The 68,818-nt window shown below is 42.8% G+C and overlaps 2 protein-coding genes across 6 annotated transcripts in view; both read left to right on the top strand.

The window, feature by feature from the left end:
* Window positions 1-3,496: 3,496 nt before the first annotated feature.
* On the top strand, window positions 3,497-10,746 carry rnaseh2a (ribonuclease H2, subunit A). 5 transcript variants are annotated; one of them, XM_064962074.1, is made up of 9 exons: window positions 3,497-3,580; window positions 7,627-7,793; window positions 8,010-8,081; window positions 8,301-8,427; window positions 8,526-8,613; window positions 9,045-9,182; window positions 9,476-9,563; window positions 9,933-10,056; window positions 10,315-10,746. In XM_064962074.1, the coding sequence occupies exons 2-9, from the start codon at window positions 7,667-7,669 to the stop codon at window positions 10,472-10,474; spliced, it is 924 nt and encodes a 307-aa protein (XP_064818146.1). In that variant the 5' UTR covers window positions 3,497-3,580; window positions 7,627-7,666; the 3' UTR covers window positions 10,475-10,746. The 5 variants fall into 5 exon arrangements, with proteins under 5 accessions (XP_064818146.1, XP_064818154.1, XP_064818153.1 ...); XM_064962082.1 differs by lacking the exon at window positions 3,497-3,580 and adding an exon at window positions 3,635-3,653; XM_064962081.1 differs by lacking the exon at window positions 3,497-3,580 and adding an exon at window positions 3,713-3,778.
* Window positions 10,747-54,028: 43,282 nt separating this feature from the next.
* LOC135535446 (microtubule-associated serine/threonine-protein kinase 1-like) overlaps window positions 54,029-68,818 on the top strand; it is a 74,106-nt gene continuing 59,316 nt past the window's right edge. The window contains 1 exon segment of the mRNA XM_064962084.1: window positions 54,029-54,284. Within this exon segment, the coding sequence (XP_064818156.1) occupies window positions 54,265-54,284 (20 nt within the window). The 5' untranslated portion in view covers window positions 54,029-54,264.

The raw sequence follows: 68,818 nt of genomic DNA on the forward strand, positions 1-68,818 counted from the left end.
TGGTAAGGTGGAAGAGAGGAGAAAGACATGTCTGCCCTTGGTAAGGTGGAAGAGAGGAGAAAGAGATGTCTGAACTTGGTAAGGTGGAAGAGAGGAGAAAGAGATGTCTGCCCTTGGTAAGGTGGAAGAGAGGAGAAAGACATGTCTGCCCTTGGTAAGGTGGAAGAGAGGAGAAAGAGATGTCTGCCCTTGGTAAGGTGGAAGAGAGGAGAAAGACATGTCTGCCCTTGGTAAGGTGGAAGAGAGGAGAAAGACATGTCTGCCCTTGGTAAGGTGGAAGAGAGGAGAAAGAGATGTCTGCCCTTGGTAAGGTGGAAAGAGATGTCTGAACTTGGTAAGGTGGAAGAGAGGTGAAAGAGATGTCTGAACTTGGTAAGGTGGAAGAGAGGAGAAAGAGATATCTGCCCTTGGTAAGGTGGAAGAGAGGAGAAAGAGATGTCTGAACTTGGTAAGATGGAAGAGAGGTGAAAGAGATGTCTGCCCTTGGTAAGGTGGAAGAGAGGAGAAAGAGATGTCTGAACTTGGTAAGGTGGAAGAGAGGAGAAAGAGATGTCTGCCCTTGGTAAGGTGGAAGAGAGGAGAAAGAGATGTCTGAACTTGGTAAGGTGGAAGAGAGGAGAAAGAGATGTCTGCCCTTGGTAAGGTGGAAGAGAGGAGAAAGAGATGTCTGCCCTTGGTAAGGTGGAAGAGAGGAGAAAGAGATGTCTGCCCTTGGTAAGGTGGAAGAGAGGAGAAAGAGATGTCTGCCCTTGGTAAGGTGGAAGAGAGGAGAAAGAGATGTCTGCCCTTGGTAAGGTGGAAGAGAAGAGAAAGAGATGTCTGCCCTTGGTAAGGTGGAAGAGAGGAGAAAGAGATGTCTGCCCTTGGTAAGGTGGAAGAGAGGAGAAAGAGATGTCTGCCCTTGGTAAGGTGGAAGAGAGGAGAAAGAGATGTCTGCCCTTGGTAAGGTGGAAGAGAGGAGAAAGACATGTCTGCCCTTGGTAAGGTGGAAGAGAGGAGAAAGACATGTCTGCCCTTGGTAAGGTGGAAGAGAGGAGAAAGAGATGTCTGCCCTTGGTAAGGTGGAAGAGAGGAGAAAGAGATGTCTGAACTTGGTAAGGTGGAAGAGAGGTGAAAGAGATGTCTGAACTTGGTAAGGTGGAAGAGAGGAGAAAGAGATATCTGCCCTTGGTAAGGTGGAAGAGAGGAGAAAGAGATGTCTGCCCTTGGTAAGGTGGAAGAGAGGAGAAAGAGATGTCTGCCCTTGGTAAGGTGGAAGAGAGGAGAAAGAGATGTCTGAACTTGGTAAGGTGGAAGAGAGGAGAAAGAGATGTCTGCCCTTGGTAAGGTGGAAGAGAGGAGAAAGAGATGTCTGCCCTTGGTAAGGTGGAAGAGAGGAGAAAGAGATGTCTGCCCTTGGTAAGGTGGAAGAGAGGAGAAAGAGATGTCTGCCCTTGGTAAGGTGGAAGAGAGGAGAAAGAGATGTCTGCCCTTGGTAAGGTGGAAGAGAGGAGAAAGAGATGTCTGCCCTTGGTAAGGTGGAAGAGAGGAGAAAGAGATGTCTGAACTTGGTAAGGTGGAAGAGAGGAGAAAGAGATGTCTGCCCTTGGTAAGGTGGAAGAGAGGAGAAAGAGATGTCTGAACTTGGTAAGGTGGAAGAGAGGTGAAAGAGATGTCCTTGGTATGTAAATAAAATGATGACCGTGCACTATTTACACACTGACGAAGATGTAGTGTGTGTATGTGAGCATGAGGGTATACGTTTGAGCGTGTGTCTCCACGTGCGTACGTCTGTGTCACATAGACTGAGACACTCAGCGACCTGATGAGGTGTGCTACTGCCCATTAGCTTGTTTTTTACCTCCCTAGCTGAGTAGCGAAGTTATTTCCCCCCCGCACGTCGCCTGGGATTACGACATCTCCTCAGCAGGTGCTCATCTACATTACAGGAACCCGACAGCGAGGCCATCAAAAAGAGCAGCATCGCATTAGTGGAAACCAAGACTGTTCTCAGGGCAGGCCTGGTTGTAGCTTGATATGTTCAATTTTAGCATTTAAGCTAACCCTTTCCCTAACCTTAACCTAATTATCTTAACCGTCCACGTTAATTGTCCTAACCTGCCACCTTAATTATCCTAACCTGCTATGAAAAGTCACTTCTGCTAATCAAAACCGGCAGACCTGCCCTGAGAACAGTCTTGGTTCTCACTAATGTGATACAGCTCAAAAAGGGAGGGGGGAGAGGGTCCACTAGAGAGTGAGTGCACCTGACCCTCGAGAGGGGGAGAGGAGGTTGGGGGGAGGGAAGGCAGTCCACTTAGTAGCAGTGTCACCCCCTCCAGCCCTCCTTCTTAGTTCCATACACACAGTGGTCAATTACAAAGGGATGGAGGGGGGGGGGGTGGAACTAGAGATATAACAGGGGGAAGAGAAGAGTGGGGAGCGAGGTAGAGGTAGAGGCAGAGAGAGAGAAGGAGAGGTGAATGAGAGAGACAGCACAAAAAAAAGAGAGACACAGAAGAAAAACAACCCCTCTGGTTTGTCTAAGAGGGTGATTGGTCTACAAACCATTATCAGAGAGGACCATAAAGACCACACACACACACAATCTAGGAGGATCAGAGAGGTCAACATGACTAATGACGCTAATGCTCCATGAGTACGTCCTCATGGTCACCACCGGTCTCTCACACACACACACACACACACACACTAGGCTGCTAGCCGTGTGCTAACCACTGCTAACTAATTAGCACCCATTGAGGGGGACTTGTCGTTCCGTTGGATGAAATTGGAACGTTCAAGTGGGAACAACAAATTAATGTAGGTTAATAAATGATATCACTCATCGTGGTGGTTGGTGTAATTAGGAAAGGGTTAATAGTTTGACATGTTGTACTATCAGAGTGAGAAGAGAGAAAACATGAAAAGAGACTTGAGGAGAAGTGTGTTCTTTCAGAGATGACATCCTGTGACATGGTTATAACCACTAACATACCTGGACTGCAGGTAAATTAGGCTACATTATATCTAGATGCAGGTAAATTAGGCTACATTATATCTAGATGTCACCACGTCATCCCAACAGCGAGGCCATCAAGAGGGAGGGGGAGGCGGGGGAGGAGGAGGGAAAGGGACCACTTAGGAAAGGCCGTGTTTTTTGTTGTTGTACCATGTTAACATTCGCTTGAATACCAACCTAAGTGATTCGGTCATGTGTACGTACCTACAATGGGATTTTTTTTGTGTGTGAAATATTTGTTGTTCACAGGGGCCGACGTGTGCGAACACACACTAAACATCTCGTTCAACAGTGACATTGTTGTTGTCACTCATGTTCAAGTTTCAGGTTTTATTTGTCACATGCACAAATAGGGAAATGCTTAATTGACATGCAGGCCCTTGAGTTAGACCAGTAAAGATGGAAGACTGTTGCTGCCATCCTCCGAGTGTAGAGGTACTGCACTAAAAGAATAGGCATACAACCCAGGGATACAGTGGATGGGACTACAAATCCCACGAAGCCCCGCATGAGGGTCACGTCAGCGATTCCGCGCCAAAATTGACTGACCACCAGACAAGAATATCAACAACACACGGGGTGAGTGGGGATTGTATGTGCTTATCTTTCCTTTTCACTTGCTAAACGGCGTAAATTATTCAACTAAACGCAAGTAAGAAACTAAAATGTTTCTAACATGCATTAAACAAACTGCTTAGCTAGACAGTTAGCCCTAGATCACGACTCAGTTCCATTACTAGTACACAAGTCATTTGACGAAGGCGTCTTCTGTATTGGGTGAAGTATATATTTAATAAACAAAAATATTGTTTTTTCCAGGTGTTTGAAGCTGGTGCACAAAACCGAAAGTTTAAAAAAACGAAACTCAAGCACGGGAAGCATAGAACTCGAGCACATAACACAGGTCTTCCGTGACACGCAAGCAAGTATAGTGTAGAGAATCAATGTACCTTCTAAACTGCTGTAAAATATATTTTCCATAACCAAAAATAATGTATTTTCAACTGTTTGAAGCAGGTGTACAAAACTAAAAGTAAGATGCATAAAGGAAACTTAAGAACGGGAAGCATAGAAATAGCGCACATAGTCTAGTAAGCGACAGATCTGTTCTAATTTTCAATGAGTGACATCTCTAACTCACATTTCTGTGAGTTTGGTCTGGTCGCCTAAAAAGTTACATATTGTAGTTTTAAGAGCCACGATGCTTGGTCTGAACATTAACATGCATCGCTTGAGGTATGGTTTTGGAATCATAAGGACTTACCAGCGATAAATACTTTTCAAAAACGAAAGGTTGAATTAATAATATTTTTTTTTATAGGGTTAATGTTCCCACAATGCCACATCTCCATGTTACAGCGCTTGTGTATGGGACATGTATGGAAGAGAGGCGACCACCTGTACTAATTCGCTATCTAGCATGCTCCGAACCCCTGTGTGTAACCGTAACTCGGGGAGTGTAGTTTCTTTGGATGGAGGCACCCATAGTCGTATGGATCTGTGCAAAACTGCTCCAGTAAGTGTATATTTTTTTATTTGACAGATTCTTTATTGTTGATGAAAAATAAGGGTAGGATGTCTGTCCACCCACGAGGTTTGGTGATGAAATGTCACTTATTTATGGTATAAAATATATTTTACCAAGACATATGATTAGTCGTGTTCTGAATCGCCCAGTGGGGTCTTTCTTCACCATTAATATTATATCCACCAAGTCCGATGTCGTAACCTAATAGATCCGATAAGCACCGAGCTTTGTTCGAGCGTGCAGCTTTCTCGCAGCGGTTTTAGAGGATTTACATGTTGTGGAATTCTGCAAAGTTGTTTCCACTGGTCACAAAGCTAAATGAACATGACACGAGCGGAATTAAATGTCAAAGGCTTTGAAAATAGAAAGCTTACCGTGTTCCGTTGACATTTCAGAGATACGCTTGTTTTTGTGAAAAATCTTAGAAACATTGAATTTCGCATTAATATGAAAAGCGTTTACTAAAATATAAAAAATAATGCATATTGTCTTAAAAACGATATCTTACCTCTGTATTGTTTTATGCCCCCGGATTTGAGAAGGATGACTAGTTTAACGGCGAGCCTGTCAGTTAGCCTTAATTCTCGCACAGCATCCAGCCTAGTTGACGCAGTGCGATTTCCAGATTCTTTGACACTTTATCTCATGCCTCCATTGAATTATTCACCCTAATTTTGGCCCTCCTAAAGGATAAAAACTCCAATAACTTTTGAATGAATTATGATAGAGACATGAGGTTTGGACCATTGGTTTTCTTAGAGGTGAAATGATGCGTTTTTGATTGGACACCCTAATAAGGGCCATATATTTCGAAAGCTGTATGCAAGCGCTGATTGACGTTTCTAAACGTTAAAACACAGCGTGGGGATTGTATACTGAACAAAAAAATATAAACGCAACATGCAAGAATTTCAAAGATTTGACTTAAGTACAGTTCATATTAGGAAATCAGCCAATTGAAATAAATGTATTAGGCTCTAATCTATTGATTTCACATGACTGGGAATACAGATATACATCTGTACAGATACCTTAACAAAAGAGGTAGGGGTGTGGACCAGAAAACCAGTCAGTATATGGTGTGACCATTTACCTCATGCATGACACATCTCCTTTGCATAGAGTTGAACCAGCTGTTGGTTGTGGCCTGTGGAATGTTGTGCCAGGAAGTTGCTGGATTTTGGCGGGAACTGGAACACACTGTCATACATCATCCAGGTCATCCCAAACGGGCTCAATGGGTGACATGTCTGGTGACTATACAGGCCACGGAAGAACTGGTACAATTTCAGCTTCTACTAATTGTGTACAGGTCCTTGTGACATGGGGCTGTGCATTATCATGCTGAAACATGTGGTGATGGTGGCTGATGAATGACACGACAATGGGCCTCAGGACCTCGTCACGGTATCTGTGTGCATTCAAATTGCCATCAATAAAATGCAATTGTGTTTGTTGGCCATATCTTATGTCTGTCCGTACCATAACCCCATCATGGGGAACTCTTCACAACGTTGACATCAGAAAATCCCTCGCCCACACAACGCCATACACGTGGTCTGCGGTAGTGAGGCGGTTGGATGTACTGCCAAATTCTCTGAAATGAGGATGGTAGAGAAATGAACATTAAAGTGTCTGGCAACAGCTCTGGTGGACATTCCTGCAGTCAGCATGCCCATTGCTCCCTCAACTTGAGACATCTGTGGCATTGTGTTGTGTGACAAAACTGCACATTTTAGAGTGGTCTTTTATTGTCCCCAGGACAAGGTGCACCTGTGCAATGATCATGCTGTTTAATCAGCTTCTTAGTATTGCACACCTGTCAGCTGGATGGATTATCTTGGCAAAGGAGAAATGCTCACGAACAGGGATGTAAACAGAGAAATAAGCTTTTTGTGCGTATGGAACATTACTGGGATCTTTCATTTCAGCTCATGAAACATGGGACCAACACTTGAAATGTTGCGTTTTATGTTTTTGTTGAGTATAGTTGACATGGGCCAGTCGTGGGCGAAGCTAACTGCTGAAGACTGAAAGGCAGAATGCCGCCTAGAGTTTGAGAGCTAGCTCTGGCCCAGGCTGTCGTTCGGCTGCACTCTCACTATCAGCCTGACTTCTTTTACTGACTAGCTTAAATATACTTCCGTAACTCACCAAAGTAAAGATGTTAGAGTGCTGGGCCACGGTTGTCATTCCTCCTAAATGCTTTGCATACTGCCACAGACTAGCTTAAGTGCATGGATGGGATTTGCACTACTACTGACACATGCACGTGTTAGTTCTACTGTGATTGGTTCACAGGTCAGCTGTTTGTTCACCCACACCCGCCCGGAATTACTAATAAGCCATCCACAACCGCTTGACTATATGTGATAAAGTGGAAATCTGAGGCCCGCATCCGACCCTAACTCGCTAAATAGAAAATGTGGTCTAGGCTACAGGCAGAGTCAGCAGAATTATTTGTTGTTGTCGGGGTGCAAGATATTTGTCTATAATTAGATACATGCAGCTTCTCTTCTGTCATTATGTTTCCCTAGAAGTAAACCTTTGCTCACCAGTGTCATCAGAATCATATATCGATGAATGCTTCAATCTAGTTGACATCAGTAAAGTTTTCTTTTGTCATTTTTGCTTCCTTCACAGAGGAAAGATGTTTAGGGACCAGTGAGAGAATTTTATAACAAACAACAAAAACAGGAACTATTTTCTATGCAACATTTCCAAATGATAGCAGTTTTACCAGTTGTAAGGAAATAGACAGCTGTGTCCACCCATGCTCCCTTTATCCACACCATATTTAATGACCCTAAACCTGCCCCTCCCTGCGGATGTAACCGTGGGGACGGCGGATTATGAGTCAACCCACCCATCACCATTCTACTGTTATTTCTAGCTGGCTATATCTTGTCATTGCTTGCTTTCAAAATGTCAACATAGCTACTCACCAAGACCCTTGAAATGTTAGTTACAGTTGTTTAGGCTACTTATCCTTTACAGTTGTTTACAGATCACTTGTTGTTTACAGTGTACTTTCTCTGTACAGTTGTTTACAGTGTACTTTCTCTGTACAGTTGTTTACAGCTCTTGTTGTTTACAGGTGATTCCAGACTTACAGAAACAGACTGTGGAAGGTCACCATGGATCTCGGTGAGTTTGAAGCAGACAACTCGGTGAGCTGTCGCCTGGCTTCAGCAATACCCGACGTCTGCAAGACAGAAGACTGCTGTTTGGGTATCGATGAAGCCGGCAGGGGGCCTGTACTGGGTGAGTGGGCCTCCTTTTCAAATGTCATGGATCACTAGTCCATGTTAACTCATCTATTTTTACGTTTACATTTTGGTCATTTAGCAGATGCTATTAAAACAATGGATTGGCTCCTATTCAAACGTCATGGATCACTTAGTAGGTCACTGAATGTCTGTTATCTAGTTGCTTGGTCATTTGATGTTGCTTGCTAATATCGTGCATTCGCTCTACCAGGACCCATGGTCTACGGAATATGTTTCTGTCCCGTCGACAAAAAGGAAGCTCTGAAGGACTTAAAAGTGGCAGGTCAGTTCATGAATTATTATTATTATTATTTTGTAAAGATATGCAATAACTTTCAAGAGGAATCTGTTAAATAATTAATTCATATATGTGTCGTGAAGGATGCCTGTGTGACTCTATTGTACATATCTATGTCTAGTGACAAACCTTTTGAGGATCAACAAAGTTGATTCATGCATCTGTTTGTTGTACAATGATGAATTACTGTGTCTCCTTTTCTAGACTCGAAGACATTGACTGAGGCCCAGAGAGAGGATCTATTCCGCAAGCTGGACGAGGCCAAGAGCTTTGTAGGCTGGGCTCTTCAGATTCTCTCACCCAACACTATCTCTACCAGCATGCTGCAGAGGTATTTACACACATACTGTACTAAACACACAGAGAAAGAGACACAGCGAACAACCGAACACACACACAGATTATTCTAACCGTTCTGCTCTTCCACAGGTCAAAATACAACCTGAATGCTCTCTCTCATGACGCAGCCATTGGCCTGGTACAGTTCGCCCTGGACAGTGGGGTACAGCTCAAAGAGGTACGGTACAAAGCATCTTGGTTATATCAAACCATACATACAAATACACCGATATCCTTCATACAACATAACAAACCCTCTAGATGTTCTTTCTTCCCTTTTATTTTCTCTGGCTTTGTGTCTCTATATTCCTTTATGTCTCCCTCCCTCGCGTTCTCCCTTTCTCTCTACCGTAGTCACTACCCTTCCAGCTATATAGACATGTTCCTTTACTCGTTATTTCCTGGATATTTATTCCTTCTGTCACTATTTATTTCTGTTTTTGTTATTTTATTTTGTATCTTTAACGGCATGGTTGGAAAAGGACCCGTAACTAAGCGTTTCACTGTTGTTTACGAAGCACGTGACAAATGAAATGTCATTTGATTAATTTGACCAACCTTTTATTACTACCCTGTCCCTTGTCCTCCCCCTCTCCCTGTGTGTGACAGGTGTTTGTGGACACGGTGGGTCCTGCAGAGAAGTACCAGGAGAAGCTGTCCCAGCGGTTCCCCGGGGTGGAAGTGACCGTACGACCCAAAGCTGACTCCCTCTTCCCCATAGTCAGTGCTGCCAGTATCTGTGCCAAGGTTAGATGTCACGCTAAAGCCAAACTCTTCCTTTGTTTTTAATAGTTTCCTCTCTTTGGCTCCTGTACCTCGAGACCAGGGATCTGAAAGTTCCTGGAGTGAAGGGTTTTGTACAGATTAGCAGTCCTCTTCAGGGGCAGGATTGAGGTAGCCTGAGTGCCAGTTTGTTTGTGCTATCATGCCAACTTCTTGTCAAACCTTGACAGCGATTAAGTTGACAGGCGCACAAACAGACCTGGGACCAGGCTAAGAAGGAGGATCACTGCCCTAAATGATCTCTGCTGCTCCCTCAGGTGGCCAGGGACCATTCAGTAAAAGACTGGAACTTTCCAGAAGACCTAGGAGAGGTGGATGCAGACTACGGCTCTGGCTACCCCAACGGTCAGTAGGGAAACGCTTTAGGGAAAATCTTCACCCATCACACACACTTTTTAATGGCTTGGCAACACTGGAACAATATATGAAGTTCAGCATCTTGTATTGAATCCCAATTTAGTCAAATTTGATGCATTTTTTTGTCCTTTAATGGTAGAATGTGTTTTAACACATTCTGCAGAGACCATCGAGACCATCGTTTAAATGTTGTATTATTCTGCAATTTTAAAAGTCATGGCTGGTAAAGGATGGAGGCCCATCTTTTGTGTTAAATAGAAGTTTGTAGAAATACAGTAGTGTTTTAGTGCTGTAATGGTATAATTAGTTTAAAATAAAGTAGAATTGACCTTTTTCTTGTTGTTGTGTGTCCTCCAGACCCGAAGACGAAGGCGTGGCTGTTGAAGGAGCTTGACCCGGTGTTTGGCTACCCTCAGTTTGTCAGGTTCAGCTGGAGCACCACACAGACCCTGCTGGACAGCAAGGCTGTCACCGTACACTGGTGAGGAGAGATGGGCTAGGGGGACTGGGGTGGGATGAGGGTCTGCGTTGAGAGAGGGGGTACAGGTGAAGAAGGGCTTGGAGAGGGGCCAGGGAAGGGAGTGGTAGACTGTGAAAAGTGTTTACCCTATATTCTACTAATGTATTTTAGTACTATACAAGTGTTTCAGCTTTGTGAAAAGGAAAGAGGCGTGATGTGAAAGCTGTGTTTGTCTACATTCAGTAGAACAAGTTCACATCAGTATTTGTGTGTAATCAGGGATGATGATGAGGAGGATGGTGAGAAGGCCGCAGCCCGTCAGAACAACACCTCCATGCTCTCCTACTTCAAGACAGGCTCCTCCGCCCAGCAGGGCAACACACACCAGACACACCGCTTCTTCACAGAGAGGAGACTGCAGAGCCTGGCCACACTCTGAGACAAGGAGAGGAATACAAAACACACACCCACTGAGACAAGGAGAGTAATATACACACACCCACTGAGACAAGGAGAGGAATACACACACACACACTGAGACAAGGAGAGGAATACACACACACACACTGAGACAAGGAGAGGAATACACACACACACACTGAGACAAGGAGAGGAATACACACACACACACACTGAGACAAGGAGAGGAATACACACACACACACACACACACCCACTGAGACAAGGAGAGGAATACACACACACCCACTGAGACACACACACCCACTGAGACAAGGAGAGGAATACACACACACACACACACCCACTGAGACAAGGAGAGGAATACACACACACACACTGAGACAAGGAGAGGAATACACACACACACACACACACACACACCCACTGAGACAAGGAGAGGAATACACACACACCCACTGAGACAAGGAGAGGAATACACACACACCCACTGAGACAAGGAGAGGAATACACACACACACACTGAGACAAGGAGAGGAATACACACACACACACTGAGACAAGGAGAGGAATACACACACACACACTGAGACAAGGAGAGGAATACACACACACACACACTGAGACAAGGAGAGGAATACACACACACACATACACCCACTGAGACAAGGAGAGGAATACACACACACACACTGAGACAAGGAGAGGAATACACACACACACACTGAGACAAGGAGAGGAATACCACACACACACTGAGACAAGGAGAGGAATACACACACACACACTGAGTTTAAGGAATACACACACACACACTGAGACAAGGAGATGGAATACACACACACCCACTGAGACAAGGAGAGGAATACACACACACACACACTGAGACAAGAGAGGAATGCACACACACACACTGAGACAAGGAGAGGAATCACACAAACACTGAGACAAGGAGAGGAATACACACACACACACACTGAGACAAGGAGAGGAATACACACACACACACACACCCACTGAGACAAGGAGAGGAATACACACACACCCACTGAGACAAGGAGAGGAATACACACAACACACTGAGACAAGGAGAGGAATACACACACACACACACACTGAGACAAGGAGAGGAATACACACACACACCCACTGAGACAAGGAGAGGAATACACACACACCCACTGAGACAAGGAGAGGAATACACACACACACACACTGAGACAAGGAGAGGAATACACACACACACACACACACCCACTGAGACAAGGAGAGGAATACACACACACCCACTGAGACAAGGAGAGGAATACACACTTAAAACAAGGAGAGGAAAGTGACATTCACTGAGACGGCTTGCTGTGAAGACACCCACTGAATGACACCCATTGAAAAGGACTTGGAGCACAACACACTGAGACTTTGTTGTGAGACATACACACACACACCCACACTGAGACAAGGAGAGAAATACACACACACACACACACACTGAGACAAGGAGAGGAATCCACACACACACTGAGACATGGTGCACAACACACACACATTCTGTTTAAAGTCTCTGTCCACTGTTTCCAGATGAAATGTGACCTATACTTAATTACAATATTACTGAAATAGTGTTCCTTCCAAAAAATGGGTATCACGTGTGTTTAAAAAGCAGCTTTTCTGTGTTGGAATGGTGTGGGTGTACCCCAACAGCAGAACCGTGTGGTTGTATACGGGTCATTAAAATATTAATGTGAGTAGACCACCTACTTGTCAGCTCCTCAGGAGGTGGGCTTTTCTGTGTTTTTTTTCTCCAATGTATTATTTGGCCACAAATACGAGTATAGGACGAGTCAACAACATTATTTGTGTACGAGTTAACAGAATATTAACTTTAAAAAAAGTGACATTCTATAGACGGCTTGCTGTGAAGACCACTGATTGAATGATCAATTGAAAAGGACTTGGAGCACAACTTCATGAGCTTTGTTGTCATTTGAATAATACTTTAATGTGAAATGAACAACAAATATATATTGTTTCTAAATAATTGTCTATTTCTTTCATAGTGTTCAGGAGAGGAAATAGTGTTTACTTCAGGTATGTTTTTATTATTGCGTTAGTGAATACTGCGGTTGGTAGGTAATGCTCAACTTTCATATTCCCATACTGCCCTCATGTGGTGAAAAACATACACTTCAAGATATCTTTCAAGTAAATCCTCTCCTGAACAATCTTGCTGTTGCCTTTATACTGAGTCACACACCACAACGTTCCATAGGCACTGGAAATCACCTTTTACTTGAATAATTAGGAAGTGTCCAGGAAGTCATGAAGGTAATACATTGTTTAAGCATAAATACAGCGCCTATTATGACTGCCTACTATTATTCTAATGCTTCATACTCAGTGACAGACTTAAGACAAGTAATACCTAGGCCTACAGTTATCATGACAAATGCATATTAATACAATATATACTATACTGAGTTTCCCTGAGAAAATACCAGTGATATTTGCATAGAGTAAATAAAGTGACAGTTGTGTAAATTACATTTATACGCAATAGATTAGGTCCACAAGTCTGACTATTGTCTTGTTAATGAAAAAGATAGCGAGTTTGGCATTGCATCAAGTGTACGTTGGTAATTTTCTGCCTCTGAATCTCAACTCATACAGTCTCGGGCATCCTCTGTTGTTGACATGGCAACCGGGTTTACATCATGAGTCTTATAATCTTCAGGAATTCCATCTTCTGTTTTCCCCCTGGGTATTGAGTGTGACTCGGGTAAATTGAAATTCCCTGCATCTCAACCAAGTTTTCTTCTGGGCTTTATTCAGCAGACACTAGTCTGGTGTCTACATAGGTGTCACAGGTGTCTATAGGTATGACCAAAATACACACAATAACAAGTTAGCACAAGTGTTCAGCTATGTATCTAAGGCGTTAGCTAGCCTATTCATTGTCCGTTAGCCTTCATTGCCCTTCTGCCTGGAATCCACTATCTTCTTCCCCATGTTCATAGCCACAGTGGACACAGCAAAGGAGGAGAGGATGATTATGGATGTGCCTACAAACTGTGTGGAGGCCCCTCTGGGAGCTACCTTCATGGCCCTCCTGGGGAGGGAGTCAGGGTCTGCAGCCTGGGCCACCATGGTCTGGGCAATGGGCTCCATGGATTTCTCTGGTGGTCTGGTAGAGGCTGGAGTTCAGATACTTCTGGAGCTAATGGTTAAGTCCTCTTGCCCCACAAAGAGCTGCTTCTGGGGCTGGGTCTCTCTTTGGTCCAGTGGAGCTCAGGCAAACATCAGGGGACTGGAGGAGGCTAAATCCGCTTGCCCACTCCGAGAGCTGCTTCTGGAGCTGGCGTTCAACAGTCTCTGCCTGGGTCTCTCTCTCTCAGCTGGAGCTCAGTCAGGAGCTAGGTCCACCGGCCAACTGCGAGAGCTGTTTCTGGGCCTGGAAACTCAACACTGACTGCCTCTTCTGGAAGCCTCTGATCAGGTCAACATCCAGTCTACAGTCCACACAGTAAGTAATGTCCTAGTTCAGCCTTGATCCCTCTAGTCTCTCTTGTCTGCCTTTTATAACCTCCCAAGCCTGTTCCCATGGAGCTCTACCTCAAATCCCTCTGAGTTAGCCCTGTCTGTGTCCGGCTGCGTCAATGTGATTGTAAATAGATTAGGACAACTGGCTGACATTGGAGAGGGCTAAGCTTTATCAGTGTCATGACTGTCCTGTGAGGATACAAATAGGTCAGATCAGCTTTGCAATAAATAACTTCAACAAGACTCCCTCTCACCTGCAGAGGGGGGGAGGAAGGAACTGGTGGGGGTTAATAGTAATCAAGGACCGAACATTCAGCATCTCCCTCTCCAATGTTCACCAGAGGAATGTGCCTTTGTCTTAAGAAGATTTTTCCCGCCGAAAATCTAAAACTTTCAAATGCAACTATTGGAACAATATTTCTAACATAGAACATGGGCAGAGGTGACCTAAAAGTACACTAATGTTATATTGGGATGCCATTACAAATGTTATAAAGGAAATACTGTAACTTGAAAAGTATACACACTATAAGTACGAAGTTTCCATCCTCAGTGTTGTGCATGTTATATGAAAAATGCTGAAAGTATTTTTGTTAGAGGGACATGATTTTAGGAGCCATAAGAGATAATAGTTTTACATAACTTTCCACAGTAACAAGCCACGCCCCTGAGTGAGGTCAGAGAGCGGATCAGCCTGACCTAACCGCCCTTTCGAACAAACTGTATAAAATTATGGGTTAAGAATTAACATATCAGACCAGAGAGACATTGAGCTGCAGCTCACGTTTAAAGTGGTTTGAACTCTGAATCTAAACACGAGGTAGAGACGATAAACTCACCTCCCGAACAGTCTTGTGTACGGCTGATTAGGTGTCCAAAATAAAGTATCTGGGAAAATGAATTTAAGTGGGACAATTCTACTACTCTCTTCAAACCATCAGATTCTGTTACTCTCATCACCCCACTGGGAACCATCAACACGGCTGGCTAGCCTATTTTCAAAGAAGCATCTTCCAGAGCGAATGGAAATAGAATGAACTCTATAGTTCTGTTCAGGACTACAAAACAAATCACCGGATGACTGCAGAGGAGAGCAACAATAGAAGACGGGTGGAGACCCCTTTTGGACAATTAGAGCCTTACAAGCGTGCCGCAAAAGGCCCAAAACCATTTCCAAGAAGACCCTGTCTACCGAAAGAAACAAAGGATTTTCACGTAAATACATTCATGATTGCTTACTCCAAGCGGCCGTGGTTTGTGTGAAAAGTGAGAGTAGTTTATAAATGTACCAACGTATCTCTGTCCCTCTCTCTCTCGCCCTCGCCATGTCTTTTTGTAATAAGCAGCCATATTGTTGTCAGTCCGCTAGGGACCTGTTTCTTATGTATCAAGTGTGTATGTTTATCCTGTGTTACCAATTAGTTAACTAGTAAATAAATAATTAATAAAAAAATGTGTAGTACTGAATCATAAGTAAGGCTCGGGTTTTTGCAGATACAAGGTTACGACTGATTCAGAATGAGGATATGGTACGAGCTTATGATTAAAACATTGACTGTTTATGGACGTGATAGGTAAATACCTTTTAGAGTTTATTCGGTAGATGGTAACTCTTTAAAGAACCCCTCTCGTGGTGCCCCAAATCCTAATGAGTTAATTGTTACATGATTAATTGAATCGGGAAACAATTAAACATAGTTAGCTAATCAGATAAATAACAGTCATCGGATTAATAAAAGTAAGGTGACAACACCAGCACCAGTGGCCAAAGTCACTCAATGGGTTTAATAGAAGAACCGCTGCTGTGCCAAACTGCCGGAGGTGAATGAAGACAATCAGAGGATACCATTTCCTTCTGTTGCTGTGGGTGTTTATGTGTTGTCCACTGTATTAACATGAGTAGGACCACCTGCCTCTCGATCCAGTATCGTCCTGACCTAACCTCTGGTAGAGACATAAGAGGGTATTCTTCAAAGCAGGTTCAATGAGTTAGTCAGATAACTTCATTAAACATCCAGATATTACTATTGATGTTCTGGTTCATTAAGAAAGCTAAACTTAAATGACTTATTTGCTGATAAGATTTTATTGTCATTTGAGCAGATGGTCGAGAAATATCGACTCCCAAAGCAGGGTTTTTTCCGCTTCCTACAAATAAGACATTATAATCTGAAGTGCACCACCTTAATTGGTAACCCTGATGTGTCTGTCATTGAAAGAATGCTTTTTTTCCCCACAAAGGAAAATATCTGTAAGTCTGTTTTATGATACTTTAAGGTCCTTTTCTGCTGTCAACACACAGAGGGTGAAACAAGTGTGGGAGAAAGAATTGTCTGTTACTATTGACGAAGAGATGTGGGAGGACATTTGGAGATATGCAAAAACAATATCTATATGTAATCGTACTAGAGCAATCCAATTAAGAATAATACACAGATTGCATACATCCCCAAATCGCAGACATGCTTTTAGTCCCACTTCCTCTTCCCCTCAGTGTCTAAAATGCAAAACTGATACAGGCACCCTAACACATTGTTTATGGTCATGTACCAAAATACATAGATACTGGTCTGGTGTTCTGCAAGAAATTGAAAAGATCCTAGGGGTTGACCTAGAATTGGACCCATTTTCTTTACTGTTAGGTCTCCCTAGTAGGCATGAACCTTCTGTGGGTAAAAGGAGGCTTGACAACATCCTTACCTTCGCAGCGAGGAAAAACATCATTTTACAGTGGATTAGTGATAAGGTTCCTTCTATTACAGATTGGCATAAGATACTATTTGAATGGGTGCCTCTGGAATCTGACATGTACATTGCATTCTAAAACAGACCAGTTCTACAAAGTATGGGAACCCTATCTAAATTACCTAGAACCTGAGGTATCAGCTATTATGCTGCAAGGATTCTCTTAGAATGGCGGGGAGCTATGTATTTCAGAACTACACTGTACGTTCCATGTGTGGAACCTAACTTCTTGGTTTAAACTGAGCTTTTTTGTTTAATTTCTGTTTGTAAGTTTGTTTAAAATGTATGTATTGAGAGACGCAATGATGGGGATGGGGTGAGAGAAGCACCGAGAGGGAAGAGGAAAATGGTGTACGTATGTATGGGTGTATGCATATATATGTGGGTATGTATGTATGTATGTATGTGTGTATGTATGTGTGTATGTATGTGTGTGTGTGTGTGTGTGTGTGTGTGTGTGTGTATATATGCGTAGGTATGTGTAAGTGAGTGCTGTTTTTTTTGTTTGTTGTTGTTGCTTTGTCTCTGTTGTTGTATCTCTTAATATGAGTGAAAATGGTGAAATTCCAATAAAAAATACTGTTACAAAAAAAAGAAAAAGAGAAAGAAAGCTAAACGTAGATATGTGTTTCTGGTTGTTGATTCAGGTAGACCATACCTATTCTAAAGCTTATCTTAAAACATTCAGGCAAGTTAGTTGGCTAGTTATTGCTCCTACTTTGTAGTACAACCGTGTGGTGGTCCTCCTGGGGTTCATAAAGTGGAAAACATAACACACAGAAGGAAATGGTACAGCTCAGGTCAAGAGAGTAGGCTACCTAGCCATCCAAAAGAGGGGCTTTATAATCTAATATTGCTCTTTTTATATAGGCTAATGTATGTGCTTGTCCTACTAAAGAAAGGAAAAACACTTATGTAAAACCAGTGGCAGAGGTGAGATTAGGTCACGTGTCTTGTCTAACAGTCATACATTCCCCTACAAGCCACATTTTTTTCTTCCGAGAACAGAACTTGATAAAAACAGTGGGGCATTTAATCAGTGGAATAGGATCGCGTGTCAGTGGCGAAATAAACATTTATACGGTAACCGTGTTCCTCTCACAGAAAACAAGTCAATGTACGGTTTCGGGACCAGAAGGTGCGTCGAGGTGACTGGGAAGTTGGAACCTAACCAACTAAATTACAACTCAACAGGTGCACCGTTCGAATCGTAGGCCGTTATATAGCTGCAATACAGCAGAAACAACGGCCCTTAGCTCATGCCTTCAGCACCGCGGACAGCGTCATGGCGCCAGGAATAGGGCTACCTCGGTAACCAGGGCAACGCCGGGTCCATGGTCGCTAATTCCCGCGGCTCTTAATTGTCGTAATGAGATTGGTATGTTGGCTGTTCTTTTCCGCTTCTGGCATAGAACACTGAACACATCATGAGTCATGACATTAGGCCTCTGAATCTGGGAGAACCTTCTGTTATGGAAAATTACATCAACATCGCAAGGTTTTAGGGTGTATCACATTTTAGTAATTTAGCAGAAGCTCTGATCCAGAGCGACCTACAGGAGCAATTAGGGTTAAATACCTTGCTCAAGAGCACATTGGCACATTGTCACCAAGTCGGCTCTGGGATTCGAACCAGCGACCATTATGCTCCCCAGGTTATCATACGCCACCATCTATTGTCTCAGCATCAGATGAATTCCAGTCAGGGTTTGGGTCAATACCATTTCAATTCCAGAAAGTAAACCCAATTCCAATTCTCTTCAATACTTTTCCATTTTCAATGAGGAAAATGTGGAATTGGGATTTGGTTTCCTTTCTGAATTGACTGGAATTAAAATGGGAATTGACCCCAACCATGATTGCAGTTTTTCATAATGTAGCTACAAGCAATAATACATCACTAGCCAGGTGGTGCCCATAGAAGATGTGTTAGGATTCAAGTGATGATTAAGGCATTGTGAATAACAGGCTAAATCTGACCACTGATGCATAGGCTTATGTTTAAAGTCCCTTCATGATACCACCCTGGAGATAGGATCAAATAGTATAGGACAACAATGATGACACAGGAGCTATGAACACGATACATGATCAGTCGAGATTCAGAGATGAGTAATGCACTATTCAGAGGGGTTGGGTTAAATGCGGAAGACACATTTCAGTTGAATGCATCCAGTTGTACAACTGACTAGGTCTCCCTCTTTCTCTTAAATGGGATATAGGGTGCCATTTCAGACACACCAGAGAGTATCTGATTTCTCCATCTTTTCTGCTGGTATTGTGTCCATGACATGTACGTCATATCCAATTCATCACTGGCCACCCTGGTAATCTATTGGTTTGGATGGAATAGAAGGGAGGGAACCTTTCCAGTTAGTTAGATATGCCTATGCTGCTATCAATACATACTCTGGGGTCAGATCAGGTCACATGACCAGTTCAAAAGAATAGAGATGAGTTACATAGATCTCAAGTTAAAGAACAGAGTCCCAGGTTAAGAGACATTAGTAGACATTCCAAGTGAAATTCCAAGTGATTCTGTGTCAAGGACCACCTGGTCCAGACTGATTCAGGCAAATGTTCTGGAAGACATGGATCTATCTGGTTAAATCCTCCTATTAGGTCTCCAATCTATGACATGTTGTAGTGTCAATAAATTGCCTACTGAAAGAGCCCTGCTATCCTCATCGTTGCCTTCCAAAAGATGTCGAGATGGAGGCGAGGAGAAAGGACGCAATAACATAGTTTTGCTGTCCTAGCGGTTAGTGCCTCAACCCGACACGCAAATACTTCCTAGTGCTTCCTAGTCGGCATGGGTTCGAATCTGACCCATGGTCTTCTGACTCGCAAACTCTCCCTCCTTTTCTGTGTCCTCTTCACTATACCAAACATATATAAAACCCTTAGAAAATATACATTTCAAGAAAAAACATATGATTTGATTTTTATTTGAGGTTCACCTCATGAGAATCTTGTGTGGACAGACTAGGTAACATCTAATTTGTGGAATTACGTGTAATTGAAATACTGTATTCTGAGATTAATAACCCCATGGTCTCAGTCTTACTGCAGGGACACCCCTCTACCACAAGGTGCTGCTGTTGCACTGTAGTGAACATGTATTGTAGGTAAACCACCTTGTGTGACACTGTATTACAGTAATCACTGTGGATGATGTAGACATCAATAAAGCCCAGTGGGTTATGGTGACATGCTGTTCGTCACTGCTCCTGTGATGTTCTGATGTCTTGGAGGGAGGGAGGGAGGGAGGGAGGGAGGGAGGGAGGGAGGGAGGGAGGGAGGGAGGGGAAAGAGAGATTAAAATGTATTATGGTATCAGGCTGTGTACAAAGGGACAGCTTCACATGCTGTCACAGTCAGAGATGAGGGGAAGGGACGGAGTAGTACCAGTCTTTAACACAGCCAGGTAGAGGCCTCCAAAATATGTCACAGCCAAGTAGAGCCAGGTAGAGGCCTCCAACAGATGTCATAGCCATGTAGAGGCCTACAACATATGTCACAGCCAGGTAGAGGCCTACAACAGATATCACAGCCAGGTAGAGGTCTACAACAGATGTTACAGCCAGGTAGATGCCTCCAACAGATGTCAGAGCCAGGTAGAGGCCTTCAACAGATGTCACAGCCAGGTAGAGCCAGGTAGAGGCCTACAACAGATGTCACAGCCAGGTAGAGGCCTACAACAAATGTCACAGCCAGGTAGAGGCCTACAACAGATGTCACAGCCAGGTAGAGACAGGTAGAGGCCTACAACAGATGTCACAGCCAGGTTGAGGCCTACAACATATGTCACAGCCAGGTAGAGGCCCACAACAAATGTCACAGCCAGGTAGATGCCTACAACAGATGTCACAGCCAGGTAGAGGCCTACAACAGATGTCACAGCCAGGTAGAGGCCTACAACAGATGTCACAGCCAGGTAGAGGCCTACAACAGATGTCACGGCCAGGTAGAGCCAGGTAGAGGCCTACAACAGATGTCACAGCCAGGTAGAGCCAGGTAGAGGCCTACAAAAGCGTCACAGCCAGGTAGAGGCCAACATATGTCACAGCCAGGTAGAGACAGGTAGAGGCCTACAACAGATGTCACAGCCAGGTTGAGGCCTACAACAGATGTCACAACCAGGTTGAGGCCTACAACAGATGTCACAGCCAGGTAGATGCCTACAACAGATGTCACAGCCAGGTAGAGGCCTACAACAGATGTCACGGCCAGGTTGAGGCCTACAACAGATGTCACGGCCAGGTAGAGGCCTACAACAGATGTCACGGCCAGGTACGCCAGGTAGAGGCCTACAACAGATGTCACAGCCAGGTAGAGCCAGGTAGAGGCCTACAAAAGCGTCACAGCCAGGTAGAGGCCTCCAACAGATGTCACAGCCAGGTAGAGGCCTCCAACAGAAGTCACAGCCAGGTAGAGGCCTCCAACAGATGCCACAGCCAGGTAGAGGCCTACAACAGATGTCACAGCCAGGTAGAGACCTCCAACAGATGCCACAGCCAGGTAGAGGCCTACATCAAACAGAAAAGGGCCTATCGCAAATGGTCGTCACAAACTTGGAAGCACAGAATATTCTAGAATGTCTTTGTATGCTGTAGCGGTAAGATATCCCTTCACTGGAACTAATGCTTCCTAGCCTGAACCATGAAGAACAGCCCAGACCATTATTCTTCCTCCACCAAACTTTACAGTTGGCTCTATGCATTTGGGCAGGTAGCATTCTACTGGCATCCGCCAAACCAAGATGCGTCCGTCGGACTGCTCGATGGTGAAGCGTGATTCATCACTCCAGAGAACGCGTTTCCACTGCTCAAGAGTCCAATGGTGGCGAGCTCTACAACACTCCAGCCGACGCTTGGCATTGCGCATGGTGATCTAAGGCTTGTGTGTGGCTACACGGCCATGGAAACCCATTTTATGAAGCTCCCGATGAACAGTTCTTGTGCTGACATTGCGTCCAGAGGCAGTTTGGAACTTGGCAGTGAGTGTTGCCAACGAGGACAGATGATTTTTATGCGCTATGTGCTTCAGCACTCGGCGGTCCCGTTCGGTGAGCTTGAATGGCCTACCACTTCGTGGCTGAGCCGTTGTTGCTCCTAGATGTTTCCGCTTCACAATAACAGCACTTACAGTTGACCGGGGCAGCTCCAGCAGAGCAGAAATTTAACAAACTGACTTGTTAGAAAGGTGGCATCCTATGACGGTGCCACATTGAAAGTCACTGAGCTCTTCAGTATGGGCCATTCTACTGCCAATGTTTGTCTATGGAGATTGCATGGCTGTGTGTTCGATTTTACAGCAACGGGTGTGGGTGAAATAGCCGAATGCACTAATTTGAAGAGGTGTCCACATACTTTTATATATATATATATAGTGTATTTAAACATTTAACGAAACAGTCATATGAGATCTGGGTTCTGGTCAAAAGTAGTGCACTATATAGAGAATAGGGTGCCATCTGGGACGAGGCCTAAGTCTAACCAAACACTATAGCATGAGGCTAGATTTATGATGGGTTGAATGTTTATGTTAAATACACAGGATACAAACATTCCATTCCAGCTAAACAATGGATATATAGCATTTTCAACAAAACCCATTTTAATACACATGTGAAACCTATTCATTTAAAATCTGGAAAACAGTCATATTTTACAAACTCATAAAGCTACCCATCAGCATTCATTTCTGATGTAAAAACACAAAAGGGAAACATTTGTGTAAATAGCATTTTGGAAATAAACTCTTCAAATCTACCTTTCCGGTCTAGTCCAATTCCAATTCTCTTCCATCCTCTCCTCGATTTCTGTATCTGATTCACTAACAGTCTTCTTGTCTCTGTAATGATCTGATAGGTCTGAGCATTATGTCAGTTGTCAACTATGCCACCTGCTTTTGCAGATCAAGGAAAGGAAACAAGCAGGAAGGATCACTTCCTCACTCTGTATCTCTCCTCTCAACCCCTTCTCTCTCTTTCTGTCTTTATCTCCCCTCATCTCTCTTTCCCTCTCCTCCCCTTTCGTTCTCTTTCTGTTTCTCTCTCCCTCTTTCCCTCTCTCTCTCCTTCTTTCCCTCCTCTCTCTCTTCTCCCTCTAGTCTATGGAGTCTGACTGATGATGGTTCTCCCGTGGGACTTGTAGTCTGCTGGTATTTTATTTAGTGCCTCTTCTCTTCTCCCAGGCTTTTAGCAAGGCTGTAGTCTGTGACCCACTTCCACACAGGGAAGAAGAGGAGTGTGTGTGTGTGTGTGTGTGTGTGGCCTGTGTGTGTGTGTGTGTGTGTGTGTGTGTGTGTGTGTGTGTGTGTGTGTGTGTGTGTGTGTGTGTGTGTGTGTGTGTGTGTGTGTGTGTGTGTGTGTGTGCCTTAAGAATTTTCATGCACCGCAGGAAATGCAAACTTGTAGTGTATTTAAGGCTTCTAAAGTTTGTCAATTCCACTTTAAAATGTCAGACTTGATTTGCCCAAAATAAAAATGTATCAACAACTACAAAAACATGTCCATTAATTATCATCCACATAAAAATTCTAATTTCCTGTTGCGTCAGGATTATTTATCCTACTGTAGCAAACTGGCTGAAATGAAGATCTGACATCTGCATATGTCTGTGTATACGCACTGCCAAACACTAGAATCAGAGCGCAATGAAGAGAACACAATGTACAGAACATCACTGTAACAAAAGGCTAGCTGCTGCTCTAACTCACTGACACACTCCACTAGCTCTGATTAGCCCACCTGACAACGTTGTTGTTGTACCTAATTTCACTGAATACGCTCTGCATCATGTTACTTGTTGTTGCTAAACTATTAGAAGAAAAGGTGCTATCTAGCACTTAAAAGGGTTGTTCAGCTGTCCCCTTTGAATAACTCCTTTTGGTTCCAGGTAGAACCCTTTTGAGTTCCATGTAGAACCCGTTACACAGAGGGTTCTACATGGAACCGAAAAGAGTTCTACCTGGAACCGCGACAGGTTCTACCTGGAACCTAAAAAGGTTCCCAATACAAACTAAAGGGAAGAAGCTGTCTTCTGGAGTGATGTGAGGTGATGTGGCCCTTGTTGTAGACACTGAATGAGGAGAGGGAGAAAATATCAAAAAACACATTCTAAATATTCTAAGGGCTTTGCCTTGTCAAGCTTTTTGTTACCCCAACCCCCACATGCATCACCCCTTTGAGGACTATGGCACGGTGCTCACTGTGACCTAGTTGGAATGCGGTATATGGGGACTTTCACTAAGGCTTTATTCCATTGGGCCATTCGGGTACGCTGGGTTTCCTTCCATCCCAATAGTTCCGAATGAACATGAAAATGTCAAATAAACGTGTCTCCTTTTCATTATTGAAGAGGAAAAGTGTTGCTACATATTTGGGATGAATTAGACAAACAGACAACTTGGTAGTAGTCTAGGATCACATTTCGTTTAGTTTTTTTACTGGCAGATTGTCCGTGCAGGAGGTGGTTGAAGCTTTTGTTAAGACAACAACAGTTTGATATTGTTAAACTATTAAACTAAACTATTTCATTGTCATGGTTTTAAAACAATAGCAGCCCAGGTTCATTTCAGTTCCTGAATGTGTGTGTGTCTGTGTCTGTGTCTGTGAAAGTCGGTTGGTCACAGACAGAAGACCCAGACCAATCTATCAAGAGCAGCTAAATCCCAGAGCGAGAGTCTCTAAACCAGACACACACACACACACACACACACACACACACACACACACACACACACACACACACACACACACACACACACACACACACACACACACACACACACACATCCAGTTATCTATACTGACACACACCATGTGTCTGCCAGATCTCCTTCTGTGTTTCCTATGAACAGCTACTAGTGGATAAACCTGAGAGAAGCATTCAGGGCAGCCAAATTACATGCTGTCACTGTGAGCTACCGGCCATGCAGTGAAGTTGTACTCAGACGGAGGGACAGACAAACAGACAGACAGACAGACAGACAGAGACCATTAAGGCAATGATGCTAAAAGCCACTAAGTTCCTCTGTCTTCAGCCCTATAAACCTGGATCGGAACCAGCTGCCCTCTTAAATTGGCGAAGAATTGTGTTTATTTTACACATTCTTTACTGGAGGAGGAAGCTTTTGTTTAGGCAACAACAGTTTGACATTCTTAAACCATTTTGTTTTTCATTGGCATGGTTTGAGATTGAGAGAGAGCTTGTGTGTGTATGCTTTGCAAGTGTGTCTGTTGTAAGCGTCTCTTATATTGTGGCAATGTTTAAAAATGAAATGTCATACTAAATATATACTTATACTGTATCACATTGTGTGGGCATGATGAACTTTGTACTTGTCTTTCCCTCAGCAACATGCCCTTGTCCTCATCCAGTAACCTTGGTGACAGAGAGAACAAGAACACCAAGTCAATGATCACTCAAATCATTAGGTTAATGGGTCATTCATAACAAAACCTTTTGATAAAGCCAATATTTTCAATGACTATTTCACCGGTAAAGTGGACAAACTGAGAAGTGAAATGACAACATTGAACATTGAACCATCATATTTGTGTATTGAAGATCTAATAATGAAAGAAAAGGATTTCTGTTTTGAATTTGGTCAAGTTTGTGTGGAAGGGGTGGAAAACAATTGTTATCCATCAATAATGATAACCCACCAGGTATAGACAGCCTAGATGGGAAATGATTAAGAATGGTAGCAGACTGCATCGCCACCCCTATTTACCATGTCTGTAATCAAGAATGTGTGTGTCCACATATTGACAAATCTGTTGTGAAGATGGGGAGGGGTGTGTCTGTTATAAAAAAGATGTTCTGCGTTTTTAACACAAAGATCAACTGTACTAGTTGTTCAGGGTCTGACAGTGTCCCATCTTGATACTGTCCGGTAACATGTTCAGGTGCAGCAAAGAAAGACCGAGCAAAGCTGCAGCTGGATCAAAACAAAGCAGAACGCCTTGTCCTTAACTACACACACAGAACTAACGCCAACAACATGCATGATAGTCTTTCATGGCTGAGGGTTGAGGAGTAATTGAATACGTATGTTCTAGTCTTTTTAAAAAACACATGTGTGTTGAAAATGCCTAACCACTTGTATAATCTATTTTCATACACTTCAAACAGACATACACTCAAACAGACATACTTTTCCACATTTCCTTAAGTTACAGCCTTATTCTGAAATATATATATATATTTTTAAATGTCTAATCAAACTACACACAATACTCCATAATGACAAAGCAAAAACAGTTTTTTAGAAATATTAGAAAATGTATTTCAAATAAAAAACAGAAATACCTTATTTACACAAATATTCAGACCCTTTGATATGAGACTCGAAATTGAGCTCAGGTGCATCCTGTTTCCATTGACATTCCTTGAGCTGTTTCTACAACTTGACTGGATTCCATCTGTGGTAAATTAATTTGATTGGACATGATTTGGAAAGGCACACACCTGCCTATTTAAGATCCCATACTTTTCAGAGCAAAAACCAAGCCATGAGTTCAAAGGAATTGTCCGTAGAGCTCCGAGACAGGATTGTGTCAAGGCACAGATATGGGGAAGGGAACCAAAACATTTCTGCACCATTGAAGGTCCCCATAAATACAGTGGACTCCGTCATTCTTAGATGGAAGAAGTTTGGAACCACCAATACTCTTCTTAGAACTGAGCAATCGGGGGAGAAGGGCATTGGTCAGGGAGGTGACCAAGAACCTGATGGTGACAGGGCTCCAGAACCTTCCAGAAGGACAGCCATCTCTGCAACACTTCACCAATCAGGCCAGTATGGTAGATTGGCCAGACAGAAGCCACTCCTCAGTAAAAGGCACATGACAGCCCCCTTGGAGTTTGCCAAAAGGCACCTAAGGACTATCAGACCATGAGAAACAAGATTATCTGGTCTGATGAAACCAAGATTGAACTCTTTGGCCTGAATGCCAAGCATCACGTTTGGAGGAAACCTGGAACCATCCCTACAGTGAAGCATGATGGTGGCAGCATCATGCTGTGGGGATGTTTTTCAGCAGCAGGGACTGAGAGACTAGTTAGGATCGTGGGAAAGATGACTGGAGCAAAGTACAGAGAGATCCTTGATGAAAACCTGCTCCAGTGGGCTCAGGACCTCAGTCTGAGGCAAAGGTTCACCTTCCAACAGGACAACAACTCTAAGTACACAGCCAACACAATGCAGGTGTGGCTTCGGGACAATTCTCTGAATGTCCTTGAGTAACCCAGCCAGAGCCTGCACTTTACCCCGATCGAACATCTCTGGAGAGACCTGAAAATAGCTGTGCAGCGAAGCTCCCCATCCAACCTGACAGAGCTTGAGAGGATCTGCAGAGAAGAATGGGAGAAACTCCCCAAATACAGGTGTGCCAAGCTTGTAGCGTCATACCCAATAAGACTCAAGGCTGTAATCGCTGCCAAAGGTGCTTCAACAAAGTACTGAGTAAAGGGTCTGAATACTTATGTAAATGTGATATTTCAGTTTTTTATTTTTAATAAATTTCCAAACATTTCAAAAAAACTGTTTTTGCTTTGTCTTTATGGGGTAGTGTGTGGAGATTGATGAGGTAATTTACATATATTTGTAATCCATTTTAGAATTACGCTGTAATTTAACAAAATGTGGAAAAAGTTAAGGGGTCTGAATATTTTCAGAAAACCCCACCAGACACGCCACTATGGGTTTCTTCACGGTACCCAAACCAAAAACAGATTTAATGCGTCGCTCAGTTACACTACAGGTCAACATTTTAGAACACCTCCTCGTTGAAGGATTTTTCTTTATTTTTACTATTTTCTACATTGTAGAATAATATTGAAGACATCAAAACTATGAAATAACACATATGGAATCATGTAGTAACAAAAACAGTGTTAAACAAATCAAAATATATTTTATATATGAGATTATTCAAATAGCCACCCTTTGCCTTGAAAACAGCTTTGCACACTCTTGGTATTCTCTCAACCAGCTTCATGAGGTAGTCACCTGGAATGCATTTCAATTAACAGGTACAGTGCCTTGCGAAAGTATTTGGCCCCCTTGAACTTTGCGACCTTTTGCCACATTTCAGGCTTCAAACATAAAGATATAAAACTGTATTTTTTTGTGAAGAATCAACAACAAGTGGGACACAATCATGAAGTGGAACAACATTTATTGGATATTTCAAACTTTTTTAACAAATCAAAAACTGAAAAATTGGGCGTGCAAAATTATTCAGCCCCCTTAAATTAATACTTTGTAGCGCCACCTTTTGCTGCGATTACAGCTGTAAGTCGCTTGGGGTATGTCTCTATCAGTTTTGCACATCGAGAGACTGAACTTTTTTCCCATTCCTCCTTGCAAAACAGCTTGAGCTCAGTGAGGTTGGATGGAGAGCATTTGTGAACAGCAGTTTTCAGTTCTTTCCACAGATTCTCGATTGGATTCAGGTCTGGACTTTGACTTGGCCATTCTAACACCTGGATATGTTTATTTTTGAACCATTCCATTGTAGATTTTGCTTTATGTTTTGGATCATGGTCTTGTTGGAAGACAAATCTCCGTCCCAGTCTCAGGTCTTTTGCAGACTCCATCAGGTTTTCTTCCAGAATGGTCCTGTATTTGGCTCCGTCCATCTTCCCATCAATTTTAACCATCTTCCCTGTCCCTGCTGAAGAAAAGCAAGCCCAAACCATGATGCTGCCACCACCATGTTTGACAGTGGGGATGGTGTGGTCAGGGTGATGAGCTGTGTTGCATTTACGCCAAACATAATGTTTTGCATTGTTGCAAAAAGTTCAATTTTGGTTTCATCTGACCAGAGCACCTTCTTCCACATGTTTGGTGTGTCTCCCAGGTGGCTTGTGGCAAACTTTAAACAACAATTTTTATGGATATCTTTAAGAAATGGCTTTCTTCTTGCCACTCTTCCATAAAGGCCAGATTTGTGCAATAGACGACTGATTGTTGTCCTATGGACAGAGTCTCCCACCTCAGCTGTAGATCTCTGCAGTTCATCCAGAGTGATCATTGGCCTCTTGGCTGCATCTCTGATCAGTCTTCTCCTTGTATGAGCTGAAAGTTTAGAGGGACGGCCAGGTCTTGGTAGATTTGCAGTGGTCTGATACTCCTTCCATTTCAATATTATCGCTTGCACAGTGCTCCTTGGGATGTTTAAAGCTTGGGAAATCTTTTTGTATCCAAATCCAACTTTAAACTTCTTCACAACAGTATCTCGGACCTGCCTGGTGTGTTCCTTGTTCTTCATGATGCTCTCTGCGCTTTTAACGGACCTCTGAGACTATCACAGTGCAGGTGCATTTATACGGAGACTTGATTACACACAGGTGGATTGTATTTATCATCATTAGTCATTTAGGTCAACATTGGATCATTCAGAGATCCTCACTGAACTTCTGGAGAGAGTTTGCTGCACTGAAAGTAAAGGGGCTGAATAATTTTGCACGCCCAATTTTTCAGTTTTTGATTTGTTAAAAAAGTTTGAAATATCCAATAAATGTCGTTCCACTTCATGATTGTGTCCCACTTGTTGTTGATTCTTCACAAAAAAATACAGTTTTATATCTTTATGTTTGAAGCCTGAAATGTGGCAAAAGGTCGCAAAGTTCAAGGGGGCCGAATACTTTCGCAAGGCACTGTATGCCTGAAAAGTTCATTTGTGGAATTTCTTTCCTTCTTAATGTGTTTGAGCCAATCAGTTGTGTTGTGACAAGGTAGTGGGGGTATACAAAAGATAGCCCTATTTGGTAAAAGACCAAGTCCATATTATGGCAAGAACAGCTCAAATAAGCAAAGAGAAATGACAGTCCATCATTACTTTAAGATCTAAAAGTCAGTCAATATTTCAAGACACTGGCAGTTTCTTCAAGTGCAGTAACATAAACCATCAAGCGCTATGATGAAACTGGCTCTCATGAGGATCGCCACAAGAATGGAAGACCCAGAGTTACCTCTGCTTCAGAGGATAAGTTCATTAGAGTTACCAGCCTCAGAAACTGCAGTGCAAATAAATGCTTCACAGAATTCAAGTAACAGAAACATTTCAACATCAACTGTTTAGACTGTGTCAATCAGGCCTTCATGGTTGAATTGCTGCAAAGAAACCACTACTAAAGGACACCAATAATAAGAAGAGACGTGCTTGGGCCAAGAAACACAATTGGTCAAGAAACACATTAGACCAGTGGATGTCCAAATTGGAGATTTTTGGTTCCAACCGCTGTGTCTTTGTGAGATGTGGTGTGGGTGAATGGATGATCTCCGCATGTGTATTTCCCACCGTAAAGCATGGAAGAGGAGGTGTTATGGTGTGGGGGTGCTTTGCTGGTGATACGGTCAGTGATTTATTTAGAATTCAAGGTACACTAAACCAGCATGGCTACCACAGCATTCTGCAGCGATACGCCATCTCATCTAGTTTGCGCTTAGTGGGACTATCATTTGTTTTTCAACTGGACAATGACCCAACACACCTCCAGGCTGTGTAAGGGCTATTTGACCAAGAAGGAGAGTGATGGAGTGCTGCATCAGATGACCGGGCCTCCACAATCCCCCGACCTCAACCAAATTGAGATGGTTTAGGATGAGTCGGACCTCAGAGTGAAGGAAAAGCAGCCAACAAGTGCTCAGCATGTGTGAGAACTCCTTCAAGACTGTTGGAAAAGCATTCCAGGTGAAGCTGATTGAGAGAATGCCAAGAGTGTGCAAAGCTCTCATCAAGGCAAAGGGTGGCTATTTGAAGAATCTCAAATATAAAATATATTTTTTTGGTTACTACATGATTCCCTATGTGTTATTTCATAGTTTTGATGTCTTCACTATTATTCTACAATGTAGAAAATAGTAAAATAAAGAAAAACCTTTTAATGAGTAGGTGTTTTAAAACTTTTGACCGGTAGTGTTTGTATAGAGCTATGTCATCATGGAATGCTCTGCCACCAGAGGTTAATCAGGCAACAAGTTTAGCTTAAAAAATCTGATAAAAAACAAACATATTGTATCACAGAGCCTCTCCTCTTTCTAAAGATCTAATTAAATTGTACTGTATATGACTCGTTTACATATCCAATTACCAAATCAGGGCTAAAAACAGGTCAAAGCTTCCCACTTGGAGATATATATAGCCTTGTTGATATCTAACAATCATCATAACCCTTTAACCTTTACAAATGGTGGGAGTTTGGTTGTATAATGTTCCTCCTACGGTGACAGACAGTGAATGTTCTGAAGGCAGACCTAAACTCTGTGAGACAGTAATATGTAATACTGCAGTGTCATGGGATGAAAGGGAAGTCTAATCTATGGTTAATAATTCATATTTTATGCAACTGAAGGTTTGCTTTATTTTTCGTAGGACATTATGTTCAATTAACTTGACTGTTAACTATTTAACATTTCACATCTTGATTTATATAGCTGTAGATGGCTCTGACTTCTTTCTTTTATATTATGGTTTAATACAACAATGCCTGTCCCTTAAAGTGATACATACCTACATTACATATGGCTGGCTATACGACCTACATTTCTCTCCACTATGGAGAATGGCGAGGAGATTCAAGGGAGGGAGGGGAAATCTGGTCGCTGAGGGGTTAACAAACCAAAAGTGATTTCGTTGTGTTTAGAAGGGGGTGGGAGGTAGGGAATGGAATGGCGAGAGATATATCACGATATATATTACAAACCACCTCGCCTTCAGGGTAAACATCATTATACAGTGGATATTAAAACTAAAAAGGATGAGAGTGACACGTTCAGAAAATAATATGGCAGTACCTGCGAGCGGGTGAGATGAGGAAACGGTATGTAGCTAATAGCCCTAATCTGTGGGATAACACAATGATTGTTTATAGCAGTAAACTCTGGGGTAGTATTCAGCATGGATCAGAAATGAATGTATAAGGTTGCGTGTTTTGCTCCTTATGGGTATCCATAGAACATCAAACAGATGTCAAACGACTGTACCGGATGGGGTTTGCGTGTTGGGAGGATTCGAAGACGCGTACACGTGTCGCTTGATCTGCGCGCGGAGGTTCAATCTGCATACATTTTACTGTAGCTATGATTGTAGCCTATAAGGCGTGTTTCGCCATTGCATATGCTAGTAGTTTACAGTAATCTACATTAGGCTATTATAACAACAAATGCGTTATAAAGGGGGCTTTTGGACACCAGATTAATTAAACACGTGGACAGCAATCCCGAATTGCTAAAGTGAATGGACAGCCACAGTGCAATGAAAACATCACCATAGGAATAAACACAAACATGGAAATAAACAACAGACATTCAATCAAATAATTTAAGAATTATAATAATATGAAAACCATTAATGAAGGTGCACTACTTTTAACCTAAAGTACTTTCCATAATTGTTATGCTATTTCTGTCTATACATTTTAATTTAATGTGTGTGTTAGCCTACATTTTAAAAAGTGGGCTACAATTAAAATTCGACTAGCCTACTTCAGGCTCCTCTCTATAGTCCAATGTATTAAGGACATTAGGACATGCTGGCACCTTCAGGAACTTGCTTCATTAGCACTTGCTAGAGCAGCTGTATAGGGAACAGGCCCAGATGTTAGTTGGGCGGAATGGGTTTTTGGTTTGTGACTTGAGCAGACTAGAGGCTTTGTCGCACCAGTGAAGAGGAGCGAGACGGGAGTGTTCTTGGCCAGTGTACGGCGGGAACTCCATGCCCTGTCCCGTTACCTGGAGACACCAGGCGACCACACTGGGTCCACGAGACCAGGTGATACTACTCCAAAGCACGCGACTCGCATGTTCCCGCCACTGCCATGGATGACTCTGGAATCATTCGACGTCGGAGGCTACAGGTAAGAACTTTCTTGTTTCAAATATTTTCGTCAAAAATTGGATCACGAAAAACATTAAAGCGAGAGTCCTTAAAAGGAACAAAAACAAAGCGACTCCCTGCCTTTGTCTTGGTAAAACGTGTAGGGATGGGCCTTGAGAAATGGAGCTACTATCAAATTCATAACGTTAGATCTATCGATGCAAAGGATGAACATCCATGATGTCAACATTAGAGTTTTAACCATGTTTTGAGGCTATACAGTGTTTGTTTACATTTATATTGTTTACAAACATTGGAGTAAAACATGCTTATATTTTGGGTTCTGGTGGGGTAGGCCCACAACAGTTGAACTAAGCTCATGAGATAAATTATATTATTCAATAATCAATTGGTATTATTAATTTATCTTTCCAAAAGTGGATGTAGCAACTAAGCTTTAAACTAGTAAAATACTATATTCAAAGGTAGATAATATTTGACAAACAAATGAAAACAAACTATGTCCTAAATTGGCTAGCCTTAGCCCCTATGCCTAATGCAGGTGACTAATGGAATATCAAGTTACAATTTGATGCATTAGCTCATGCTGCATGACAGTAACTACTTTTTCCTAGGGGGATTATATTCACTTACTACAGGAAGCAAATCATGTCTAGTTAATCTCCCCCTCCCAGGTCCTGGGCCCCCTCCCTGCATGCACTTTTTTTGTGTGGGGGGGGGGCAGAACCCTGCTCGATGGGACCCTCCTGTCCCCTGTGACCATCAGAGATAATTCCACCAAGGCTGACATGGGCCATAGTACTAAAAAACCTGATTAAACACCATAAAAGGTTACAATGTTCTAGAAGACATTTTCTTAGAAGTTTGAGCAGAGATGCTGAATTCTAGGAACAGCTTATGAATGTTCCTGTTATTCCGTGAGGACCTTATGGCCTTTTCTTGTAAAAAAACAACCATCATAATAATCAGAATCTCTTTCGGGCAGCCATACACACTGATGCATGCATTCAGACAAACAGTATATACACATACATACACACACACACACACACACACACACACACACACACACACACACACACACACACACACACACACACACACACACACACACACACACACACACACACACACACACACACACAAGCTCTCTCTCTCTCACTCTCTCTCTCTCTCTCTCTCTCTCTAAACAGACAGACAGACAGACAGACAGACAGACAGACAGACAGACAGACAGACAGAGACAGACAGACAGACAGACAGACAGACACATTTGCAAGTCAAACCAGCACATATGATCATTAGCTCAATTCTCAATGGAGTGTGTGTGCGTGTGCGTGGATGTGTCTATTCGTGCATGCATGTGTGTGTACACATTCATTCTTGTGTGAGTGTGTGTGTGTGTCTTGAGTGGAAACCCGTTCCCATTCAAGACATCAATATCCACACACAGGCTAAATGCTAGTGGGATATGTGAGGATGTGGTCCCCATTACCAAGCCCATTACCAGGCACTAGTAGACTAATGGTAGGACTAATGATAGGACTAATGGTAGGACTAACGATAGGACTAATAATAGGACTAATGGTAGGACTAATAATGGGACTAATGGTAGGACTAATAATAGGACTAATGGTAGGACTATTAATGGGACTAATGATAGTACTAATAATATGACTAATGGTAGGACTATTAATGGGACTAATGATAGTACTAATGATAGGACTAATAATAGGACTAATAATAGGACTAATGGTAAGACTAGGCTAACAGCTCTTTGCACAGAGGGAAGGACAACCAAAACAGCCAAGGGGCCGTCACACACACACACACACACACACACACACACACACACACACACACACACACACACACACACACACACACACACACACACACACACACACACACACACACACACACACACATACATACACACATAGAGGGCAGGGGCAGCTTCTGTTGTCTAGACCCCAGCCTCAGTAAAGTGACTGGTAATTCCCCAGGCTGGCTCCTCTTTCACTTGTCACTGCCAAAGGGTGTAGAGGGGGTGGGTGAAGCAAGAGAAGCAAGGGGTAGTCAGTACCAGGGGACAAGGAGGGGGCAGAGGTCAAGGACTCAAACCCAGACAGACAGTGTAGTGTGTGTGTGTGTGTGTGTGTGTGTGTGTGTGTGTGAGTGAGTGTGTATTCTCAACTCTAATCCTCTCCCTAGGCCACTTCCATAAGCCAGTATAACACAGGCATCTCTGTGTCTCTGCTTGCTTGTTTGTGTGTGTGGGTAAGTAATCACTAGGAGCGACGAAGACTCCTGTCAGGCTCCAGACCAAGGCCCTTCTACTCTGATTGCTCAGTTTGGCCGGGCTGCCAGCTCTAGAAAGAGTCTTTGTGGTTTCAAACTTCTTCCATTTAAGAATGAGGGAGGCCACTGTGTTCTTGGGAACCTTCAAGGCTGCAGAAATGTTTTGGTACCCTTCCCCAGATCTGTGCCTTGAACCAATTCTGTCTCGGAGCTCTACGGATAATTCTTTCAACCTCATGGCTTGTTTTTTGCTCTGACATGCACTGTTAGCTGTGGGACCTTATATGGAGAGGTGTGTGCCTTTCCACTCAATTGAATTTAGCACAATTGGACTCCAATCAAGTTGTAGAAACATCTTCAGAATGATCAATGGAAACAGGATGCACCTGAGCTCAATTTCAAGTCTCATAGCAAAGGGTCTGAATAGTTATGTTTTTGTTTTAATACATTTCTAAAAATGTCTAAAAACCTGTTTTCGCTTTGTCAGTATGGGGTATTTTGTGTAAATTGCTGAGGATTTTTAAAATGTTTTATCCATTTTAGATTAAGGCTGTCTGAACACTTTCCGGTGAATTTCCAGAATTATTCCGGAAATTTTGCATGGGAAGTTAAGCCCGGGAATTTGGAGATTTTTGCTTCAATTCATCAAAAAAGTTAGCTTATAACAGTTAACTTTTTTTGTGGGATACACATAAGGCAATTCTAGGTCTTGTGGCATATTTTGGTTAAACTATCCCCAATTCAATGGAATTGCAACCCTCTGCATGCACAGTGCATTCTTTCATTACATGTACAGCTGATTCTCAAGATCTTGCACACTAATGAGTTGCTATTGAGCCCACACTACTACACTCTGAGCCAAGGACGACATGCTTTCTGGTAAGTTTTGATATCAATACTGGGTGGGGTGAATATACAGTGGGGAGAACAAGTATTTGATACACTGCCGATTTTGCAGGTTTTCCTACTTACAAAGCATGTAGAGGTCTGTAATTTTTATCATACGTACACTTCAACTGTGAGAGACGGAATCTATACACTGCCAAAACCCCTGCTGCAATGTGTGCAAACCTGGTCAAGAACTACAGGAAACATATGATCTCTGTAATTGCAAACAAAGGTTTCTCTACCAAATATTAAGTTCTGCTTTTCTGATGTATCAAATACTTATGTCATGCAATAAAATGCAAATTAATTACTTAAAAATCATACAATGTGATTTTCTGGATTTTTGTTTTAGATTCCATCTCTCACAGTTGAAGTGTACCTATGATAAAAATGACAGACCTCTACATGCTTTGTAAGTAGGAAAACCTGAAAAATCGGCAGTGTATCAAATACTTGTTCTCCCCAATGTATTTTACATGACGTACATTATTTATTTGATAACTAGTAAATAGTAGCCTACAGAAAAGTGTGTTTAAACTATTTCTAACTTGTTAACAATTTCTGCTAGTTAGTTTTTGCGACCATGTGGGTTTTAGTTTGCTTGAGCGTGCTAACTGAGGAGTGATAATTCACCTGTTTCGCTGCATGTTTCATTTTAAAACATGCTTAACTATTTATCTGTACATGGAATTATTTATTTTTTCTTTACAGGAAAATACCACTGGCACTATCTGATGTGTGGAGACATTTCACTGCAGCTAATATAAAAGGAAAAGCTGTGTACATTTGCAAAAGCTGTGCCAAATCATATGTGAAGAATTATTTGGCCAAGTGCATAAAGTTTCCTCAGCGCTCACAACAAGCAACCTCTGACAAAAGTCCCTCTACCTCTTTTCGAGGTGAAAATGATGTATCATACATCTTATCGATAGCAACAGCTCATGGTCCTCCTGGAATCAAAAGTTTTTTTGACTCAATGGAGGAATGTAGTCAGAGAAATGCTGATGAATGTCTTGCTCGAGCTGTGTATGCAACTGGTTCACCTCTGATGCTCAAAGGCAATGTGTATTGGAAGAGATTTCTAAATGTTCTTCGCCCAGCATTCACTCATCCAACCAGACATGCTTTATCTACTCATTTGCTGGATGCTGAGTTCAAGTGAAGATCAAGCAAATAGAGAAAGCAGACTGTATTGCAATCATCTCTGATGGGTGGTCCAATGTTAGTGGGTAAGGAATAATTAACTACATAATCTCCACCCCTCAACCAGTATTCTACAAGAACACAGACACAAGGAACAACAGACACACCTGTCTCTACATTGCAGATGAGCTGAAGGCAGTCATCAATGACCTTGGACCACAGAAAGTATTTTCACTGGTGACAGACAATGCTCCGAACATGAAGGCTGCTTGGTCTAAAGTGGGGAGTCCTACCCTCACATCACACCCATTGGCTGTGCTGCTCATGCATTGAATCTGCCCCTCAAGGACATCATTGCACTGAAAACAATGGATATACTACAAGAGAGCCAAGGTATATGAAGGGTCATCAAGTTATAGCAGCAATCTACCTCACCAAGCAAAGTGAGAGGAATAAGAGCACCACATTGAAGCTGCCAGCAACACCCATTGGGATGGTGTTGTTACCATGTTTGACAGTCTCTTGGAGGGGAAGGAGTCTCTTCAAGAAATGGCCGTATCACAGTCTGCCGATATGGACAGCCCCTTCAAGAGGATCCTCCTGGATGATGTATTTTGTGAGAGAGTGGTAAGCAGCGTGAAATTCCTGAAACCAATAGCAGTAGCCATTGCATGGATTGAGGGAGACAATGCCATCCTGTCTGATGTTCAGACTCTGCTTGCAGATATAAGAGAAGAAATCCGTACTGCCCTGCCACTTCACTATTGCTGCATGCAGAGGTACCTGCAGTTCTGAAATACATCAAAAAGCGTGAAGACTTCTGCCTGAAGCCCAAACACGCCGCAGCGTACATGTTGAACCCCAAGTATGCTGGCAAGAGCGTCCTGTCTGGTGCAGAGATCAACAAGGCCTATGGTGTCATCACTACCGTGTCTCGCCACCTTGGCCTGGATGAGGGCAAGGTTCTTGGCAGTCCGGCGAAGTACACTTCCAAGCAAGGGCTTTGGGATGTCGTGCCAACATATCTCATCAGCCACCTGGTGGAAGGGACTTTGTGGATCTGAGGCTCTTTCCCCTGTTGCCTCCATCACCCTCCAAATCCCACCAACATCCGCCGCCTCAGAGTGCAACTGGTCCTTTTTTGGGAACACACACACCAAAGCATGCAACAGGCTGACCAATACAAGGGTTGAAAATTGGTGGCCATCCGGGCAAATTTTTGTTTTTTTGAGCCTGACAACGATTCATCCTCAACAAGGTTGGAAAGTGACAGTGAAGATGAGGCCTCAGAGTCTGATGTTCAAGAGGTGGACATTAAGGAGGTCCAGGGAGAAGACATGGAAGCCTGAGAGGAAGACAACCAAAGTTTTAGTTTCTAGACTATCATTTTACAGATGTATGTTGAAAACATTTTTGGGAGATGCGATGGATCATTGGGGATCATTCAATATTCCCTTTCTTTTGTTGTTCAGTGAAATCATCCATGTGAAGAGTCAACTAATTTTACCTCATCATAAGTAGACATAATTGCAGATGATTAAATCCTTCCAATAGAAATAAAAAAAACGATTTAGTTACAAATTGTACTTTAATTAAAGTTTTATATTTCTGTCTCCATATGATATGGTAAATATATCCAATGCAAAAAACCATCTACATTTAAATGGTATTAATATTCATTCCCATATATTCCCGTTAATTTCACCTCCGAATATTCCCAAAAATGTGCAACCCTGTGTGTCAGTCAGTCAGTCATATTACGGTAATGACAATATGATCGTGTCAATATAGGTGACAGTGTTTCCTTTAGGACTGATTGACTCAGTAGCAGCAGCAGCAGTCACTCTTCTCACGACATCAGTCTTCATTATGGTAAACTGTATGTACTGTAGTTACAACCTTGAGTGGGATGGTAGGTGGTCCAACTCTGTTCTGGGAAAGCTGCCAACTTTCAATTTCCTTAACAGGAAGGGATAAGAATTGGATCATTTGAGAGGAGAGAGGACGCAGCCAGTATACTACTGTCAGTCACTGACACAAAAAAGAGGCTAAACTTGAAAGACATAGACTATCCAATACAAAAATTGATTGTTGAAGTTAAAAACCCTTTGTAATTAATTTGTAATTTCACTGTTGGGAATGTTGAAAGGAAACAGAATGGCTACTGTGCCTGGCTCTTGTTACTGAATTTTTTATCTGCTGTTTTTTTCTTATAGGACTCCTTTAGGTGTTAGTAGCCTAAGATTATCATCAGACAGCTAAAGTTGTTCTGCAGGGGAGAAGAAAGTGCTAGCATAGTGATATTGTATTATATCAGGTAATGCTAATTTATTAGTTCTTGACAGTGTCCGAGAGACTTGTGCTACATGAATTCACGCCCACATTCACGTTGCGACCCAAATGGCACCCTATTTGCTATATGGTACACTACGAGCCCTGGTCAAATGTGGTGCACGATGTAGGGAATAGGGTGCCATTTGAAACACAGACATAGTCTAATCTTTTACACTAAAGGTCATTAAAGATACTTGTACAAGTGAGCTGTTAGAATATTAAGCTGAGAAACAGGGATGACATTCACAAAATCAAGGAACTGTAACTGGCTACATATATTTGAGTGTTTTATTTGAGTGCATATTACTACTGAAAAAGTTTTTTTTTTTGTCTAACTCTGAAATGACAAATGGCACCCAATTCCTTATATAGCATACTTCTTTTGACCAGGGCCATAGTGTAATATTTTCTGCCAGCAAAGAACTCTTAGTTTCAGAGCCCCAGCGTACCAACTACAGAGAAACGTTATGATTATGTCCATGTTTATTTCAAAGTGTTGGCAGTTGGCATTTTACTGAAAAGGCGTTCTTTCTTTTCAAACACACCTCTCTCTCTGTGGGTAATTATGAGCAAAAGAAATGTTGAGGAATTAAATGCTGTACGAGTCGCGATACCATTTGTGATTGTCTCAGCTGAGAAGTGAATCTGTTTTGGATGGTGTGTTTCATCTTATGAAAGAACAGAGCGACTGAGGGGGGAACTCACAGAAAGGACTCGCACTTAACCGCTAATGACAAATAATAGCATGGAGGTCCACATGCATAATTGAGTGAGAGCCTGAGGGGGGTGTGGGGAGATGTTTGTGTATGTGTGTACACTACAGTGTATGTGTGTACACTAAAGTGTCTGTGCGTGTGTGTATTTGTGTAAACTACAGGGTGTGTCTGTACCTGTGTACACTAAAGTGTATGTGTATGTGTGTACACTACAGTGTTTGTGTGGGTGTGTGTGTCTGTACCTGTGTACACTAAAGTGTGTGTGTATGTGTGTACACTACAGTGTTTGTGTGGGTGTGTGTGTTCATTGATTAACATGTGGAAAGGCTGAAATGCAGAGACACAGGAGGTCTGTCATTGTGACAGGGTTCTCATCCACTATCAGGAAATTAGGAAATGGCTTCTCACAGTTAGGCATTCCCATGATGACTCACTGAATTCATGCAATGTTGCTCCAGTTTTCAACAGTTTAACCCATGAAATATCCAGTTAATGTACTGTACTACCAACACATGTAGTTATGTTCTTCTATTTGCTAATACATTTAGTTCTACAGTAGTTGATGTTATTTTGCCAATGTTTGTTAGACATGACTGAATATATTACTAGGGTCTAGTGGTCTGTGTTCTGTATTGTCCATTCTAACGTTTGTCCAGGGGGCTTGTATGACCTGTATGACAGCACAGGATACATCAGGATACTGCCAATATGTGCGTCCCAAATATCACACTTTCCCTATAAAGTGCACTACTTTTGACCAGGGCCCATAGGGTTCTGGTCAAAAGTAGTGCTCTAAATAAGGAATAGGGTGCAATTTGGGACAGACCCAAATTCATGGGAAATTTCACAGTTACACTATAAAAGTGGGAGGTTTAATAGATGATTGACTTCATATAGAGGGAGCCATCACTTGCCCTTCCAAATCCTATGTTTCACTTCCTAGCCGTTACCTAATATGTTGCCCTTCCTATCCATGACTTAATATGTTCCCATGTTGTCCTTCCTAGCCATTACTTAATATGTGCCCTACCTAGCCATTACTTAATATGTTGCCATGTTGTCCTTCCTATCCATTACTTAATATGTTGCCATGTTATCCTTCCTAGCCATTACTTAATATGTTGTCATGTTATCTTTCCTAGCCATTACTTAATATGTTGTCATGTTATCCTTCCTAGCCATTACTTAATATGTGCCCTTCCCAGCCATTACTTAATATATTGTCATGTTGTCCTTCCTAGCCATTACTTAATATGTTGTCATGTTATCCTTCCTAGCCATTACTTAATATGTTGTCATGTTATCCTTCCTAGCCATTACTTAATATGTTGTCATGTTATCCTTCCTAGCCATTACTTAATATGTTGTCATGTTATCCTTCCTAGCCATTACTTAATATGTTGCCATGTTATCCTTCCTAGCCATTACTTAATATGTTCCCATGTTATCCTTCCCAGCCATTACTTAATATGTTGCCATGTTATCCTTCCCAGCCATTACTTAATATGTTGCCATGTTATCCTTCCCAGCCATTACTTAATATGTTCCCATGTTATCCTTCCCAGCCATTACTTAATATGTTGCCATGTTGTCCTTCCTAGCCATTACTTAATATGTTGCCATGTTGTCCTTCCCAACCATTACTTAATATTTTGCCATGTTGTCCATCCTAGTCAAGTTAGATTATGTCAGTGTGTCCTTCCTTTGTTTGCTGCTGTCCTTCTTTTCCTTTTCTTACAGCTTAGCTTTCCTTTCGTATTCTCTTCATCCATTCCTTTATACATTCTCTCCATTCAACAGACCTGAGAGATCTCAAGGTTGATACTGTAGTCAAGGTGGATTTCAAAGGCCTATGGTAACACATACACATGCACACACACATATACAAACACATGCATGCACTCACGCACACACAAATGTTCCCCCCCATCCATTAGTTCTGCTCCAAGGCGCCACGCAGAGCTCCATTTTAGTCACATCAGTTTAGGTCACTTCCTGTCTGTGTCCTTGATGATGCAACATATCCCAGGGAGAACGAAGAAGGTGAATGATGTCACTTTCCTTTGAGAGAAGTGGAGTGTTCTGATACTCTAGCCCCACTCCCCAGTCCCCACCCTGTCTATGCCTTTGTTGACTGTCCCCTCATGGATTTAAAAGCTTTAGAATAGGTATAAGAGATCATGCTTATAGCATCATACAGATATCGGATCTTAATTTGATCAACCTGTTGCAGGTTTAAAAAATGCTTATGAAGTTTGGAATTTCCACTTAGAAATTTCAGGCTTGATTTTCCCTCATGAAAAAATATCAACTCCTACAAAAATCTACATGAATTATAATCCACATAACAATTCACTTTTCATGTTGCTGATGGATTATTTTGCTGCTGTAGCGAACTGGCTGAAATTAAGTTCCTACATCTGTATATAGCTGATGCTGAACCAATGCTGTCAGATGTTAGAGGCCAAGTCAACAAGGGCAAAGAGACAAGACATGGATTGGAGATTCAGAAGGGACTGAGAATGTTCCCTAGCTGGGTCTATGTCATCACAGGAGGCTGCTGAGGGGAGGACGGCTCATAATAATGGCTGGAATGGAGTCAATGGAATTTTATCAACCACATTGAAACGATGTGTTTGATGCCATTACATTTATTCTGTTTTAGCCATTACTATGAGCCCGTCCTCGCAAATAAAGGTGCAACCAGCCACCTGGGGTCGTATACACTGTAGTTTGTCTGTTGTCTCTACAACCACACTTCCTCCCTAATGCACACTAGTCTGGGGACAAGGTTAGACTATGGTTCCATTGCAAATGGCACCCTATTCCCTATATTTTGCACTACATTTGACGAGGGCTCTGGTCACACACACTACACATGCATACACACACACACATACACATACGGTATTGGTTCTGCGTGGGAGGAGATAAACTCTCATGCTGTCCTTGTTCCTGATAGAAACTGACAGGAGCGTCAGGAGAACAGCAGTTTATCTATAGAATAACTTCATAAAATGTCCTTTTATTGCCTTATAATAGAAACAGTACTGTAATATGATCCTGGACTGGGGATCGTGTTAAGGGAGCACAACATGGAGACTTTAGGAGAGTGTTTCTCTCTCAGATCAATCCCAATGGATCGTAATCACGTTAGTTTCCTGCTTCTCTGTCCCCAATGTTGTAAACAGGGCGACCATTTTGGAAATGACTGGCTCCACTCAGCCTGTGAGTGTGGTAATAATAATGTAATATGTCATCAGTGAAGGGTTGGGGAAGCTGGATTTAGAGCATGAAGTGTTTGAAGTTACAGATCTGGCAAGAGGTTGTTGGGGTTAGGCACCTTCTTTCAACAGTATATTGCCCCAATGGCCCCTAAACTAAAGGGTTAATTGTGTCTATATACTGTACAATGTACAGTATATATAACTATACACTAAGAAACAAAGGGTTCTGAACGGTTCTAACTGGAACCAAAAAGGGTTATCCTATGGGGACAGCTGAAGAACCCTTTTGGAACCCTTTTTTCTAAGAGTGTATAACACTAATCTGATATTTTATTTGTGTCCCCTCTTCTTTTTCTCTGTCATTCTCTCTTGTTCTCCAGAAGGATCTGCCTCTGCCCCGAAAAAGTAGCAGGTGAGTTTACGTTTTGGGTTCATTGGGTAGTGCCTTGGTGTGTATGTGTACATGTGTTATGTTTGGGAGAAACATAGAAAAGCAGTACTCTGTAAATGGGAACATATTTTAGCCCCTGTGAACCTCTCTACCCGTGGATTATTTAAGTTGTAAATCTAAACTGACGCTCAGGTGACTCCAAGCTTGGGATTTATTTGATTTGCCTCCACATGAATGTGCCTGTATGCACAGTCTTCTAACGTCAGTTCACTGGACAGAAATCGGTTTTGCCCCATGAAGCTTTATACCCCACACAACTTTTTGGGAGGGTTTTCTTGTAAACCCGACACACTGACAATCTCATGCACAGTTGAGCTCTGAAATAGCAGCACTATAGGAAGTCTCTTCACACTTCACATGTTTCTGGAGAGAGGGGTTAGGAGTTGTCAGCATGTGAGAAATGGGGGCTTGAAAGGATGCAGACTCACTTTCATACACACACACACTTGGGATCGTAGTGACGTGTAGCTTGAAATTCTGAGAGCTTGTGTGTGTTGCTGTCCATGGTGCTGAAGTGTTCCCTCACTCCAGGCTTTCCTCCTTTCTCTCAATCGCTCTCTCTCTATGGTGCTGAAGTGTTCCCTTACTCTGGGTTTTCCTCCTTTCTCTCAATCGCTCTCTCTCTCTATGGTGCTGAAGTGTTCCCTCACTCCAGGCTTTCCTCCTTTCTCTCAATCGCTCTCTCTCTATGGTGCTGAAGTGTTCCCTCACTCTGGGTTTTCCTCCTTTCTCTCAATCGCTCTCTCTCTATGGTGCTGAAGTGTTCCCTTACTCTGGGTTTTCCTCCTTTCTCTCAATCGCTCTCTCTCTATGGTGCTGAAGTGTTCCCTCACTTACATCATTCTTCTGACTCATCTCTCTCACTCTCCCTGTCTGTGGCTTTCCCTTTCCTCAGTGTGTGTCTCTTTCACTAATTGAAGTGAGGAGAAAAAGGCTTGTATATCAGTAGTACACCTGCACACAGTTACTAAACAGTCATTAAGTACTGTATTCAATAGAAAGTCCTCTATCTATTAGCCGAGTCAGAATGACTAGACTGTTTTATTTTACACCATACTACTATATCTAAACTAGGCTTAGGTAGGTTTGAAAGAGGGCTGGGAGGTACACCGTATTTTACGATATACTGGTATTGATATATGGACCGGTTTGGGTTTTTACTTTACCTTCTATAACGGTATTTGGATGTTTGGTTTGTCAAATGTGATATGCCGTGTTTAACGGCCATTTTTATAGTTTACTTCGCTACTTGAATCATCTCTCTTCGCTCTCTCTCTCTCTCCATGCCGTTTTCCACACAGACCTAGCCCTGCCCCTGTCACTCAAGGAGCGCATTTGCTTTTCCTCGACCATGAGACACTTGCGTTCAGTCTGCATGGTCAATGCAGCACATGCAACAATGTTGATGACAACAATGCTGTTTTCACTTTGCTTCTTCATATAAATCCAATAGCGTTCTATAATTACAACATTAGTTTGTGTCGCTTACGTCTGCAAACAGCTAGTTTGTCTTTTCTTAGCAAGTTGGGCCGCAAGGCACTACAGACGGTAGTGCGAACGGCCCAGTACACGGCCAAGCTTCCTGCCATCCAGGACCTCTATACCAGGCGGTGTCAGTGGAAGGCCCTAAAAATTGTCAAAGACTCCAGCCACCCTAGTCATAGACTGTTCTCTCTGCTACCGCACGGCAAGCGGTACCGGAGCACCAAGTCTAGGTACAAGAGGTTTCTAAACAGCTTCTACCCCAAGCCTAGTCAAATGGCTACAATTTAAAGGCAATGCTACCAAATACTAATTGAGTTAATGTAAACTTCTGACCAACTGGGAATGTGATGAAAGAAATAAAAGCTGAAATAAATCATTCTCTCTACTATCATTCTGACATTTCACATTCTTAAAATAAAGTGGTGATCCTAACTGACCTAAGACAGGGAATTTTTATTAGGATTAAATGTCAGGAATTGTGAAAAACTTGAATTTAAATGTATTTGGCAAGGTGTAAGTAAACTTCCGACTTCAACTGTATTCTATCTATAGAATTAGAATAATCATTCTATTTCCATGATTCCAACATATCAACAAGTGTTTTGCTCTAAATCATAAGTAAAATCGCTATTGCAACATTTGGTTCAAAATCAGGTTTAGATTGTTTGCCCATATCGTGCAGCCCTACATGGCAGTGTGGAAATAATTTCAAATGAGTGCAGGAAAAGCAGAAATGAAAATGCAAAAGAATATTTGGGGTTGAAGTTGAATTGAACAATCAGAATGGAGAAAGACTCTTAGAATGTATATGTTGCCACCCTGAGGTCATGCACTACTTATAAAGAACATTTAGAAATGTAATAATTTAAAATCATAAATAATGTCAAATATTGTCATACTGCCCATTTTTTTTTAAATACGGTGATATTTTGGCCATATCGCCCAGCTGTCACGCCCTGGCCTTAGTTATTTTTGTTTTCTTTATTATTTTGGTTAGGTCAGAGTGTGACATGAGGGATTTATGTGTTTTGTCTGGTCTAGGGCTTTTTGTATGTTTATGTTTCCTTTCTAGGTAGTTTGTATGTCTATGGTTGCCTAGATTAGTTCTCAATTAGAGGCAGCTGTCTATCGTTGTCTCTGATTGGGAACCATATTTAGGTAGCCATATTCTGTGGGTACTTTGTGGGTTGTTGTCTTCTGTCTTTGTGTCATTGCACCAGATAGGACCGTTTTGGTTTTCACATTAATTTTGTTATTTTGTAGTGTTCTCGGTTATTGTCTATATTAAACATGTTGAACACTAACGACGCTGCATTTTGGTCCTCCTCTCCTTCAACGGAAGAAAACCGTTACACCAGAACTGGTTTTAAATATCCTCACCTTTTGTAGGAGTAGATAGTGAGTTCCCTCTATACCTGTAGAGATGGATTTAAAATTCCTTTTCTCTGGATTTGAATCTGTGGCTACTGGCTATTATGCCACTGTGGCATGTAGGCCTAGCTAGCTGCTGTGCTGTGTGTATGTTAGCCACAGATTTATCTCAATACATCACATCTACTGTAAAATCCCATTGTAGCACATAAGGTACCTGTTATTGTATGGGTGAAATGAATATGATATGAATACGGAATGAATATAGAGCATTTGCAGAGGCGTTTTTCAAAAAGCATTTCATTTGCATTTTGTTTGATTTTGCATGCTCTGCAGTCTGCAGTCTTTCCTGTTCTGCCTCTGGGCACGAATGCTGTCTGTAGGTGTTAGGGTTGCAAAAAGCTGAGGTATTTGTTGTGTGTGTGTGTGTGACATCTTCCAGACTCATTGACATGTCTGGTATTTATCTGTGTGTGTGTGACATTTTCTAGTAATCAATTTGGACAAGGGTTAGAGTGGCCAGTGAGTGAGTTACTATCAGTGTGGTATTCACGCTATGTTTAAGGGACCTTTCGTGTTTCCGGCGCCGACAGAGATGGCCGCCTCGCTTCGCGTTCCTAGGAAACTATGCAGTTTTTTGTTTTTTTTTTACGTGTTATTTCTTACATTAGTACCCCAGGTCATCTTAGGTTTCATTACATACAGTCGAGAAGAACTACTGTATATAAGATCAGCGTCAACTCACCATCAGTACGACCAAGAATATGTTTTTCGCGACGCGGATCCTGTGTTCTGCCTTACTAACAGGACAATGGAATGGATCGCATGCAGCAACCCAAAAAAACGACTCCGAAAAAGAGGGAAACGAGGCGGTCTTCTGGTCAGACTACGGAGACGGGCACATCGTGCCCCACTTCTTAGCATTCTTCTTGCCAATGTCCAGTCTCTTGCCAACAAGGTTGATGAAATCCGAGCAAGGGTAGCATTCCAGAGGGACATCAGAGACTGTAACGTTCTGTGCTTCACGGAAACATGGCTCACTGGAGAGACGCTATTCGAAGCGGTGCAGCCAACGGGTTTCTCCACGCATCGCGCCGACAGAAACAAACACCTTTCTGGTAAGAAGAGGGGTGGGGGTGTATGCCTTATGGCTAACGAGGCATGGTGCGATGAAAGAAACATACAGGAACTCAAATCCTTCTGTTCACCTGATTTAGAATTCCTCACAATCAAATGTAGACCGCATTATCTACCAAGAGAATTCTCTTCGATTATAATCACAGCCGTATATATCCCCCCAAGCAGACACATCGATGGCTCTGAACGAACTTTATTTAACTCTTTGCAAACTGGAAACCATTTATCCTGAGGCTGCATTCATTGTTGCTGGGGATTTTAACAAGGCTAATCTGAAAACAAGACTCCCTAAATTTTATCAGCATATCGATTGCGCAACCAGGGGTAGAAAAACCTTGGATCACTGTTACTCTAACTTCATGACGCATATAAGGCCCTGCCCCGCCCCCTTTCGGAAAAGCTGACCACGACTCAATTTTGCTGATACCTGCCTACAGACAAAAACTAAAACAAGAAGCTCCCACGCTGAGGTCTGTCCAACGCTGGTCCGACCAAGCTGACTCCACACTCCAAGACTGCTTCCATCACGTGGACTGGGACATGTTTCGTATGCGTCAGATAACAACATTGACGAATACGCTGATTCGGTGTGCGAGTTCATTAGAACAGCGTTGAAGATGTCGTTCCCATAGCAACGATTAAAACATTCCCTAACCAGAAACCGTGGATTGATGGCAGCATTCGCGTGAAACTGAAAGCGCGAACCACTGCTTTTAATCAGGGCAAGGTGTCTGGTAACATGACTGAATACAAACAGTGCAGCTATTCCCTCCGTAAGGCTATCAAACAAGCTAAGCGTCAGTACAGAGACAAAGTAGAATCTCAATTCAACGGCTCAGACACGAGGCATGTGGCAGGGTCTACAGTCAATCACGGACTACAGGAAGAAATCCAGCCCAGTCACGGACCAGGATGTCTTGCCAGGCAGACTAAATAACTTTTTTGCCGCTTTGAGGACAATACAGTGCCACTGACACGGCCTGCAACGGAAACATGCGGTCTCTCCTTCACTGCAGCCGAGGTGAGTAAAACATTTAAACGTGTTAACCCTCGCAAGGTTGCAGGCCCAAAGCAAGCCGCGCCCTCAGAGCATGCGCAAACCAGCTGGCTGGTGTGTTTACGGACATATTCAATCAATCCCTATACCAGTCTGCTGTTCCCACATGCTTCAAGAGGGCCACCATTGTTCCTGTTCCCAAGAAAGCTAAGGTAACTGAGCTAAATGACTGAATTTAGCACTCACTTCCGTCATCATGAAGTGCTTTGAGAGACTAGTCAAGGACCATATCACCTCCACCCTACCTGACACCCTAGACCCACTAATTTGCTTACCGCCCAAATAGGTCCACAGACGATGCAATCTCAACCACACTGCACACTGCCCTAACCCATCTGGACAAGAGGAATACCTATGTGAGAATGCTGTTCATCGACTACAGCTCGGCATTCAACACCATAGTACCCTCCAAGCTCGTCATCAAGCTCGAGACCCTGGGTCTCAACCCCGCCCTGTGCAACTGGGTACTGGACTTCCTGACGGGCCGCCCCCAGGTGGTGAGGGTAGGTAACAACATCTCCTCCCCGCTGATCCTCAACACTGGGGCCCCACAAGGGAACGTTTGAGCCCTCTCCTGTACTCCCTGTTCACCCACGACTGCGTGGCCACGCACGCCTCCAACTCAATCATCAAGTTTGCGGACGACACAACAGTGGTAGGCTTGATTACCAACAACGACGAGACGGCCTACAGGGAGGAGGTGAGGGCCCTGAGTGTGGTGTCAGGAAAATAACCTCACACTCAACGTCAACAAAACTAAGGAGATGATTGTGGACTTCAGGAAACAGCAGAGGGAACACCCCCTATCCACATCGATGGAACAGTAGTGGAGAGAGTAGCAAGTTTTAAGTTCCTCGGCATACACATCACAGACAAACTGAATTGGTCCACTCACACAGACAGCATCGTGAAGAGGCGGACAGCGCCTCTTCAACCTCAGGAGGCTGAAGAAATTCGGCTTGTCACCAAAAGCACTTAAAACGTCTACAGATGCACAATCGAGAGCATCCTGGCAGGCTGTATCACCGCCTGGTACGGCAACTGCTCCGCCCTCAACCGTAAGGCTCTCCAGAGGGTAGTGAGGTCTGCACAACGCATTTTGGGGCAAACTACCTGCCCTCCAGGACACCTACACCACCCGATGTTACAGGAAGGCCATAAAGATCATCAAGGACATCAACCACCCGAGCCACTGTCTGTTCACCCCGCTATCATCCAGAAGGCGAAGTACAGGTGCATCAAAGCTGGGACTGAGAGACTGAAAAACAGCTTCTATCTCAAGGCCATCAGACTGTTAAACAGCCACCACTAACATTGAGTGGCTGCTGCAACACACTGACACTGACTCAACTCCAGCCACTTTAATAATGGGAATTGATGGGAAATGATGTAAATATATCACTAGCCACTTTAAACAATGCTACCTTATATAATGTTACTTACCCTACATTATTCATCTCATATGCATACGTATATACTGTACTCTATATCATCGACTGCATCCTTATGTAATGCATGTATCACTAGCCACTTTAACTATGCCACTTTGTTTACATACTCATCTCATATGTATATACTGTAGTCGATACCATCTACTGTATCTTGCCTATGCTGCTCTGTACCATCACTCATTCATATATCCTTATGTACATATTCTTTATCCCCTTACACTGTGTATAAGACAGTAGTTTAGGAATTGTTAGTTAGATTACTTGTTGTGCCATTATTACTGCATCGGAACTAGAAGCACAAGGGTTAGAGTGGCGCATTAACATCTGCTAACCATGTGTATGTGACAAATAAAATTTGATTTGATTTGAATCAAATTTTATTGGTTAAATGATCGTTGTTAGCAGATGCTATTGCGGGTGTAGCGAAGTGCTTGTGCTTCTAGCTCCGACAGTGCAGTAATATCTAACAAGTAATATCTAACAAATTACACAACATTTTCCCAATACACACAAATCTAAGTAGGAATGAATTAAGACTATATATATATATATATATATATATATATATATATATATGGATGAGCGATGTCAGAGCGGAACGGACTAAGATACAGTAGAATAGTATAGAAGAACAGTATACACATATGAGATGAGTAATGCCAGATATGTAAACATTGAGTGAATGAGATACAATAGAATAGTATAGAAAAGAATATATGCACATGAGCTGAGTAATGCCAGATATGTAAACATTATTTAGTGACTAAGTTACCGTAGAATAGCATAGAATACAGTATATACATATTAAATGAGTAATGCAAGATATGTAAACATTATTAAGTGACTAAGATAACGTAGAATAGTATAGAATACAGTATATAACCCTAACCTAACCCTAACCCTAAAGTATTTTGTCAGCCACCAATTGTGCAAGTTCTCCCACTTAAAAAGATGAGAGAGACCTGTAGGTACACTTCAACTATGACAGACAAAATGGGAAAAAAAATCCAGAAAATCACATTGTGGGATTTTTATTGAATTTAATGAAAACAAGATGCTTATAATTGTGCATCTGTAAAAATGTGTGAGGGTTTATGTGACAAGCCAAATTTATTTAGCCCCCTGAGGCTTTGTTGCGCCTTCTTCACCACACTGTTTGTGTGGGTGGACCATTTCAGTTAGTCAGTAATGTGTATGCCAAGGAACTTGAAGCTTTTCACCTTCTCCACTGCGGTCCTGTCGATGTAGATGGGGGGGGGGTGCACCCTCTGCTGTTTCCTGAAGTCCATGATCATCTCCTTTGTTTTGTTGACGTTGAGTGAGAGGTTATTTTCCAGGCACCACACTCCCAGAGCCCTCACCTCCTCCTTGTAGGTTGTCTCGTCATTGTTGGTAATCAAGCCTACTACTGTTGTGTCGTCTGCAAACTTGATGATTGAGTTGGAGGTGTGCTTGACCACGCAGTCATGGGTGAAAAGGGAGTACAGGAGGGTGCTTGGCACGCACCCTTGTGGGGCCCCAGTGCTGAGGATCAACGGAGTGGAGGTGATGTTTCCTACCTTCACCACCTGGGGGTGGCTTGTCAGGAAGTCCAGGACCCAGTTGCACAGGGCGGGGTTCAGACCCAGGGCCTCGAGCTTAATAATGTGCTTGGAGGGTACTATGGTGTTGAATGCTGAGCTATAGTCAATAAACAGCATTCTTACATAGGTATTCCTCTTGTCCAGATGGGATAGGGCAGTGTGCAGAGTGATGGCTATTGCATCGTCTGTGGATCTATTGGGGCGGTAAGCAAATTGAAGTTGGTCTAAGGACCAGTCACTCACAATATGTTTTTTATCATCATGGTGATCGGTGACCCTCCCCACCATGTCAGGTCACTTCCTGGTGCGTGTTGTCCATGACCTCTGACCTTTACCTCAGGGCAGCAGATGTCACAACAGGACACTGAATATGGGTGAAGCTAGGAACTCCTGTGTCTCTTTCCCAGTGTCTCTCTCTCTCTCTCTCTCTCTCTCTCTCTCTCTCTCTCTCTCTCTCTCTCTCTCTCTCTCTCTCTCTTCTGTAAGATCAGACTCCTCCCTCTGTCTCTCTGTAACTCTGCTTACTGTGTTTCCCCAAACTACCATGTCAGCAAAGCAGTACAGATACACACATACTTGTACATTAATCATCATTAGTGTCCATAAATCCTGGTTTGAGGTTTCGGATTACCTGCTTATTCCTTGCTGATTCTGGGATATCTGGAAAACCTGGGGATTTTTGGAAATTTACCTGAATTCTGCAACCGTATTAATCTCCCTTCACTGATATGCACGAGTGCTGTCTCCCCCTCTTGTATATTTCAGCCACAGACTTTACCTCTCAGCTCAGACTCCCTACTAGGCTGCGTCCCAAATGGCACCCTATTCCCTATATAGTGCGCTACTTGACCAGGGCCCATAGTGTGCCGTTTGGGATGCAGGCCTAGTGCGCTAATTGACCAGGGCCCATAGTGTGCCGTTTGGGATGCAGACCAGGGCCCATAGTGTGCCGTTTGGGATGCAGCCCTAGTGCGCTAATTGACCAGGGCCCATAGTGTGCCGTTTGGGATGCAACCCTAGTCTACATTAGAGGGACATCTATTATTGAATTTGTCCCATCAGCATTGCTGTGCAACTGTCAGTCCTGGTCAGCATTTAGTATCATCTCATTTGCTATGTGGATAAGATTTTTGAATCATTTTGTGCTCTCTGTTCCTATCTCAGCGCTCCATGATGACGTTCTCCCTTGACTGTGTGTGTGTTTGTGTGTGTTTTGTGTGTGTGTGTAGTATTGCAATTGGACTGTCGGATTTGTTTAATTATTTGTGTGTGTGTGTGTGTGTCCGTGTGCCTGTGAACTTGTGTGTGTGTCCTCATGATGACGTTCTTCCATGGCAGTGTGTTGTTCCTCATGATAACATTTTCCCTTGGCAGTGTGTGTCCTCATGATGACGTTCTTCCTTGGCAGTGTGTGTGTCCTCATGATGACATTCTTCCATGGCAGTGTGTTGTTCCTCATGATGACATTCTTCCTTGGCAGTGTGTGTGTCCTCATGATGATGTTCTTCCTTGGCAGTGTGTGTCCTCATGATGATGTTTTCCCTTGGCAGTGTGTGTCATACATTTGTTGGAGAAACGGAAGGATTTTATGAAATGGCAGGGTGGTTGTTTGTTGGAGAGAGGGAGGGAGGACGGAGAGAGAGCAAGAGATGAGAGGAGAGGGAGGTAGGGGAATAAAAGAGAGGGGTAGGAGAGGAGAGGGGTGGGGTACAATATGACATATCCTATTGCTGTTGTCATCCGATTCCTACTGCAATTGCTGTTTCAAGCTCTCCAATAAGTACCAGTCTCTGTTTTGGTAGCTGCACCACCCGTGCTTCTGTCATCTCTCTCTCTCTCTCTCACGCACGCACGCACGCACGCACGCACTCACACACACACACACACACACACACACACACACACACACACACACACACACACACACACACACACACACACACACACACCGAGCTGTCACCTGATCCCCCTCCCTCCCTCTCTCTTGCTCTCTCTCCCCCTCTCTCTCTTCCTCTGTCTTGTCATTTACATTAGTCCACAGTCCACTGCTCTCTGCTCTCCTCCCTCAGATAGCTTTCACACTCACACACATCCCTGCTGTTATTACTCTCTATACCCCCCCTCTCTCCATCGCTCTACACTTCCTGCCCTTGAGAGCAGCCCCGGAATCCTCCCTCTGTCCGAGAGGGAAGCAAGGCAGTCTGTTCCCTCCCTCTTTTTCTCTCCTCCTCTCTGCCTCGCTCTCCCTCTCTCGTTCTCTCTTATCGCTCTCTCGCTCTCTTTCGCTGTCTGTAGCTCTGCTGACATTTCCTCTCCACCCTCTCTCTTTCCCTCTCTCTGACACACACACACTCCCCGTCAGGCTGCCATGCTGGTGCTGTGGAGTGTGTATTCAGCCTCTTGACTGCCTAGCTGATTGTGTGTCTGTCTGTCTGTCTGTCTGTCTGTCTGTCTGTCTGTCTGTGTGGCTCAGCTAGTCTCCTGTGGGTTTGCCAAAGCAGCGCCTCACAGCGCATCCTGTAGCAACATGTTTCGACGCACGAAAAGGTAATGGCAGAGCTTCTCTGTTTTTTCCCCTTCTACTGTAGACCTGGTGTCATCCCTCTTTCTCTCTCCTTTTATCTCATTGCTTATTGGTCTGTCTTCTCTCAGTTGTTTTCTAGTGTCACCCCCTGTCTCTCTGTGTAGCAATAACATTAACCGCAAAGCTCTCTGAATCTCTCTCTCTCTATTTCTCTCCCTCTCTCCGTGGACCTGGTTTCATCTCCCCTCTGTCTGTCTTGTCATAGCATTAGGTGGATTAGCATTAGGTTTAATAAAGGTGTTGTTGTTGTTGTTGTTTTGATGGTTGTCAACCTCCGGCCAGCTCTCATGCTGTGTCACAGTTGTCCCTCTGTCTCGTTTTGGCACTGTGTGTGTGTGTGTGTGTGTGTGTGTGTGTGTGTGTGTGTGTGTGTACACATTTTACTATACTTGTGTGCAGCCGTAGTCCTCACAAGAATAGTAAAGCCACTAAAAATCAGAGAAGGGAGGACATTTTGCCAGTGCTCATTTAAAAAAGGCTATTTTAGGCTTAGGGGTTAGGTTTAGGTTTAAGGTTAGAATTAGGGTTAGGTGTTAGGTTTAAAGTTAGGCTTAGGGTGAGAGGTTAGGGAAGATAGGATTTTGAATGGGAATCAATTATTGGTCCCCAAAAAGTCCTCACAAGTATAATGAGGCATAAGGCGGCAGGTAGCCTAGCGGTTTAGGGCGTTGGGCTAGTAACTGAAAGGTCGCCGGTTCAAATCCCGAGTCGACTAGGTGCGTAATCTGTTGATGTGCCCTTGAACACTTAACCCTAAGTGTGCGCGCACATGTGCATGATTTTCTCTGTTCCATTTTATGTAATGAACCTCCGTTTGTGAGCATGTTGGTGATGCACATGTATTTGGGATGTTGTAGGTCAGTGTTTCCCAACCCTGGTCCTCCAGGTTAGTTATAGCCCTGGAAAGACACGCCTCATTCAACTCATTGAGGGTTTGATGATTAGTTGACAAGTTGAATCAGGTGTGATTTTCCAGGCTTAAAATGAAAATGTGTACTGTTGGGGAACAGGGTTGGGAACCACTGTTGTAGATGATTGATAGACATGTTACACACACAAACATGCAGTCATACACAGGACTCTGGAGGTTTGTGTTTGGTCAGTGGCCTAAGCCACTTGTCAGAGATAGGATTCTTTGCTGTGCTATAAATACCGTGGTGTCTGGGTTAGATGCTTCTGTTGGGGAGGGTCAATGCTGTGCTATATATACTGTGGTGTCTGGGCTAGAGGCTTCTGTAGGGTAGGGTATATATACTGTGGTGTCTGGGTTAGAGGGTCAAGGGTTTATATACTGTGGTGTCTGGGCTAGAGGCTTCTGTAGGGTAGGGTATATATACTGTGGTGTCTGGGCTAGAGGCTTCTGTAGGGGAGGGTATATATACTGTGGTGTCTGGGTTAGATGCTTCTGTAGGGGAGGGTATATATACTGTGGTGTCTGGGTTAGATGCTTCTGTAGGGGAGGGTAAATATACTGTGGTGTCTGGGTTAGATGCTTCTGTTGGGGAGGGTATATATACTGTGGTGTCTGGGCTAGAGGCTTCTGTAGGGGAGGGTATATATACTGTGGTGTCTGGGTTAGATGCTTCTGTAGGGGAGGGTCAATGCTGTGCTATATATACTGTGGTGTCTGGGTTAGAGCGCCTTCCCCATCTCTACCACTATTTTGTATTCCCTCCCTCCCATCATTCCCTCTCTCTCTATCTGCCATAGTACACAATCCCAGTTGTCCTGTAGCGTTTTATTTCCGACTTCATCTCATCTGCTCATAGGAGGATTAGTATAAATCCCTTTGTCCAATGGCAGCAGTGTGTGTGTGTGTGTGTGTGTGTGTGTCTCTATCTCTGTGTGTGCATCTGTGTGTGTGTGTACATCTCTCTCTCTCTCTCTCTCTGTGTGTGGGTGTGTGTGTGTGTGGGTGTGCATCTGCGTGTGTGTACATCTCTCTCTCTCTCTCTGTGTGTGAGTGGGTGTGCATCTCTTTGTGTGTGCATCTCTCTCTCTCTCTGTGTGTGTGTGTGTGTGTGTGTGTGTGTGTGTGTGTGTGTGTGTGTGTGTGTGTGATAATACCTCCAGCACCCTGCCTCAAGGTTTCTTCTACAGCTCTATCTCTGTAATCTATTTGTATGAATCTATCTCCAGGAGGAAACATGGTTCTCTGATCTTATGATGATGGCTTGATCTTCATTAAATTACACTCCATGTAGTAGGTCAGAGATTTGTTGTACTTACTTGTCATGCAATGCATGTTTGTGTGTGTAGCTAGTAGCATAACGTGGGTGGTAGTGTGTCTTATGTTCTTATCAGGGTATATCAGTGTTTATGTACAGTATGTGTGTGCGTGCTTGTGTGTGAGTGTATGTCACTGTCTGCCTGCATGTGTGTGTGTGTGTTTGCAAGCCGCTCGTTCTTGGCCGACTCTATCAGGCTGTCTCAATTAGAGAAGGAAGATGCTTTGTGCCCGTGCCCGGAAGGATAGATAGAACGAAGCGGAGGAGGAGTGTGGAACAGGAGAGGGGAAGACGGAGTGGGGTGTAAAATGAAAGGCAGAGCCTGAGGTACAGTCTGGGCCTACAGTTAACAGCAGCCCACTGGGGTTAACTCAGCACTCAGCACTCAGACTCTCTCTTTTCTTTCATCTTTACTTTTTCTTCCACTCTTTTTTCTTTTCTTTTTAGCTGTACTCAAAATGTAGCTATACTCAAAATTAATTCTCTCTCTCTTTCTCTCTCGGTCTCTCTTTCTCGCTCTCTCTCTTTTCTGTCTTCCACATAGAATGTCATCTGAAAGCTAGTATAGAGCAATGAGGGAACAAGAGAATGTAACCCCCTCATCAGGTGTGTGTTCTATAGATTTACATTGCAACTTGGTTGAAGTCCAGATTTACATTGCAGGCATGTCAGTTGTGTGCCACCATGTTGTTAACCCTACGCCCCCAGTCAATCAATGCTATTGATGTTGTGGCTAGGCACTGAGCCTTCTCTCCTCTGTGTTAATCTACACACAGTAGCAGACTAGCTAACGTGAAAGCAGATTGGTGTGGTTCTCTCTGTGCGCTATTGGAATCTGACTGCTACAGATGTAGGATCTTAATTTGATCGCCCTGTTGCTGGAGAACTTTCCTGCAATGCAGGAAATGTTTAACTTGTTTAACAGACTTGATTCCCCCTCACGAAAAATGTATCAACCATTAATTATAATCCACGTAATAATTCACCTTTCCTGTTGCTGCAGGATTATTTTCCTGCTGTAGCAACCGGCTCAAATTAATATCCTACCTCTGTACTAGCAGGTGGGCAGTAGTCAAAACAGAGCACAGGGAGTACATCACTTTAGATGTTTTTGGATAGCAGGTGCACACACTAGCTCCCCCCAAAACCGTTAGTGACTCAGTGTACTGGTAATTACTTGGTCTCTCATCATGATAGCTGAGTAATAATCTTCTTATCCATCTGTATTTCACAACATTGACATGGTAAACAACTGACTGTAAAGATCAACAACGTGCTCCACTCCACTTGTCGAATTGTGGTGATATTGATTGCTGTTGCCTCGTATGCACGCGGCAATAAAAATATATTCATTTAATTTATTCTCCGGAGTGCTGTCCTATTGTTGTTCCTTAAACAACTGACTGTAGCGTATGTGGCTTGTTGATGGAAAGGAGTCCATGTTCCAAGGCTAAACATTATAATTCAATCATTGTCATAATAAGAAAAGTATTAGTGTTAATATCCAGCAGTACAGTAGTTTACATAAATGTATTATTCAAAGAACATGGTTTTCCGTAGTGGAGGATTTGACAACTACTTAACCATACGCGTCATCAATAATGATATTAAATGTCCTTCAGACTCGGTGTGTATGACACTGTCTGCCTCTGTGTCCCAAACAGCACCCTATTCCCTATGGGCCCTGGACAAAAATAGTGCAATACATAGGGAATAGGGTGACATTTGGAACGTAGACAATTATATTTTAACGAGGTAATAGTTCCAGGTCATTTACCCTGTGTCCCTGTGTGGGTCTCAAATGCCACCCTATTCCCGTATGGGCCCTAGTCAAAAGTGGTGCACTATAGGGAATAGGGTGCCATTTGGGATGCAACCCCCTGCCTGCATAAGGGTCTGTTAACAAAAGCTATAGCTGATTCAATGCACCACCTCCCAGTCTCAGCCCAATATAGCTTTCAGTCAATACACAGTACACAAGACAGCACTGTCCCTCCAAGCTTCTGATGATTGCTGTGTCACTCTATCTCGAAGACACATTTTATTTTTTACACCTAAAAAAGTCTAACCTTGTCATCAATAATAATAGGACGAAATAGGGGGAAAACATTTACCTCAGTTCAGTCAATAGATATTACAGTAAAGATATTTCAGTGCCTCAATTTGCTTCTGATTCTGCTGTGTCACTCTGGCTGCCTTGAAGGCATGCTTTGACACCTCAAGAATAGCCTACATAACTTTGTCATAAATCTTGATAGGAGAGTTCAAACGGGGCAACCGACTGCCTCAGGCCTACAGTATGACCACAAGGCATAACATAGCCTTTTCATTATTCTGTTTGTTTTGCTCCTACGCGCCTGTGACTGACATCATTTTGAATTAAAGACGACAATAGAGTGCAGTTGCCCACCCATTGTTTCAAAAGCATAACAATAACATAACAAAAATAGTGTCTTAAAGAGGCATATCACCTTTATTAAGGGTCATGATAGTCCTTTCCTCTTTGAGAAAAAATCTATAGGCCTTTCTACATCTGTGGAGGAACATTTGCGTTAACATTTTGTTAGCATTGTCGCTAGCTCATTGTATGAGCTTAAAGAGCTGTGACATGGACCTAATATCCCTGTTGTGGACTATCCTATTGCTGTTAAAGTGTGCTAGTGGTAGCATTTTGCTAGCTGCCGTCGTGCCTAGCTCAGTCAGTATATTTTGGTTTAGCAGCCTGGGCTCCAGATGTGTTGTAGTCAGACTCACTGATGTGTTTCCTAACTAGAACTCCCCTGGAAGGCTACTCTCTCTCTCTGACAGCTCCAGGTCCCGTCATCTTAAATAGACAGACAGACAGACCTACAGGCCAGAGTTGTCATGTCTTGTCGCCATGCTAGCTACTGTAGCTAGACAAACAAACAGACAGAGAAATAGCTAGATAGACAGACATCCTCCTAGATGATGTAGCTACCAGACCTGGGTTCAAATACTATTTGAAATTATTTCAAATACTTCATCTGTGCTTGATTGAATAGTCCCAATACTTTAAACCCTGTCCGTCTGGCACTCCAGGCAGGCAAACAATCAAAGTATTTTACCTGATTTGAAATAGTATTTGAACCCAGGTCTGACTGTAGCTATCTAGCAGGGCCAAACGTTTCTCTGTCTGTCGGCATCCTCGTTTTATAGTGTAAAGGGGACAACATGTGTTCATCCCAAATGGCATCCTATTCTCTACATAGTGCACTACTTTTGACTAGATCCTATGGGTTGTGGTCAAAAGTAGTGCACTGTATAGGGAATAGGTTGCCATTTGGGACACAGTCATTGTCTTCCTTCCCTTTTATCAGTGGATGTGAAAGAACACCCTGCTGTGAGCAGGCGTAGGCCCTCAAAGAACTATACAATGTTTCTCACTAAATTGGTCTAGATGGGAAGGTTTTTTGACATTTCTTCTTATCTTTCTTCTCCCTCCCGCCTGGCCTCCCTTTTCCTTCACTCAGCTTCCCTCCCTCCCTTTCCCTGACTTAGTTTTTCTACACCCTCCTTCCTCCCTCCCTTTCCCTGACTTAGTTTTTCTACACCCTCCTTCCTCCCTCCCTTTCCCTGACTTAGTTTTTCTACACCCTCCTTCCTCCCTCCCTTTCCCTGACTTAGTTTTTCTACACCCTCCTTCCTCCCTCCCTTTCCCTGACTCAGTTTTTCTACACCCTCCTTCCTCCCTCCCTTTCCCTGACTCAGTTTCTTGACTCCAGACAGCTGTAAATGTTGCAGTCCCCCTTTAAGAAATCCCGAGGAAGTGTCAGAGAAAGTCAATAGACAATAGTGATTGACTGACACACACACTTCATATTGTGGCTTGACTGTGACTTCTGATTTCACTGCTTCACATCAGACAGCGGTAAACATTAAGAAACCCGGAGTGTCATGGAAAGGTCACCTGACAGGAAATTGCCTCTGGTCGATCAATATTCTAACGATCAGAAAGGTCTGCATGGTGCCCTGTCTGCCCTGTGACTCAGCATGCAGAAGACGACACTAACGTTTACGTTACATCAGCACACACTCATGCTTACTGTATAGACACGAACGCACACAAACATACAGAGGCACACGCACACGCACACACACACACACACACACTGTCCACCATGATGATATACCCGTATAGATGGGTTGGGAATTACTGCACATAGTCTTTAGAACTACTATGATATACTGGATGAGCAGTCCCTTTAATAATTATCATTATAGTAATGATAATAATCATCAATATAATAATTATTATAATAATTTGGTGGGTGCTTATATCTGTCCTATTTCCTATGTTTTTTTCATATCCCACCCTCCCTTAGACACGCAGTATGTGGTTACATAAGATGTAGGACTACTGAAACTACTGATCACCATGCTGCCCATACAGTATATATGGAAATCACACACACTGTAACGGTTTTCTTCTGGAGAAAGAGAGGCGGACCAAAATGCAGAGTGGTTAGTCTTGTACATCTTTAAATAAAGAGGAAAGTACAACAATCTACAAAACAATAAACCTGAAAAACAACGAAACAGTCCTATCTAGTGCCACAAACACAAAGACAGGAACAATCACCCACAAGAGACCTAAAGAATATGGCTGCCTAAATATGGTTCCCAATCAGAGACAACGATAAACACCTGCCTCTGATTGAGAACCACTCTAGGCAACCATAGACTTACCTAGAGTACTACTCTAACCACAATCCCGTAACTACACACAACCCCAGACAAAACAAACCACATAAATGCCCATGTCACACCCTGGCCTAACCAAAATAATAACGAAAACACAGAAATACTAAGGCCAGGGCGTGACACACACACACACACACACACACACACACACACACACACACACACACACACACACACACACACACACACTGTTTGTCTTGACGTAATGGTAGCTGTCCTCAGTGTGTTGTCTCTGTGGACATGGCCTTGTTATAGGAACTAAAGTCATATAGTCATGTTGAGCAGTTATTTAGAGAGCAATTAACCAGACCATAAAACATAGTGAACCTAAACACAAGCTGGTTTGCCATCCAAGGATTGTGTGGGTGGGTGGGTCGATGTGTGTGTGTTTTCATCAGAAGTGTCAATGTCAGTATCTTCCTATGATTGGGGAGTAAATAAAATACTGTCTGCTCTGCAATTGACAGACATGAAATGATGTGAGAAGAGGAGAAGTGGTGCACTCTCACCTTTCACTTTCTCTTTTACTCCATTTCTTGTTCTCTCTACTTTATTCACTGTTCCCCACACAAAGAGCACAATACGCTCAGTTGGTATCCTGTGTTTGTGTGTGTGCATCCGTTTATGCGTGTTTGTGCGTGTCTGTGTGTGCACTCGTATGTGAGACTAATGGCAGTGTGCCAGTGAGGGGCCTGCACGGGGGATAATCGCTCTTCACACGAGTCATTACCACTGATTTGACCTTTGACCTGTTGACAGCCGCCAGATTGGGTACAGTAGGAAAGAACAACTAGCTATCATTCCCTCTACATGTCATCCTCCCCCTTACTCTCTTTATGGTTCTTTCATCCCTTTTTCATGTCTCTTGCTTACTCTTCTTCTCTGTCAGTCTGTTTCTCGCAATGTTTTTTAAATCTAATTTGTCAACGTATTGTGATTTGGAATCTACGAGGAAAATATATTGGATTTGAAAAAAGTAAAATTTCCCTCAACTGTTTCCCTCAAAATTTCAAACACAGCATTATGTCATCATTGTAACCAATTTTCAATACAGACAATCTATGTTGAATTTGTACACTACATGACCAAAAGCATGTGGACACCTACTCGTCAAACATCTCATTCCAAAATCATGGACATTAATATGGAGTTGGTCCCCCTTTGCTGCTATAACAGCCTCCACTACTCTGGGAAGGCTTTCCACTAGATGTTGGAACATTGCTGTGGGGACTTGCTTCCATTCAGTCAAAAGAGCATTAGTGAGGTCAGGCGATTAGGCCTGGCTCGCAGTCGGCCTTTCAATTCATCATAAAGGTATTTGATGGGTTGAGGTCAGGGCTCTGTAGAGGCCAGTCAAGTTCTTCCACACCAATCTAAACAAACCATTTCTGTATGGACCTCGCTTTGTGCACAGGGGCATTGTCTTGCTGAAACAGGAAAGGGCCTTCCCCAAACTGTTGGCACAAAGTTGGAAGCACAGAATCGTCTAGAATGTCATTGTATGCTGTAGCGTTAAAAAACAAGAATGCAATAGGCTGGACAGCAACTCTTACTGGAGAGTTGATTGATCTGCAGCTAACAAGAACATTTCCCAGGACATAGACATATCTGATATTGGCAGAAGGCACATTTGGGCAGTGTTGACACAACATTGTGAACCAAAATACAATGGTTCATTGGATCAGTCTAAAACTTTGTACATACACTGCTGCCATCTAGTGACCAAAATCTTAATTGTGCCTGGGCTGGAATAATACATTATGGCCTTTCTCTTGCATTTCAAAGATGACGGTACAAAAAAGTACATTGCATTATCTTTTACCAGATCTAATGTGTTATATTCTCCAACATTAATTTCACATTTCCACAAACTTCAAAGTGTTTCCTTTCAAATGGCATCAGGAATATGCATATCATTGCTTCAGGTCCTGAGCTAAAGGCAGTTAGATTTGGGTATGTCATTTTGGGCGAAAATTGAAAAAAAGGGTCCGATCCTTAATCGGTTTTAAAAGATTCACTTGCTATCGAAGTCATTCCAAATGGTAGGTTCAACAGAGCAAATGAAATGTAACCGTACTTATCATACATATCAATCATATAGATCCATGATGCTATTTAGGCCTATATAACATTTGGGAAGTCATCAACAGCTATTCTATAAATTCAGCCCAGGATTCAACTAAGAATATGCAATACATAAAGGCCTAGGGTTTCAAGCTCTGGTTAATTTCAAATAGAATCTACAAGTTCATCATAAATATGTTGGATTCACATCTCCATCTCAATCAAAAATACAAGTTAAAGAATAGGATCAAATCAAACTGTATTTAAAGTGCATTTAAAATTTGATTTGATTTATCGCTATTCCTTAACATACATTTTGGGTTGAAATGGAGACGTGACACCAACAGATTAATTGTTCCTTTGTAGACAAACTGGAATTAAAGCCAGACTCAGTGGCACAGATGGAGCTAACAAAGCAGAAGATATCCTTCAACAGTTGATATTTGTTTGTGTTGACAATCAAACACAATTCAATATCACTTTTGCAATATGGTAAATAGCCTATTACCTTGTCGACAAGTTAACAAATTATATGTTGGATTCACGTCTCCATCTCAACCAAAAATAAAAGTTAAAGAATAGGATTAAGCCAGTGACTCAGATGGAACTATCCAAGCAGCACTTCTCCTTTTAAATGTTTATATTTGGTTGCGTTGTCAACCAAACAGAATTCTCTATTACTTTTGTAAGACAGTCAATAGCCTGATGTAAGGCTTTACTTCATTGATCACTTGCACCATGTATTTAATGCAATCTCAACTAACTGCAATCCAGGTCATGTGGTTGTACTGTTAGATCAAACACAGTGATAACACATCAAATAAAAAAATATTAAGTTGTTGTATAAATAAACAAAATATCTGACATTGTATTTCCCATTTGAACTTTAGTGTGCTTTTAAATGGTTGAAATGTATGTTAAGGAATAGCGATAAATCAAATCAAATTTTCAATGCACTTTAAATACAGTTTGATAGCCTGAAGGTAGGGAGGGGCAGTTCCTCTTGCTGCTCCGTAGGAAAGTACCATGGTCTTGTAGTGGATGCGAGCTTCGACTGGAAGCCAGTGTGGAGTGTGCGGAGGAGCGGGGTGACATGGGAGAACTTTTGATTTAGTCATACACAAACACACACACTACCATTTGGCCTTTTTTCTCATCAGTTGTTATCACAGCTTTCTCCTCTGTTACTCTGACTGATCACCAGAACCCACAGACAGACAGAGACTGCATGGGCCATTGATTCTCTATAAATCACACAACCACACACTGACTGGCAACTCTACTGTCAAATACTGTCGGAGTGACTGACTGCCTGCCACCGGAAGAGTTTGTAGCCTGGTGATGTGATGCGGTAGATTATCATGGATTATGAACTGCTGCCCACACAGCAGATTTGCTGCTTCATCATCATGTTTTACCAAATGTGATTTTTATTACAGTGTGACCTCATGAGGTAAAGAGTCAGAAGACACAGCAAGGGACAGGCAACACTACTGACTGACTGACTGTTAACACTACTGTCAACTACTGACTGACTCATTGTTAACACTACTGTCAACTACTGACTGACTCATTGTTAACACTACTGTCAACTACTGACTGACTCATTGTTAACACTACTGTCAACTACTGACTGACTCATTGTTAACACTACTGCCAGCTACTGATTGACTGACTGACTGTCTGACTGATAACACTACTGTCAACTACTGACTGACTGACTATCAAACTGACTGATTGACTGCCATCGGCTGACTGACTAAACTGGCTGACTGGCTGCCTGCTACTGGCTGAGCCTGATGTCTGGATTAAATGGATTATGATACAGTAGATTAAAACGCTTTATATGACAGATTATGATGTTTTATGAAACTGCCCACACACCAGATTATTTGATGTTTCATCTGCATGTTTTCGTATAATGTGATTTCATAGAAGTTCAAGGGTCATGTATAGAGATGGGATGTCGGTCAAATGTCATAAAGTCAGAGTGCAAAGTGTAAAGTAAGTTTTAGACCTGGTGTTCCCTTAGATTGTAAACTGTCATGGTCAAAACATCTAGATTCAATGGTAGTAAAGATGGGGAGAGGTCTGTCCATAATAAAGAGATGCTCTGCTTTTATGACACCACACTGCAAGTCCTGCAGGCTCTAGTTTTACAGTGCCTTGCGAATGTATTCGGCCCCCTTGAACTCTCGATGTGCAAAACTGATAGAGACATACCCCAAGCGACTTACAGCTGTAATCGCAGCAAAAGGTGGCGCTACAAAGTATTAACTTAAGGGGGCTGAATCATTTTGCACGCCCAATTTTTCAGTTTTTGATTTGTTAAAAAAGTTTGAAATATCCAATAAATGTCGTTCCACTTCATGATTGTGTCCCACTTGTTGATTCTTCACAAAAAAAATACAGTTTTATATCTTTATGTTTGAAGCCTGAAATGTGGCAAAAGGTCGCAAAGTTCAAGGGGGCCGAATACTTTCGCAAGGCACTGTATGTAGTTCTGTCCTTGAACTGTTCTGGTCTATTAATGTTCTGTGCTATGTCATGTTCTGTGTGGACCCCAGGAAGAGTAGCTGCTATTTTCGTTACACCTAATGGGGATCCTAATAAAGAAAGGAATAATAAAGACCTGTTATTGTAACTACAGTATTGTTACAGTAAGGATGGGGTTGGACGTTCCCATGAGTAGTATATTGTGTGACTCTTTAGTGTTGCTATAGTAACCGTGTACACCCAGCCTCCCCTCACCCCCCTCTCTCTTACTGCTTCGTGGTCGGGTCATTACAGAACGAAGCAAGGAAGAATTTATTCCTCATTTTTTTACCTGGTTAAATGAATGATTCAATTCAATTCTGAAAGATGTAGCTAACGCTGTCTAGAGATGTGTCTAGTCTGGAGACTGGTCATTAAGGATAAACCAAACTGAACACAATCATGCTGAAAATGTTTGTCCACCTCAGAAATGCCATATGATATGCTATCAAAAACCTTTATGTTGTGCGATATAGTAAGGGTACTGCTGTTGATTTATGGTGGTCTTGGGATAAAGTCAGCAGCACACACACACACTATCTAAACCAGATGGAGAGCGGCTGAGCCCACACTACATGACCATAACCGTGACTGAGAGATTTACCCTGTCACTCAGCAACACCAGAGAGGAGAGAGAAAACACACACACTTGTCTTCTTTTCCTTTCCATTTCTCTCTTTCACCCCTCCCTCTCTATAATCACCCCCCTCTCTCTCATGTTTCCTTCAATTTTTCATTTGTCAGCTCTATCTCAGATCTTTTTCCATCAGACTAAAGTCATGAGAAGCCTTATGAAAGACACAGCATGTCATCCACTGAGCATAGTTCCAGTTAGGTCTATGGATGACTCATCACTTGAATTCATTCTCAGGCTAAATCTCTAATGTGGTGGAACTGAACTCTGAAGAAATAAAACGAGGCATCGTTCTATTCTTCCCCTTCACTCAATATTCTCAACCCTGGTAGTCTCTCTTTCTCCTTTCTCTCTCACTTGTTCTCACGCACTCAATCTCTTTGTCACACATACTCCCCCTCTCTCCCCCCTCCTCTCCTCCCCATCCCGCTCCTTCTCTATCTCTATATGTGGGTTAGAGAGTTCATTTAATCAAGCCACAGAAGAGGACAGTGACATTCAGCGTTACTTAGAATCCCACTTAGAAGGACCAGTCTGAACCCATAAAGTCCCAGACAGTTCTCTAGTCTCCACTGGACCTTCCTTCATAAAGAAACTAGATTCATCATTAAAATGATGACACATTTAAAGGTAATGCTTACATTGGCCAATTTAAGTACTGTGTATTCTACACTGTATTATTGATTGTGTGATAAATTGTGAAGGTTAATATACTATTAACCAACCAAATTTAAATAAACATGTAAGACGAAAAAAATATAAAGTTAACAGAGAGTAAGTACTGGGATGACTCTTTCAGTATTTCCGTCTGGTTCTCCTCCAGTCCTCAGAGAGTTGTAGTGTAATGGTGTTAAGCCACTTCCAAAACCAAGCCTAATGCATTTCCCTTAAATATTTCACCACCCCTTCTCTTCAAATGTGTGTGTGAGTTCGTTGACAAGCCTCTCCTGGTGCCTGAGTGACACAGAGAGAGATCACTAGGTGGTTTTTGGCTGTTTCCTTGTGTTAGCTGTTCTGACGAGGAACAAACACATGAGAATTTAAAAAAAAGAAGGGATATGGCGGTGGAGGGAGGAAGGGGGGAGGGAGTGCTTTATTTGAAATGCATCAATGCATTATGGAAATTGTCCTGCTGTTTCAGACATGTACGTATACCGCTCGTGCATGTGCGTGCGTGCGTGCGTGTCGTGTACTTACCTGCTCATGCGTGTGTGTGTAATTTACATCCCAGCTGTATAGAGCAGAATGCTATCTGATGCAATGTGGAACAAGCCTAGCCCAGGTCTTTGTCATGCTGTGTTAGCGCTGTGCAGCTTCCTACCGCTTCTCATCTGGCTGACAGCTACCTTTCAAAACCAGCACACTGGAGAGATCTGGCAGAGCAACCAAAACAGACTTGACACACACACACACACACACACACACACACACACACACACACACACACACACACACACACACACACAGAGGAGAACAGTGACTGGGGGTCATTTTTCAAGGCTACAGTATGCCATATTCCTGTTACTATTGTGCTCTGCTGGATTATGGTACAGTAGATTAAAATGCCCAAACACCAGATTATTTGATGTTTCATCTGCATGTTTTAGTATAATGTGATTTCATAGAAGTTCATAGAAGACAGTGTTGAAAGTCGTTTTTCGAGAGTCATTATTAGTGGTGAATACAGTGTAGTGAGTCATCATTGGTCGACCATAGATTGAGGAAGGAGGAGAAGGAGGTCGAGGAGAAGGAGGAGAAAGGGAACAGTCTACTGTGGGTGATTTTTCAAGGCTATACCACATTTCTCTCCTATGCTGATAGTGGTGTATAATATGGAGAATATATATTAGTGAGGGATTTCAGCCAACTACAACATAACACTGTTACATACGGTTCCCTGACTACAGGAAGTATGGTTGTCATGGTAGAATCACACCTTTTAAAGCCCTCCTCCCGCATAAAACCATCTGTGTCACACTCAGTGTGTGTCCATGTTTTTTTCTCTTGCATCAGGAGGGTTAATCCTCATTTATATGATAATCTCAACACATCATTACCTGCCCCTCTCCTTCTCTCTCGCTCTCTCTCCATCTCTCCCTCGCTCCCATCATTATCTCGCATGAGAGGTGTCTCGTCGAAGTTGACACTGAAGGAAATTGGAAGTCCTTGTTGCCGTGGCTTGTGGTGTGTGTGTGTTTGTGTTTGTGTTTGTGTGTGTGTGTGATCCACAAGGCTTTGTTGCTTTGGCTCTCTCCCCACGTGGTGGGCTGACTTCAATACCCCATGTTCTCTGGCCCAATTTGTGTGAGCATGC

The sequence above is a fragment of the Oncorhynchus masou genome, chromosome 5, assembly GCF_036934945.1.
Source record: "Oncorhynchus masou masou isolate Uvic2021 chromosome 5, UVic_Omas_1.1, whole genome shotgun sequence".
Taxonomy (NCBI): domain Eukaryota; kingdom Metazoa; phylum Chordata; class Actinopteri; order Salmoniformes; family Salmonidae; genus Oncorhynchus; species Oncorhynchus masou.

What these genes read in the sequence shown, in the direction of transcription:
- rnaseh2a (XM_064962074.1), top strand. Translation starts at nt 7,667, where the DNA reads ATGGATCTCGGTGAGTTTGAAGCAGACAACTCGGTGAGCTGTCGCCTG. An exon ending in GAAGGACTTAAAAGTGGCAG is followed by an intron (nt 8,082 to 8,300) that starts GTCAGTTCATGA and finishes CTCCTTTTCTAG; the next exon opens with ACTCGAAGACATTGACTGAG. An exon ending in TCTACCAGCATGCTGCAGAG is followed by an intron (nt 8,428 to 8,525) that starts GTATTTACACAC and finishes GCTCTTCCACAG; the next exon opens with GTCAAAATACAACCTGAATG.